Source organism: Melospiza melodia, chromosome 10, assembly GCF_035770615.1.
Source record: "Melospiza melodia melodia isolate bMelMel2 chromosome 10, bMelMel2.pri, whole genome shotgun sequence".
NCBI classification, from domain to species: Eukaryota; Metazoa; Chordata; class Aves; order Passeriformes; family Passerellidae; genus Melospiza; species Melospiza melodia.
In genome coordinates, this window is record NC_086203.1 from 3452150 (window position 1) to 3524238 (window position 72089).

Genomic DNA, 72089 nt, shown 5'->3' on the forward strand with positions numbered 1-72089 from the left:
TCAAGTCTCAATAAAAAAAATCCCGAAGGTGCCTCTACTGACCGGGAATTTCAAAAAAAACCTTCCTTGAGGAGCTCCAGCCTCCTCCACTGAACTTCAAATTTACTGCCTGATGCTCAGGACTTTATACTGAAACAACTGCCCAATCTCTTGATTGCCCAACTTCCCAGCGTCAGGTCTTACATCTATCGGGACTTAAACACACGAAGTCACGGCCAAGAATCCGGGTCGTGCCTGACTCCCTCAGTCAGGAGAAACAACTGCCTGATTTTTAGTTTGCCTAACCTGCCAATTTTTAGGCTTCATCGTATCAGGACTTAAAAGCAAACCGCAGCCTCCTTCGCTGGGGTTTGTGCCTGACTCCCTTTGTCAGGACTTACTTTGCCTGCAGGGCTTGTGAAACACCCGAATCCTTCTCGGGACTGACAAATCTTACTTGAATCCTTCTCGAGACTTACAAAAGTGCCTGACCTCCCTTTGTCAGGACTTTGGGGTGCGTGCCACTCATACACAGTAATTCACTCCGCACGCCCGGAGTGGGGGGGCCCTTTATTCCCCCTTGGGAGACGACTCACTCACACTAATTCCACGTGCTTCCCCCTGTTCCTGGCCGCTTTTCTCGCGAAAAGCCGGAACCGCAGTACTGAGGGGTCCACTCTCGCTTCGAAGGTCCGACTGCCGGCCCTCGTCTCACTCACACACACATGTGCACGTCTCCCACTCCCGCCACCGGATTTCTCACCAGTCCGGTGCTCCGGTGCTCCTCTGCGTCGCTGTCCTGAGCTGGTCCCTCTGGTCCTAGTAGCCAGCTGTCCTCTGAAGATCCAAGATGGCCAGTCCCGAGTCCTCTTGCGGCGTGGCTATTCCAGACGAGAGCCCCCAGCTGAAATAAACAGGGCCAGGAGACTTCTTCTCCTGTGTAATGCCTTTATTAAAAAGTGATCAGCTCAGGATTGGGCGGCTCGACGGGTCTGCAGCGTCCGTTGTCTCCCAGGGCGACTCAGAGGAGGAGGATAAGCGCAGCTTTGTCCACCAAGGGCAGAGCTGGGGATCAGACCTTCTTGGGAGCCTTTAGGGCCTCCTGATCCCATCAGATGGTCCCGTCAGATGTTGCCCCTCCCACTCAGTCGGCCTGGTCTCACCGCCGGGGTCACCTCCCATGGTCAGGGCGAGAGGGTCCGAAGGTGTTCCGCGTCTCTGCAGGCTCAGCACTCGGTTCCTCACGTCCAGACATCACTCCAGTCTCTCAACTCTTAGGTGGCTCGTTGTTTTTGGGGCTTCTCCGTGAGTATGGAGTCGGGGTCCCATAAAGCATTCTGGTCTTGGGAGTCACTTTGCATAGCCCCCCCCCCCACCCTCTAAGGTCTCTTCTGCTCACTGTTCAGGAAGGTCCCCACCCGTTACTGTCTCAGGAGAAGGGCCATTAACTCGCCCCAGCCAGGGCTTTTACTAATACAAAAACAACCATTAACGACGACGACCCGTGATTACCGTAACACAGGCAGCAGCCCAGCAGTAGTGGTAAATTTTCTCACAAAAAAATATTAACCGAATTTTTGTTCATAACACTTATGAGAGCCCACAGCCCTCTCCGCATCTGAAGTGCGACCCCAAAACCCCGTCATGTGCCTCAGCAGAGACCCCAGCGCCCTGCACACCTTGGGAGAGATCCCTAACTCCGTGCATGCCTCACACAAAATTCCAAATCCTTTGCATGACTTGAAGTGGACTCCAGCACCCTCCGTGCCCTCAGAGGGAGCCTGAAATATCCCTGTGTGTCCCACAAGGGACCCCAGCCCCTCGTGCGCCTTATGGGGGCCCCCAAAGCCCCCAGGTGCCTTACGGGGAAGGCCAGGGCAGCTAGGGCTAGGGTTCTGACCAGGAAACGGAGTGTGGCTGCAGCTGGGCTGTTGTGCCTCTGGGGCTGTTCATCAGCCCCATCGGGCCCCAAGGCCACACAGCCCTTCCCTTCCCTCCCCTTCTGGCCCTCGTCCAGAGGAGCAGACCCTGTGCAGCACCCTGCATTGGTGATGGGCCATCAATTAGGTTCTATCAAGTGTGTGTTAAGTAGGGTGGGGCTTTGTTTTGCCTGCTGGAATTGCTGGTCAGGCCGTGTCCCTGGAGATGCTCTTGGTGGCTTCCCTCTTTTCCTGGGCTTGCCACTGGAGGAGGTGCAGGCCCAGATGATGCCGGGGAAGGAAATGTGCCCTCAGCCCAGGGACGCTCAGCATGGGCTCCCCCAGCCCTGGGGACCCCGCCGCTGGTGACAGCAGCCCCTGCCTGGCTCCTGCCTGCCCACACCGTGGGCATCCACGGCTGCTCCTGGGCATGGAGCTGAGCCAGTGCTGCTGCCGGCTGGGCTTTGCTGCTGCGGCCACCCGGACACTGGGGTGACAGCTCCATCTCTTTATTGCAATTGAAGAAAGGGCCATCACCTACCTGGGTGGGGATGGGGGGTGTGAAAAATGCGTACTTTATGATTGGCTTTTCGCAAATACTAAAATGAACATTATAGGTGTTGTGTTACAATGTAATGCTGTATTAATTCGTTTAAGTAGTGTGTTAAATAGTTTTAGCTTATAAAAAATGTTAAAATAGAAGCTACGCTATGTAAGATACTTTTTAAAGAAGTGACTCACAGCAGGATAGCAGCCACAGGACACATAAATCTGTCAGAGAAAAAGAATTCATTGACCTCTTATCAGAAGAAACAAACTTGTTCCCGCCTCGAAGGCACTGTTAGGATTCAGAGGAAGAAGTTGATGATGAGTGGACGGAATCGTATATTTGAACGGAATTTATGCATCACATATGAAGTGTATGAATATGCAACAGGTTATTGTTTTTAAGGGTTAATCCTCTGATAACAGGTGTCCTCTTTTGAGCTTGTGCTGCCCAGAAAAAGGTACCTGAACATCCATAACTCTTTGTTTCTATTGTCTCATATTGTCCTAATTCAAATTGTGCAAATTATCATTACTCTAATTGTATTTGTATTTATATAACCATTTTATTAAACTTTAAAATTTTAAAATCAAGTGATTGCCATTTTTCACAGGGGTGTAACCTACAGGGTTGTTTAGAGGGCAGGGCCAGGGGGCTCGGGGGCAGAGGAAGGGACGTGTTGGTCTCAGGAGGGGCTGGAGGGTGCTGGGCTGCTGCTGGGGTCTATAGAAGAACTCGGGAATGGGCTGGGGCGGGACAGAGGAAGATCAAAAAGGGGATGAGGGCAGCTCAGGGGTACACATGGGGAGAGGAAGTGGCAGTGGGATCTACACTGGGAGAATAGCAGGTTTCGTCGTAGATGGCCGTTCCGGGGTCCTCTTCTCAGAACTCTTGAGAGGGCTGCCCAGGCCCTCCGGGTGTGAGGTGCTGCCGCCTTTAAACTGCTGTGCAAAGGTGGAACTGTGGAGAGAGGAGGTGGCTGAGGCCCCAGCTGCCAGTGGCACACAGGGAGCCTCCTGCACAGCAGGGCCCAGAGCTGGCAAGGCTCCCCAGCACGGCTGGAGCTGCTGGCACAGCTTGGCCCAGCTGCACAGCTGTCCCTCAAGGCCCCGGCGAGCAGGGCACGGCTCTGGGCAGGCTCCCTGGCCAGGAGCGGGCCCCAGAGCGCCTCTGCCTTTCAAGGGCAATCTCGTCCCTGCTCTTTCTCCTCCCCACCGTGCTTTGCCTCTGCCCTGTGCCCCTGGGGTTTCCCAGCCTCAGTGGGAGCCAGCACTGGCTGCAGCCCCAGCGGGCCCCCCAAGACAAGGCCCAGCAATGAGGAGGCCAATGAAAGCTCTGGGCAGCAGCAGAACCCTCAGCAGAGTTCTTTGGACAATCATGGACTGGCCACACCAACACCGCAGCCTCACTGGGAATGTTTCCTGTCTGCAGTAGACTTTCAAAAGAAGCTGTTTGACGGGGAGAGCAACAAAACACTCACCCGTTTCTCTTCCAGGAATACCAGATTCCAAAGCAGCACAACATGAAGACAAGCTCCAAAAGAAGTAGGCCTGCCAGGAACTCCAGCCAGCAGCCTGTTCCCTTACAGAAACCCCCTCCAGAGCCCTCCTGGGAATCAGGAACATGTGCTGTGGTTCCGGCTGCACCTGTGGGAGCAATGGGGAGCGTCAGCCCGTGCGGTGCTGCACTGCTGAGCTGGCAGCACGGTGGATGCGGGCAGGACGTTCTCCGTTTCCCCCAGAGCTGGGGCCTGCAGGCACCTTGCTGCCCCTTGGCACCGGCTGTGCCACCCAACAAAGCCCAGCAGGCCGGGAGGATAGCCCGGGGGCAGCGCAGCTGCTTGGGCAGTCGCTGCTTGGAGGGACAGGGGCCAAAGCCATCCCTGAGCAGCCACTGCCAGCCCTGGCCCTCCCTGCCCCGTGACAGCTCCCCCAGCCCCAGGGCACAGAGTCAGGCCCTGTCAGGACCCAGTGCAGCCCCTGCCCAGTCGGGAGCCAAGGCTGGCTCTGGCCCTGGGCTCGCGGCAGGGCTCCCGCTCGGGGCTGCTCCTGTGCCTTGGGCCTCGGGGCACTCAGGGCCAGCTCTGGAGCAGCTGCAGCGGGAGGGACGTTGGTGCACGAGTCCCCTTTCCCCGGGGCTGTGAACGAGCTCCAGAGGCACCTCCAGCTATGGCTGCTGCTGGGCCGTGCAAGGGCAGGCCCTGGGGGAAGAGCTGCTGCCACACAGCCCCGCCAAGGGCTGAGCCCTGCTGAGCCTGGCACAGCAATTACCTTCTGTGCTTTCACCTGTGCTTGCCATCACATTTGTTCCTGCAGTAGAGCCGGACACCGACACACTGCTTCCTCCGGGTTGTGGCTCCTTCTGCACAGATTTTTGGTCCATCACTTGAAAAAGAAAGAGGCACAGCTGGATCAGATGGCAACATTCCCCATTGGGGAGGTGACATCGGCAGGAGGCAAAACTTGTAAATGTCAGCGTAAAGATTGGGAAAATGCCCATGCTGTTGGGGCTGGGCCAGAACACTCCCTCCTCCAAATAGCTGTGCCTCCTGATTAGCACAGAGACAGGGATGTTGCAGGGGATCTGAGGCCCGTGGTGCGGTTTGGCCCGTGTGGCAGCTGATGGCCAATGCCTTCCTGCAGAGGCTGGGGAGAAGCTGCAGCCAGGCCAGGCTGGCAAACAGCCCTGCAGGGCGTGGAAGCAGCAGCGGGGCAGCGAGGCTGCCATGGATCCCTTCTTGCTGTGCCGGGCACGGCGTGTCCAGATGTGCAGCCAAAGCCCCCAGCTGCTGAGCCCCAGGACAAGGCTGAGGGAAATGCTCTCATCATTCTCTTTGTAGAGTTTCTCAAGTATTTGTTTCCAGATGTCGTTTGACTTAAGCAATTTGTTCCCGCCCCTAGGTTTGTTCTTCCTTCTCGGAGGACCTTAAGAGAAAGTAGCTCCATTTCCCATGACTGGATGCCACAAAAGCAGGGCTCAGCCTGTGGGGTCAGCAGGGACACACTACTCACCCCTGCGACGGGAGCTGGGCTTGCGTGCAGGAACCAAAAGAGGAGCAGCAAAAGTCCTCCCTGCAGACACACCTGTAACTCAAAAGACACAGAAGTTTCTGTCACCTGGCCCTGCCAGGTTGTCAATGGTTACTCCTTGGTGGGACAGTGAGAACATACCTGCAGGAGGCTGCAAGGGCTTCAAAACTTTATCCAGCCAATCTAATGGCGATGCCTTCCCAGCAACCTCATCTAGAACAGAGCACAGAGGACAACATTTTTCAGGCTGTGCTGGGATCCCCTTCTGCCTCTGCGAAATGGGCACTGCAAGGTCATGGGAGCCAGACGTGAATGGACATGGCCAGAGCTGCACAGGGGCCTGGGAAGCTCTGGGCAGGCTCCTGAAAACTCTCTAGCCTCTTTCCCTGCCCTCTGCAACATCACTTCAGAGGAAAGAAGGGCGGCCCAGGGCCCTGGGGCTCTCTCCCTCATATACAGAGGAAATGCTCACTAAAGCCCTAGGGAAAATTGCAGCAGGCAGTGCCATAGTTATCCCTGCCTGTCTCTGTCCCTCCTGCCCTCCTTCTGCTGGGACACTGCCCAGTCCTCAAGGGCACGTGGCCAGGCACTGTCAGGACCCAGTGGAGCCTTGCTCTCCCCCTCTGCCCCTTCCCCACCATGGGCACCCCGTGCAGCCGCTCCCAGGTTTCGGGACGTGTCTCCCACGGAGGGAGCCCAGCAGGACAACTCAGTACCCGAGTGCCCTGAGCCTGCTCGGGACAATTCCTCTGGGCTGTGCCCGTCTTGTCCGGGCTGTGCCCGCAGTGCCAAGCAGCAGAGAGGGCAGCTCAAGCCTCAGCAGGGCTCAGGCCCAGAGGCACAGCAATTACCTCCTGTGGCTGTGCCTGGCATCGCCTCCCTTCCTGCAGCAGAGGCTGGCACAGAATCCCTGCTTCCTGTGGGAAACGCCGCCTTCAGCACAGCCTCTGCATCCACTTCTGGAGAAAGGAAAAGGAACACTGGGTCAGATGGGGCTGTTTCCCATCAGCAAGGGCGCAGCTCAGGAGGCAATACTTCTCAAAGGCACGGATAATAATCAGGAAAAGGCCCAGGCTCTTGGGATTGGGCCAGAGCACTCTCTTGTGCAAACAACTGTGCGCCTCCTGATCTGCTCAGAGACAGGGAAATTGCAGGGGATGTCAGGGTGTGCATGGCCCATGGTGCTGTTCAGGCTCCCTGTCAGCTGATGCCCAAGGCCTTCCTGCAGAGGCTGGGGAGGAGCTGCAGCCAGGCCAGGCTGGCAAACAGCCCTGCAGGGCGTGGAAGCAGCAGCGGGGCAGCGAGGCTGCCATGGATCCCTTCCCGCTGTGCCAGGCACGGCGTGTCCAGATGTGCAGCCAAAGCCCCCGGCTGCTGAGCCCCAGGACAAGGCTGAGGGAAATGCTCTCACCATTCCCTGTGTGCAGTTCCTCCACTATTTGTTTCAAGACGTTCTTTGACTTAAGGGATTTCGTCTCGCGTCTAGGTTTGTTCTTCCCTCTCGGAGGACCTTAAGAGAAAGTAGCTCCATTTCCCATGACTGGATGGCACAAAAGCAGGGCTCAGCCTGTGGGGTCAGCAGGGACACACTACTCACCCCTGCAATGGGAGCTGGGCTTGCGTGCAGGAAGCAGAAAAGGAGCAGCAAAAGTCCTCCCTGCAGACACACCTGTAACTCAAAAGACACAGAAGTTTCTGTCACCTGGCCCTTCCAGGTTGTCAATGGTTACTCCTTGGTGGGACAGTGAGAACATACCTGCAGGAGGCTCCAAAGGCTTAAAACTTTATCCAGCCAATCTAATGGCGATGCCTTCCCAGCGACCTCATCTAGAACAGAGCACAGAGGACAACATTTTTCAGGGCGTGCTGAGATCCCCATCTGTCTCTGGGAAGTGGGCACTGCAAGGGGGTCGGATAAGGTCATGGGAGCCAGACGTGAATGGACATGGCCAAAGCTGCACAGGGGACTGAGGAGCTCTGGGCAGGCTCCTGGTCACTCTCTGCCCACTTAGCAGGTCCTGTGCAATATCCCTGGAAGGGGCAACTGGAGTAGCCCAGGGCCCTGGGGGCTCCCACTGATGCACAGAGGAAATCCTCACTAAAGCCCTGGGGAAAACTGCAGCAGGCAGTGCCACAGCTATACCTGCCTCCCTCTGTCCCTCCTGCCCTCCCTTCTGCTGGGACACTGCCCAGTCCTCAAGGGCACATGGCCAGGCCCTGTCAGACCCACTAGAGCCTTGCTCTCCCTCTCTACAGCATCCGTGGTCTCTGGGCTTGTATGAGTCCAAACCCGGCTCACTCAGGACCCAAGCCCACACAGAACCACATGAACGAGATAAAAGACGAAGAGCGCTCCCTGCCACCTGGGTCAAAGTGTCCAGTTATTCGTGTGGGACAGATCACCGAGCGCAGGCGACCACGCAGGCAGCAAAGAGGGCGTGCCACAGCTTCGGTGGGCTTTTATGCGCCAGGTGGGGCGGGCGGGGAAAGAGGGCCACGGTCAGGGGGAGCGACATCCGAGAGGGGTGGGGGGAGGGACCATCCGTGGGACAGACCATAGGGGATACAGAGAGCAGGGGGGTGAGGGAGGAACCATGTGGGGGGGAATATACCATCCACGTGCTCAATAATATTTTTCACAACACCCAGTGCAACCAACTAAATGCTTAGTGCAATACAACACCTCCACCTTTTCTGTTAACCAAAACTAAAGGAAATGTGTCAGACTATTTCTACTGCTGATTATGAATTTGGCCATAACTCATGGTTTATGGGCCTGTCAATTTGCTTTAGTTTCACAAACTCTGAGCGGTTGACTACTGCGGTACTGGAGACCAAACCGTTGATAGCCTTAAAGAGCATGCAATGTAGAATTCCGAACACTAACATGATTAGGAAAAGAACAAAAAAAAACCTACAAAATTGTCCTCATTATAGAGGTCCACCACCCCAAGAGTCCCCAGTCCTTGAACAATCCGCTGAACCAGTCCTCGGATTAACTTCTCAGAGAGCTGTGTGGACGTTAGGTGCTGGCTGAGGAACGATCCACGCAGCTCTGAGACTGATCAGCATGAACATGATGACAGCTCGGACAGGGCTCATCGTGAGGTTAGGTAGGAGGTAGGTTTTCTGTGGTACAAAGGAAATCAAACATTTTTGCAAAAACAAAACCAAACACATACACGTTCATGGGTCTGCCGGAATGCAGCTAACTCTCTTAGGAAGATTCTTCCTTCGTTTTCCGGCGGCGTCTTCTCTTGGAAGCAACAGCTGCTTGTTGCTTATCCCCGTCTGCTGCAGCTGGATTTTTGGGGACGAAAGGTTTTACCCACTCCTGTGGTGTCCATTGAGGGCTTGAGGGGGTGGATACACAGGCTTAACCACGCCGCCAGGTGATGAGCTCATAAGGACCCTTGGTTTCCCAAGTTTCTGGGTCCTTAATGAGAACTGGTGGACGCTGTGACAATTTAAACTGGTTGTTATTATTGAAATGACGTATTACTGGAGGATTCATGTTTTCAGATGAACAATTCAGAAAATTAATGGTAAACAGGGCTTTGCAGAGCTTTTGTTGTGGAGTCATCCACGCTGCAGAGTTGCTCTGCCTAGCCAGGACCTCTTTGAGTGTGTGGTGGGCACGCTCGATCACAGCTTGACCTGTGGGGGAGTGGGGAATGCCTGTCTTATGCTCCACTCCCCACTGCTGGACAAACTCTAGGAACTCCTTGGAGGCATACGCTGGGCCATTGTCAGTTTTAATTTCCCTAGGGACCCCCAATACAGAAAAAGCTTGCAGCAAGTGTTGTTTGGCATGCGCAGCCCTTTCCCCTGGATGGGCAGAGGCATAAACCGCGCCCGAGTGTCCGTCTATGCTGACGTGTACGTATTTCATGCGACCGAAACTGGGAATGTGTGTGATGTCTGTCTGCCACACTTCACAGCTCCCAAGGCCTGGGGGGTTAACCCCAACACCCAGGGATGGCACTGCCTGAAGCTGGCAACTGGGACAGGTGGCCACAATGGCTCGAGCCTGACTGCGTGCTAACTGGAACTGACGGAGTAGACCTGGAACATTTTGATGGTACTGCTGGTGACTGAGCTTTGCCTGTTGAAAGACGTCTGGAAGGCGTGCCATTTCTGCTGGAGCGGCAAGGGAATCTGCCTTGCGATTACCTTTGGCGATCTCGCCTGGCAGACCGGTGTGTGACCTCACGTGCATCACATAGAAAGGGTGCTCCCTCTGCAAAACAAAATGAATTAGTCTTGAGAGCAACCTGTGGAGATGCCCATCCTCAATCTCTTTGAGGACTGCCTGCTCCACCCTGGACACCACCCCTGCCACATAGGCTGAATTGGCAACCAAATTAATTGGCTCCAAAAACTTCTCAAAGGCTCTTACGACTGCAGCTAGCTCAGCAATCTGGGGTGACCCCTCCACAAACTCCAAATCAGCTTCCCAATGCTGGGTGTGGGGATTTCTCCAAGTCAGCACCGACTTGTGGGATGCTCCGGACGCATCAGTGCTTACACTGTAAGTACACTGTAAGCACCTTGATTGGCCTACGACTCCTTTTCTCAGGAGCAATGAGGTGGAATTCCTCGTTGAACAGCTTGTGTGACGGGGCTTGGACTGATACCTGTCCAGTGTAGCTGTCCAGGGATAGCTGGAGACTGGCATTGCTCTGGAGCAGGTCGTTGAACCTCTTGTCGGTGAACCTCTCGGGAGAGCTCTTTCCCTCATTAGACAGGTGGACTGGAAGGTGAATACACTCAAAGTCACAACTGGCCAGCTCACGCAGTCTTAGCCTGGCCTTCCAGACTAGCTGAGCTATTAGCTCCTGTGGCTGTGTGATGGTTTTAGATCGCTGATAGGAGAGGAAAACCCACTCTATGATTAGAAGTGGATATTTTTGTACTTCAAACCATTGGAATATCAGCCCGTGTATGTGTGGTAACTTGCCCAAAACAATGAACTCAAAAGACACCTGGGGCTTATAGCGATGAGCCTGCCTCTCAGCCAAAGCCTCCTGCACTTTCTGGAGGGCAGTTTTTGCCTCTGGGGTCAGCTCCCTGGGAGAGGCTAGCTCTCTCTCCCTTCAGTCAATTAAGAAGGGGAGCTAGGTCCCTGTTAGTGAGACCTAGCCAAGGCCTGACCCAGTTCAAAGACCCACAGAAGGAATGGAGATCTGCCATTTGGGTTTTGGGATCAATCTTAATTCCCAATTTTTGTGGAACAATGGTCTGCGCCGTGATTTGCAAGCCCAGGTAATTCCAAGGTGGCATTCTCTGAACCTTGTCTTCCTGCAGTTGGAATCCAGCAGAGGTTAAAACTTTAACCACTAGGTCAAGTGTGTCTTGGAGTATTATGTCATCGGGGGCACACACAAGCACATCATCCATGTAGTGTAGGATGATTGCCTCCTTTATCTGGGCGCGCACTGGGGACAGCAATGAAGCCACGTACCCCTGGCAGAAGGACGGACTGCATTTCATCCCCTGAGGCAATACTCTCCAGTGGTAGCGCTTCATTGGGGCTTTTTGGTTGGTGGTGGGAACCGAGAAGGCAAACCGTGGTGCGTCCTGCGGGTGTAGGGGGATATGGAAGAAACAGTCCTTGATGTCTAGGACAGCCAATGGCCAATTTTGGGGGAGCATTGTTGGGGAGGGCATCCCTGGTTGGAGAGACCCCATGTCCACAATTCTTTTGTTTATTTCTCTTAAATCATGAAGGAGCCACCACTTATCCTTCCCTGGCTTTTTTATTACAAAGACCAGGGAATTCCAGCAGCTAGATGTCTCTTCAATGTGTCCTTTAGTCAATTGTTCTGCTACAAGCTCCTTGAGCGCCGCTATCTTTTCATTACTGAGTGGCCACTGTCTTACCCAGACTGGGTCATCTTTCAGCCATGTTAACTTGTGGGTGGGGCGCTCTACAGTGGCCGCTATTAAAAATCCTGGGGTGTTTTAGGGATGACCAATTTGACCCCCTACTGGGACATGGTGTCTCCACCCCACAAGGGAGCTTTGTAATTAGTAACAAATGGATGGACACTGGCCAATTTTCCACCTGGTCCCTAAATTTGCACAATGCTCTTTGATATCTTTGCCAATGTGACTCCTCCTACACCTTGGATTTGACCAGCCACGGGTTGCAAATCCCAATGTGACGGCCACAACCTTTCAGGTATGATTGTCACATCTGCCCCTATGTCAAGCAACCCTTCCACGTGGAGGTGTTCTGTTCCACGTATTAGGTTGCATCCCATAATGGGTTTGTCCTCACCAACCACTTCTGCCCAGTATACACCTGGTGCCTTGGCATCTACTGAAATTTCTGCTGGAACAGGAATGGTCTGGGCGATGATTTGCCCCTTGGCCAAATAGAAGGGTGGCTGTGGACAGCGCACCAGGAGAATGAGGTTGGGTGTGTCCCCTGTGATGGTCATGGGAGCCACCTCAATCTCCATGGGTGTGTGTGCAGTGTCCCCAATAACAAAGTACTCACTGTCCAATCTTGTGCCATCTTTTGTCAAGTTCTGCAAGTCCTCTGGCAGGTCCACTCCAATGACTGTCCACTGGGTAGACCTGAAAGCAAAAGCTTTGGAGGTCACAAGCTTGAAACGCTTGTGAGACCACCAGATTTTATCCTGTAAATGGTTATTTTGTGTTCCCGCACCCTGCTTCCCTTCCTCCCCCTTTTCTTTTTTGAGGGAGATTTCCCCTTCAGGGAAGCCCGCTGCATTTATGCCATGGCGCCGGGCGGGTGGGCGCTGGCATCGGGGTGTTTTGGTGTGGAGGGTGTCTTTAGTTGCTGGTTTTGGGGGCAGTCCTGTGCAAAGTGTCCTGGTTATTTTGCATATGAAGCAAATGACATGTTGAAGTTGTTCTGGTGAAATCTGTTGCCTCCTCCCTGGAGATACAGCTGCCACTGTCTCTGGGTCTGTCGGCCTTGACCATGCCTCCCGTGCAGCAAACAGTTCTGCCTTCCTAGCACAGGCTTCCATCATCTCTGCCAGTGTAGGCGGGGGGTTGAGAGGCAGTCCCAGGAGCACCCTCTTGCAGACTTCATTGGCATTCCTCTGTGCCATCTCTTTCACTATCTCCATCTGTGTCTTGGGGCCCCGTATTTGTCTCTCAACCTGTGCACAGAGCTGGTCGACAAACTGCAGAAACTTTCTGAAGAAGACTGTTTAATGTCAAGGAAACTACCACTAGCTTCAGCAGTTGGTAGCTGGTTAAAAGCCTTATTTGCAGCGTTTGAAATCTTATCTAGAATGAATTTTGATAACACCCAAGCTTGGTCCTCAGGCTTAGCCCACTCCCCTTCGCCGCACAGATGTTCGTAAGTAATGTTATTATTTTCTAAATCTTTGGCACCTTGAGGGATTTGTTTAAGTTCTTCCACAAGATCCCTGAGAGATCTTTTCCCGGAGCTTTCCCATAGATCAAACTCTGACTGGGTAAGCAGGCACCGGAAAAGATCTACAATGTAGGTGGGAACAAATTCAAGGGATGTTAATGTAGCTTTCATCATGCTTCTAAAATTTCACTACTTCTCCCAAATTCCAACTGACTTTTGCATAACTCACGCTTGGAGTGATATGAGAAGGGCTGGTAAGTTCTAGGACCAGTTCTAGCCCCGGTATTCTGAACAGGGGCTACCATGGGGATGACTTCTTCCTCCCTGATTTGGACCCTAGGCTTTCTCCCTTCAACCCCACCCCCGTGGGACCCGGCAGGGGGACCAGCCCCTCCCCCAGCCCCACTGCCTTGGGAACTGGGAAGGGGACCACCCCATGCCTCTGCCCCTCCCACCCGAGTGGCTTGGTACCTGGGAGGAGGGATGTGCCCTCCTCCTGCCCCTCCTCCATAACCGGGAAGGAGCCCACCCCCCTCACCCTCGGCTCCACCCCCTCACCCTCGGCCCCACCCCCCCACCCTCGGCCCCACCCTCTTGGGTCCTAGGCAAGGGGGCGTGGAGAGCAGGCAGGGGGGCGGGGCAACCGTGGGAACCAGGGGCGGGATCACAGGATGATGCAATGGGGGCGGGGACACGAAGGGAGGGGGAGGAGCGTCCAAGGGAAGGAAGGGCTTGTGGGACCGGAATGGGGCTGGGGGAGGGACAGGTGTGCGAAAAGGATTGTGGGGAGAAGAAGGGTAAGTGGAAGGCTTAAACATGTGGCTGCCGCCATTTTGGGCATGGGGGGGTTAGAACACGGAAAAGGAGTAACAGGGATTAGGTTAGAGGGGTGCAGGGAAGATGCTCTGTCAGCCGGTGCACAACTGCCGGGGCCAGGGTACTGGGAGAGAGGCGGAGGCTCAGGAGAGCATTGGCAGTTCCAGGTACCCTGGGATTGTTGAGAGATCTTGCTTGTCTCTGTCAGTTCAGGGGCAGAGGGTTTGGGAGGAGAGGTAGGGAAAGCTACAGGAGGAGAGAATTCATCTGGCTGTCCTTTCAAATCCCTCTTCAGGACTTCTTTTTGAATTACCAGGAACACAGGGAAAAATTGAGAAATTGTCCTACCTCCCTGCCCAGCTTTAGCTGTTAGTAAGGCCCCTATTTTATTCCAGGCAGAGACAGACTTAACATTCTGCTGGGTAAACTGAGGGAAGTTAGAAGAGATCCAGTGAACAAACCGTTTTAAGACTCCTTTGGAGACCGTAACGTTTCCACTACTTAGGGTTTCTAAAATGAGGTTATAAATGCTTCTCTGTGATGCAAAAAACTTAGCACCCGTGTTTGCTCTCTGCAGCACTCAAATCTACCTTCCTTTACAGCCAGTACAAACAAAACTGAAAGCACTGAGTCCACAGCTAATCCGGGAAAAACCGGGCAGCCTCCTCCCCCCCTCCGGGGAGAGACGGAACTGCCTGCGTAAGAGACCGCGCGGGTTTCAAACTGGCGAACAACAGCCGCTGCACGCCCACCACCACGGGGCCGCCGCGTGGGAGCTGGAGCGGGTCCGCGCCGCTCAGCGGGGTCTGCCGCTGCCCTGGCGCGTCCCAAACCGGCAAAAAACAACCCCCCAAACAGTGCACAGGGACCGGCGGAGGGCCGGAGCCGCCCCGCCCAGGCTGCCGCGCGGAGAAACGCAATCCCTTCAGGGCCCAATTTTTCCTGCACCGGGAGTGCACCTGTGAAAAATGCATGTATTTTATGATTGGCTTTTCGCAAATATTAAAATGAATATTATACGTATTGTATTAGAAAATAATGCTGTATTAATTTTCTTAAGTACTGTGTAAAATACAGCTTTAGGTTATAAAAATTGTTAAAATAGAAACGATGCTATGTAGGATGCTTTGTTTAACAGAAAGGGCTTGCAGCGACATAGCAGCCACAGGACACCTAGATCTTTCAGAGAAAAGGAATTTATTGCCTTCTTATCTGAAGAAACGAACTTCTTCCCGCCTTGGAGGCGCTGTTAGGATTAGAAGGAAGAAGCTGACACACACCAGACAGAATCCTGTATTTGAATGGAATTTATGCATCATGTATGAAGTGCATGAATATGCAACAGGCTATTGTTCTTAAGGGTTAATCCTTTGTTAACGGGTGTCCTTTTTCAGGCTCGTGATGCCCAGAAAAAGGTACCCGGACGTCCATAACTCTTTGTTTTTATTGTCTCATATTGTCTTAATTCAATTTGTCCAAATTGTTATTACTCTACTTGTGTTACTATTTTTATAACTATTTTATTACTATTAAACTTTTAAAAATTTTAAAAGCAAGTGATTGCCATTTTTCACAATTTTGGTAGCAGAGGATGGTTGCCAACACCTCGCTGCCAGTGCTTTAGGAGAGTCCAAGTGGGGAAGGCGCGCCCTGCCCTCTTTGGCAGCCTCGCTCTGTCTCCCCTGAGGTGACCAACAGACGCAGGTTACGATATGTGGACAAAAGGAGGCAATAAAACAAAGAGAAGGGCAAAAGGCTCCCTACAACCGTGGTAATTGCCCCCCTAAGACTAGTAGTGCGCACGAAGAACCCGGGAAGGAAAAAGGATTGGTAAGTACTTCTGGGGGGGGCAGGTACGGGGGGATGAATGTGTGTGAATGAGAGGCGGGCTGGTTGTCCCAGACCTGCCAAGTGAGTGCTGGAGTCTCCCATGCTGCGTTTTCGTCTTTTCGCGAGAAAAGCGGCCAGTAAAGAGACAAAGCAAGTGATAAGAGAGTGAAAGAATCCCCGGGGGTAACTGGGACTGGGTCTCAGGGAGGGGTTGGACCCCTCGGAGGTAGGGAGCAAGGTTTCCTAGCCCAGTCCACTAGGAAACGGGACAGGAGGGGCCCCTAAAACCTGCTGGGTTGAGGGATTTTATTCCAAGAGCATCCAAGAGAAGGGTTGAGCAGAATTCTGTCAGAGTGAGGATATGCCCAAGAATACTCAGGGTCACACAACACAGCTACAATGGGGGATGAAAATTTTGCCCAACAGTATCCGGGGTTGGACAACACAGCCGGATTGAGGGATGAAAAAATGCCCAAGAACATCCAGGGTTGGACAACACAGCAAAACAAATTAAATGCCCAAGAGCATCTGTAGTTGTACCACACCGCTGGGTTGAGGGACAGAAAATGCCCAAGAGCATCTGGGGTTCAACAACACAGCAGGACTGAAGGAAAATTACCCGAGAGCACCTGGGGTTGGACAACATGGCAGGACTGAAGGAAAATTACCCGAGAGTGTGGAGAGTATTATTAATAATTGGTTAGCTGAGAAAGGCCATACTGACATAATGCCGCTGGTTAAGCTGAAGGAGAAAAGTCAGCAAGTCAGCAAGCTGAAAGGAAGAGTCAGCAGTGACCTTTCTGCAACATGAGGATAGGGAGTTGAGATTAGTCCTGAATATATCCTAAGAATATGCAGAAAGTATCAAAAGTAGAACCATAGGAATGTAGAAGTAGGCGTAGGTGCTGATATGTAAGCTGACCAATCCTGAGCTCAACTTTTGCAATATGTATGAAGCTCATTATTAACTGTATTTAACCCGCCGTACTGATCAATAAAATCGAGCCTGTGATGATCAAATTGATGTCCTGGTTCCCTTCCGTCGACAAATGGTGGAGAATGCGGGCATAACCGAATCTCTGCCCTTTTTCTCGGATTAAAAGAAAAAGGGATTACGCCACGGTCGAGGAAGTTGGGTTTGGGTCCCTGCAGCCGGGACGGTGCCGGAATTTGAAGCACCCTTGATGGTCACAACTGTGAATCAAGCCAATACGTGTCGCAGGAGCCTGGAGAGCTGCAACAGCGCGCGCTGATTAATAGGTATGGATAGGCAAGCGGCGTATGATTTATTTACCGCCTATTTAGAGCGGCGTGGGATAAAAGGGATAGATTTAAAAAAGGAGTTACCAGGGTTATTAGCTTATGGCCATCCTAAGGGTATCTTTTCTAATCCTCATACAGTTCATGAGCTAGCAGAGTGGAAGAAGTTTGGGGAAATATTGTGGGATACAGTACTAGATGATGATAAGTCAGCAAAGAAATTCGGGAAGTGTTGGCGGGTGGTGTATAACACGTTGCTTCAGCAGGTCTCTGAGAGAAAGGCAGCAGAAAGGGCATCAGAAGCTCATAAGAGGAATATAGGGTATGGTCGTGAAGATGATCCCCTGGCACCTTCTGTAACTAAGGTACTTATGCCTAAGAGTCCCCAGCAAAGTGGTGTGGAGGATTTCCCTATAGGCGCAGTGGAACCGTCTGCACCTTTCCTGTCAGAGGGGGAGGGCGAGTCGGATGGTGGGGGTAAGAGCAAGCCAGCTTTGCCTCCGCCACCAGCTTCAGGCGGGTCGGATGGTGGGGGTGGGAGCAAACCAGCTTCGCCTCCGCCACCAGCCTTGCCTCCGCCGCTACCCCTCAGTGAGCCGGCTCCGGTTACAGCTTCAGCGGGGGGGCCGCTTCCCCCGCACGAGCCGGCTCCGGCGGGGGGGTTGCTTCCCCCGCGTGAGCTGGCTCCGCTTGAGTCGGCTCCGGTTTCACTGTCAGCTCCAGCGGGGGGGCAGCTTCCCCTGCTTCCCCCGCGCGAGCCAGCCTCTGCTTCACTGCCTTCCCCATGCGAAAACTCGGTGTCTGCACCGAAGCGCCAGCAGCATAGCACCCTTAAAGAGTCAGATCCCATCCCAGGGGCACACCGTGATCCATGGGGGGAGATGGCTAAACAGAGGAGGGAAGCTTGGGCTGCTTTGGCGAAAGAAGTAATGCAAATGGGGGATGGTGAAGCGATGGAAATAGCTTCTAGTCTTGCATGTCCGGTTACATACACACCACAGTATGATGCACAGGGGAACCTTACGCATAATATAGCACAATATACTCCCTTAGATTGGAAGTGGTTAACTCAGCTACGTTCTACGGTTAGTCAGTTTGGAGTAAAAAGTGAACCTGTTAGGCAAATGTTAGATTATCTTTTTAATACTCAGGTTTTATGTCCTAATGATTTAAGAGGAATAGTTCGGTTGATATTCACTCAGCATCAGCAGTTATTGTTTAATGCACATGACCCATTACATGGAGTAATAGTAGAGGAGCTGATGGGCTTAGGGGCATTTTTACGTACAGAGGCACAGATGATGTCGGGAGCAGATAAACTTAGAGAGTCTATGTGGTTAGTGTGTGCTGCAATAGATATGGTTAAAGAGCCAGGAGGGTTACCGGCTTATATGGGTATTAAGCAAGGAAGAGAAGAATCATTTGGAAATTTTATTGATAGAGCAGCTACTGCTATAGATCAGGCTGGTGTTGCAGGGCACTATTGAAGCAGTCTGCCTTGCAAAATAGCAATCCAGCAACCCAAAGAGTGTTAGCTACTTTAGGGGCAAATTGGACTATTGAGGAAGCATTAGAGCGAATGGCATTAATGCCAACAGCTTGACAGGCATTTATAGCAGAAGCCTTAAAGGAATTAGGATTAGGGTTGCAAAAGCATAGTCTACTCAAAATCAGGTGTTAGCTGCTCTTGCTCCTCTCCGAAGCGGCTCACTGGCATTCACGCAAGGAGGCTCGAGACCATTCATCAAGTGTTACCGATGCGGCAATGAGGGACAGACACAAGTTGCCGCCGTGACATCGGAGACACCAGCTGCTGCCGTAACATCGCTGCTACCTCCTGTCTGCAACCCGCAACAACAGGGAGCTTCGGCTTGGACTTATCAGCAGCAGTAGACGTCACACTAATGACAAACCGGCCTGAGAGGATACCCACTGGAATAAAGGGTCCTCTTATATTAAATGGACAAACATGTGCAGCATTATTGCTGGGACGTTCCTCTATAACTATGTTGGGATTATTTGTTTTGCCTGGTGTTATCGATGCGGACTTTACAGGGGAAATACAAATTATGGCTTACACCCTTTATCCTCCGATTAAAATTACAAAAGGACAACGCATTGCACAATTGGTACCACTGTCACAAATGACATCAGGAATACAATCATTTACTGGGCAAGCACGGGATGAAAAAGGTTTTGGCTCTACTGGTGTTACACTTTTAACTGTGGATTTACAAAATAGACCAAAACAAAAGGTTGAAATTACCTATGGGCATCAAAGCATAACCCTTTATGGATTATTGGATACAGGAGCAGATACTAGCATCATTTCTCCAGAAGCATGGCCACAACATTGGCCTCTATTTCCCTCATCAAACATGCTCACAGGAGTGGGAGGATTTACATTGGCAAGCAGGTCGCCATCTTTGTCTGTGTGCATTGAGAATCAACAAATATCTGCTGTGTTTTCAATTGTTCAACTGCCTCCTACAGTTTCCTGCTTAATTGGAAGGGACATTTTAACACAATTGGGAGTGGTGTTAACTAATCAGCACCCTTTGGGGTAATTGCCATTGCTTGGACTTTCCCCATTCCACTCACCTGGAAAACGGATACACCGGTGATGGTTAAGCAATGGCCATTAAAAGGGGAGAGTCTTATGCATGCCCATGAATTGGTACAGGAACAATATACAAAAGGGCACCTACGACTGTCCCAAGCCCTTGGAATACACCTATTTTTGTAATCAAAAAGAAATCAGGCAAATATCGTTTGATACATGATTTGAGGGCTGTAAATGACCAAATGGAACCAATGGGGGCCTTACAGCCTGGTTTTCCAAATCCAGCTATGATTCCAGAACACTGGCCACTTTTAATTATTGACCTAAAGGATTGTTTTTTCACTATTGGCCTGCATCCTGATGACATGAAGAGATTTGCTTTTACTTTACCGGGAATAAATCGTGGGGAACCAGATAAAAGATTTGAATGGACATCTCTTCCACAGGGCATGCGCAACTCCCCCACTTTATGTCAGCTTTATGTTGATGCTGCATTACAGCCACTACGTTGTAAATGGCCAGCAACTATAATATATCATTACATGGACGATATTTTGTTTGCACAGCAACAGCCATTCTCCTCTTTACAGATTACCACCATTAAAAATACTCTTGCTGCATATTCACTTGTTATTGCTGCAGAGAAAATTCAGACTACAAAGCCCTGGAAATATTTGGGATGGACTTTGATGGATCAAATAGTGATACCACAAAAATTGGAATTACAATTGGACATTAAAACTCTACATGACGCACAGAAGTTGCTGGGAGACTTACAGTGGCTGAAGCCTATTGTGGGAATACCAAATCATTTATTAGAAGCCCTACGGCCTTTGTTAAAAGGCGTGGACCCTACTATTCCTGTACACCTGACAAAGGAGCATCGTCTTGCCTTGCAGCAAATTAGTAACTGTGTACAGCAAGGGTATGTGTCTCGTCGACAACTCGACCACCCCATTGACCTTACTATTTGGAATAGCCCTTGGCACTTGCTTGGTGCTCTCTCTCAGTTGCAAAAGAAAACGGGGGAGATACGGGTGTTGGAATGGTTGTCACCACCACTACAGCACAAGAAAACAGTATCTTCAAAAATTGAACAATTGGCTGCATTAATCAAAAAGGGGCGTCTCAGAATTCTTGAAGTGGATGGTAGAGAACCTGCTACTATTAGATTGCCTATGGAAAAAGAAACCTTGGACTGGTACTTGATAAATTCAAAGAATTTACAAGAAGCATTATTGATGTCACCTGCTAAAGTAGAGACTAGTAAATTAGTGCCTAGAGTTTTGCAATGGATGACAGAATGGAACTGGATTACTCGACCTTTGAGAGAAGAAAACCCCATAGAAGGAGCTATTACAGTTTTTACAGATGCAGGAAAGAAATCAAGGCGTGCTGCTGTTACCTGGCAAGAAAAAGGACAATGGAAGCATCAACTCCTCACAGCAGACCCTGCAGATAGCTTACAAACTTTGGAATTGTTAGCAGAAGTATGGGCAGTGTCCAACTTACAGGAGCCTTTAAATGGGGTCACAGACTCTATGTATGTCGCAGGAGTAGTCAGACGAATAAAGGAAGCAGCAATTAAGGAAGTGAATAATAAACGATTGTATGAGTTACTGATACAGTTAAGGAAAGCTTTACGGGAAAGAGCAAACGGTACCCTTAAGCAGTATATTGAAAAACATCAAGATTTGGCAGATCCACAAGCATGTTTGGCTAAGGTTTTGTATGTGATTAATCATTTATGCATTTTTGGGGAAGATGATACCCCTCCTGCAATGAAACATCATCCGAGGTCAGGTCAGGAAAATACTAAGGAAACAGAGGTCTGGGTTAAGTATAAGAACCCAAGTACAGGATTATGGGAAAAACCTGCAAAAGTATTATATTGAGGTCGGGGGTATCTTTGTGTTTCCTCACCTACAGGGCCTTTGTGGGTGCCTGCTAAGTGGACTAAACCTGTTTTTGATGCAGCCTCTGGTGGATCGCCTTACGGAGGAGGACAAGGAGCGACTGGGGAAGAAACTGCTTCTAGTACTACCACCGCTACTGTTACAATTGAAGGGGTACTCGGAAGCGGTGGACAGAGCACTGACACGTCACTACCGGACGGCCCAGGAGTTGATTCGTTTCATTGACTCATTATCAACTTTTCACTTAACAGATCCAGCGAAACTGTCAATTGCAATTGTGACAGTCAATTGTCTTGACTGTCACAATCCACATTGTGCTGCCTGGATAGCTCTACGTTGTGGGGGTTGTAAAAGAACTTTTTGGATAGAACAATCATTATTACGGGATTTGTGGTGTCATACTTGTGAACACGAGCATATGTGGGGAAAAAGCTGGCAAGATGAATTAAGGAGACAAACAGGGCAAAACGCATATATAGCTTTAAATCTTTATGAGTCTCCTGAACAGAAGGTTCTTGCTTATTATCGATGGGAAATACAATGTATTGTAAATAGAATTAAGGTTCAAAGTAAATCACGTATAGTTTCTATAAGGTGTAGGAAATTAGTGCCTTTAACACAGCATTCAGTTGTAGGATCCTTCCAAGGGGATCCTGATAGAGCATTAGATTGCTGCATTGATAAGTTGCAAAAATTAAGTTTGCAAGTGGCAGGACCAGTAAAATCAGGAGCAGCAAGATTGAAGACAGGTAAGAAAAAGAAGGCAAAAAAGGGAACGGTCTCATTTGAATAGGGGTATCAGTGATTGCTAATTAATTTTCTATGATTAGAACACTTTTACAGTTGTGGGACCCTCAGGAGGATATAGTTGTTGAGGAGGATAACGAACAAGAACTACGATTACGAAATAAGATACGCCTTGTGTTAAAGAAAGACCTTGAGCTGTTAGTCTCATACAGTAAAAAGGCTGAAGAGGCTTTGCGATCACCACCATTGAATTGGTTGCTTTGGATTGAAGAACCACAATTTTATACTGGTCCTTACTTATATTCACTTCCTTGTTGTGTTTGCAAAACGGATAATGATAAGTGCTATGCATGGGTAGCTTTGCATTGTGCAGATTGTAATCAGGTTTATTGGTATTCACAGAGGTCAGTGGATTATTTATGGTGTGCCCCTTGTTCTGGAAGGTGGATTCGAAATTATTTCTGGGTTAGAGCTCTTGAACAAAGTACTGGCCTGCCAGGACGGACAGGATTACAGCTCTTTGAGAGTGCAGAACAAGTGATTATAGCATATCTTAGGTGGAAGTTGCAGGAAGAACTTAGAATATTTGAAATTACTAAAGCCTCACGCATCATAGCAGCTCGCTGTAAAGCTGATTTGCCTTCAAACTTACCTCATGCTATACCTGTGAGCAAGGATGCTGATTTAGAATTAGATCAGTATATTCAAAAATTGACTCAGCCTTACAATAGACAATCTAGCAAACCAGGGAAAAGACAGCGAAGAAAGGAAAAACAACGCAAGCAGAAGGAAGAAAAGGAGAAGCAAAGCAAGCAGAAAGAAAAATGAGGTTTGTTTTTGTTATACTGCTCAATGCTGTAGCAAGTGAAGCAGTAGGAGTAACACACTTTAGTCAACCAAGGGAAAATTTATGGGTAACACTTGCTAATCAAACTAACCAATCATCACTTTGTCTTAGTCTTGGAGGAGTCACTAACCCATTTCGAACATGCCTGGTGGGACTTCCGGTGTGGGCTCCTGGAGAATTTTGTAGTTTGATAAACAATCAAACCTTATGTATGTCAAACATGTCAAACATCACATTGCCGGTGCAACAAGGGTATACTGCAGGTCAGAGTGATGGCTATCGTAAATGCTTACTAATCCAATCACTTAACACCTCTTTGCATTCTCCTCCTGAAGAGTTGTATCTTTTTGGAAGTACAAATGCCAGCATATCTGACACTACAGCTGGTGGATGGTTTAGCTTCAAACTTTCGGGTGCTCAGAATTTAAACCAACCTAAAGAAACATGGGCCACCCTAGATTCATCCCTGAATGTGAGTGAATTCTCTCCACAGCATTACAGTCAATGTAACAGCACAAATATCACAGCACCAATGAAATTACCCACAGGAATATTTTTGATTTGTGGAGGCAGGGCATGGAATGGTATACCAGCTAAACCACAGGCTGGACCCTGTTTTTTGGGAAAATTGTCACTGTTTCATCCTAATGTGTCCTTGCTAATGCAGCTGAGTCAAAATTCAAACAGGAGAAAACGTAGCATACATGACTTAGACTGCAGCAAGATAGGAGATCCACGGTTTTGGGGCACATTCAAACAGGTGGTGGTTTCAACTATCTTACCAGGAGGATCTGCCAATAAAGCCATGAATTTAGCAAAACAATTAGGATGCTGGGCAAGGGATGAGCTGAACAAGACATCACAAATCCTAGACATGCTAACTGCAGATGTGCAAAGTGTTAACCATGCTGTTTTGCAAAATAGAGCTGCTGTAGATTTTTTGCTCTTAGCACAAGGACATGGATGTGAAGAGTTCGAGGGAATGTGTTGCATGAATCTGTCTGATCATTCAGTGTCCATTCACACTAAGATAAAAGAACTGCAACAGGGACTTCACAAACTTAAAGAAGAAGACGGTTTAGGAATTGACAAATGGCTTAAAGGCTTAGGACTTGGACCGTGGCTGAGGAACCTTGTGATCTATGCTATAGGACTGCTGGGTGTAATTTTACTGTTTTTGCTTATTTTGCCTTGTATCTTTAACTGTATTCAAAACATGGTCAGCCATACAATAGCAAAAACATGGCAAACTAATCTCCTTGCACAAGAAGAAAACGGGGGAAATGTGGAGAGTATTATTAATAATTGGTTAGCTGAGAAAGGCCATACTGACATAATGCCGCTGGTTAAGCTGAAGGAGAAAAGTCAGCAGTCAGCAAGCTGAAAGGAAGAGTCAGCAGTGACCTTGCTGCAACATGAGGATAGGGAGTTGAGATTAGTCTTGAATATATCCTAAGAATATGCAGAAAGTATCAAAAGTAGAACCATAGGAATGTAGAAGTAGGCGTAGGTGCTGATATGTAAGCTGACCAATCCTGAGCTCAACTTTTGCAATATGTATGAAGCTCATTATTAACTGTATTTAACCCGCCGTACTAATCAATAAAATCGAGCCTGTGATGATCAAATTGATGTCCTGGTTCCCTTCCGTCGACACGAGAGCATCTGGGGTTGGACAACACAGCAGGATTGAGGGAAAAATTGCCCAAGAGCATTTGGAGTTGAATAACACAGCTGGGTTGAGGGATATCCAATAGCACCGGGACTGGCCAGTAACACCTAAACTTGTAATAGGTGATGTGAAAGTAAAAGGTACCTTATTGCTGTTTTGTGGTCTGTGAGAGTGAGACACACACAGAGTCAGCCTCAACTTCCCAGGCAGGTGGGAAGGCGGAGGCAGTGGAAAGAGGAGTGAGTGACCTGCACACTCACTGTAGCCTGTAGCTCCCGGGTAGGTGGGGGCTTCTGGGCCGAAGGGTACGAGTGACCTATGCACCAGGCTGTAGCTCCCGGGTGGGTGGGGGCTTCTGGGCCCAAGAGGAGTGAGTGACCTGCGAACCAAGCTAGCGTTCCCTGGGTGTGTGAGGGGCTGTAGCTGAAGAGTGTGAAAGACACGCAGACAGCCTCACAGGTGAACGGACACCAGAGGCAGCCAGAGTCAGGGCCCTTCTAGGGGGCCTGGTGACACTGAGACCTGGAGGTAAACCCCAAAGCGAAAGAGGGGGCCACAAGGACCTGTGATTTCCTAGCAATAAGGATCCACTCTGTGTCTTGAGAGTGTGAAGGAATGCGTGAAAGTGAATGAGAAATAAAAGTGAGTGAATGTAGACCAATGAAAGTATAGGTAATGTCGATTGTGCATTTTAAGCCTTACCATATCTCCTTGGAGGGAGGTGGATTGTATTGAAAAGCAGTGTGAGAAAAAGGGGGGGGGTTTTTGGGTGTAAGTAGTTGAAAGAAAAGTGGTATTTAAGTTGTTAGTAAAAAGTGAAAAAGGGAAGCAGGAGACGAATAGATAGAAAATTGAAAAACGAGACAGAAATCCAGTAAGGTAGATACAGGAAAAAGAATAGCAGAAAAAAATTACCAACAAAAATACCCCAAGATAGCACTTTGGGGGTTATGTTAACAAACAGAAATACAACTCCTTGCAAAATATAGGGTATGCAGAAGTTGATGAGAAAAAAAAAAAAAAAAAACCATGCAAACTTATGAATTATATACTTAAAAAGAGCATTAGAAAATTTAACACAAAAGAAAGGAGTTATATATTGATTCAAGGTATGCCTTTAGAGTAGCACATACCTTAAGAGAAATTTAAAATGGGAGATTATTTAATTAAAGAAGAAAAAGATTAGTACATGAGAAACTTATTTTTGAGGTTTTAGAGGCATTAAAATTACCTAAGAGAGATAGCAGTAATACATATTAAAGGACACCAAAAGGTAAAGACCCAGAAATAAGAAGAAATAATTGGCAGATCAAGAAGCCAGCAGAAAATAGAACTGAAAGAGTTAATATTAACTCCAAATGAAGAAAAATTGGAAATTCCAAAGTTTAGAGAAGCAAAAAAAGGGAATTAAAACAAGATAGGTGGCAAACAAGATGAATCGGGGAAATTGAAACATCTTGATGGAAGACAATTAGATAATAAAATGCTCACTAGGGAATAGCAGAGGACATGTATCAAAAAAAAGCCTGGCGGGATACTCAGGCTTTGTGTGTTCATTTTCTTAAAGAACTATGGGTGCACTGAAACTTTTAGAGTAGAAAAACAAGTACCTGAAACATGTATAATTTGCCAAAAGATAAATAAAAGGGTGATAAGAAAAACAATATGAGAAGGTCGTGAGTTAGCTCGTCGACCATTTCAAAGTATCCAAGCAGAAGTTTAGATTTGTTAAGCTCTGGATTTATTTGTAAAAACCGTTTAATCCAGAAGAAAAAGAGTATACCACATGGTGGGGAGGGGGGAGGCTGTAAGAAAACAACATTTTTGAAAGGCAATAAAAGCAAAACGGGGAAAGTATAGAGCTGAGAACAAATTACCTCATCCATTCCCGTTCGTTCCCCCCCAACTCGTTCGCACCATCCCTCCCAGCCCCTGTGCCGGCTCCAGCACAGTCCGTCTGTCCCAGTCCGTCTGTCCCAGTCCAGCCGCCTGGCCCGCGGCCGCTCCGCAGTTCGTGCAGGGGGTGCGGGTCTGTCCTGCCCTGTGCACCGCGGTTACCGCGCTGATCGCACCGAGGGGAGTCCCGTCTGTCCCATCCCCGGCTGCCCTGACTCTGTCGGCTCCCGCCGCTGCAGCCGGGGTCAGTCGGCTGCTTTGTCTCTGCCAGATCAGCCACCATCAGCCATGTGGGGGCGATCCACGCTCCAGCTCGGCCTGCACCGGAACAGCCCCATGAGAGATCCCGGCTGCAGACCCCGCCTCTGGAGCCCCCAGACCCTGAGCTGTGCCGATCCCCTCGGGCCATCCCGGCTGCAGACCCCGCCTCTGGAGCCCCCTGACCCTGAGCTGTGCCGATCCCCTCGGGCCATCCCGGCTGCAGACCCCGCCTCTGGAGCCCCCAGACCCTGAGCTGTGCCGATCCCCTCGGGCCATCCCGGCTGCAGACCCCGCCTCTGGAGCCCCCTGACCCTGAGCTGTGCCGATCCCCTCGGGCCATCCCGGCTGCAGACCCCGCCTCTGGAGCCCCCTGACCCTGAGCTGTGCCGATCCCCTCGGGCCATCCCGGCTGCAGACCCCGCCTCTGGAGCCCCCAGACCCTGAGCTGTGCCGATCCCCTCGGGCCATCCCGGCTGCAGACCCCGCCTCTGGAGCCCCCAGACCCTGAGCTGTGCCGATCCCCTCGGGCCATCCCGGCTGCAGACCCCGCCTCTGGAGCCCCCAGACCCTGAGCTGTGCCGATCCCCTCGGGCCATCCCGGCTGCAGACCCCGCCTCTGGAGCCCCCAGACCCTGAGCTGTGCCGATCCCCTCGGGCCATCCCGGCTGCAGACCCCGCCTCTGGAGCCCCCAGACCCTGAGCTGTGCCGATCCCCTCGGGCCATCCCGGCTGCAGACCCCGCCTCTGGAGCACCGAGACCCTGAGCTGTGCCGATCCCCTCGGGCCATCCCGGCTGCAGACCCCGCCTCTGGAGCACCGAGACCCTGAGCTGTGCCGATCCCCTCGGGCCATCCCGGCTGCAGACCCCACCTCTGGAGCACCCAGACCCTGAGCTGTGCCGATCCCCTCGGGCCATCCCGGCTGCAGACCCCCCCTCTGGAGCCCCCAGACTCTTGAGCTGGGCCGAGTCTCCCCGTCCTGCCCTGAGCCCCGTTCCCTTGGTAACCACAGCTCCGGCTGCTCAGGGGAACTTTCTAAAATAATCACTTCATCGAAACACTAAAAGTTCAGTTAGAAGAAAACCCTCTCCTGATTCTTCCTAAAAATACGGGAGAAAGGCTATAGAAGATAAAAATCCAAAAAGAACGAGATAAAGAGATTGGTCTATTTCCATTAAGAGAGGTTCTCAAAGGAGGGGACGGATCAGAGTTTGTAAATGCTCCTTTGACTTCGTCGGAGGTCTGAAATGTTAAGAAATAAATAAAAGGGATATTTGGAGAATCCCATAGGCATAGCTGAACAATTAGACCAACTTTTAGGTCCAAACATTTATACTTGAGAAGAGATGCGGTTGGTAATGAAAATAATATTTTTCTCAGGAAGAAAAGCAGTTAATGAGAGCAACTGAAATAAAAGCTTAAGAAAAAGATAATCTGCAGAGACCCCCAGAGAAGACAAAATGCCAACTGTACCTCCTGAGTGGGGTTAAAATAATGAGGAGGGGAGTAAACACATGAATTGTTATCGGAATTCCATAACCAAGATAATAAATGAGACGGCATATCAAAGGCAAAATGCCAGAAGAAAAGGTTTTTGAAGGGCAGCTTTTAAAGGGGAAAGAAGAAACTCCAACTAAATAGATAAACAAACCTGAGAGAAAAAGGAAAAACGGTCCTAAGTAAGCAGAAGATCTGAAAATCTTTAAAGAAATGGGCACATAAAAATAATGAAGTCATAGGTTCTAATTTTTTGGGGGACAAATACCATCTGGAGCCTATGATAACTTTAAAAGTGGGAGAATTGGAATTTGTAATAGACACAGGGGCAAAGAGAACCTGCCTGTTCAATGTTCCAAAAGGTTTTAGTGTAAGCAAACATATAGTGAAAGTAACAGGGGCAAAAAGAGAAAGTTTGACATTTCTAGTCATTAAAGATGTGGTAATTGAAGGAAGAAACTAAAATTTAGATGGGAGATGTGTTATTGGTCCCAGGGGCAGGTAGCAATTTATTGGGAAGAGTCTTACAAGTGCAATCAAGAATAAGAGTTATATCAGAAAATAGGAAAATGACAGGTAGAGTTTTGAAATTAGGCCAAGAGGATGAAGGAAAAAAAAAATCAACAAAGAAGATTGGGCAGAAGAAAGAAATAGGGGAAGATTAAATATCGACCCCATAAAGGTTAGAACTGAGAGAGAAGAAAGAAGTTGAAGTAGAGAGGTAGTTGAGAAACTCTGAGATGTTAGAATGTGAAGTGATGACATCTTGGTGCTACAAGAGAGTAGAAGTGTGAATGAAGATTTTTGCATGAAAAGCAGAGAACTATCTAGTGTGAATGAAGATTTTTGCATGAAAAGCAGAGAACTATCTTAACACATGGTTGTTGGGAGGTTATTCAATGCCACACTGGGGTCCGGAAAAGCCTCAGCAGAACGGGCCCTGCTTGAAAGGAAAAGAGGATAAGTTGACTAGAGAAAGAAAAAGAAGGTCAGGAGCACCTGGGGACGCCGAGTTTGGGGCTGTCAGGGCTGGGAAGTGTCTGAGCGCTGCCTACGAGCGGCGGGGTCTCGGGGGCCGCGGCAGGGACCGATCCATGGAGGTGCCCCGGGCGGGGCTGGCAGCAGAGGACACAGGTTTGCGGCCAGGAGCGGGCTGGCTCCGGGGCAGAGCTGCCGGGGGGCTCCCAGACTGTCGGGGCCCCGAGCCCAGGACGGCAGCGTCGGCCCGGGAAGTGGGCCGGGAGAGAGAAGGGGAGAGAGAGAGAGAGAGGGCGAAAGAGACCCAGGGCAATCCCCAGGGTCCCCATGCCCGGGGCTGCTCTCCCCTGCTCCGGCCCTGCAGCCAAGGGGCCGCGCCGGGGGAAGGGCCAAGCACAGCGCTGACAGCAGGGCTGGGAAGAGAGGGGCAGGGGGACTAGCGCTAAAAGATAAAATCAAAGCAGAGACTGCTGACTCTCCAAACCTCACAAACCGGTTTGTTTTTCTTTAGTAAGAAGTTTTTTTGGTTTTTTTCTTTTGTGTGTTTTGTTTGCTGTTAACGAGAAGGTTTTTTTTTTTTTTTCCTGAAGAAGAGGCGGCTGTAGAAAAAGCTTTTAGCTAAACCCAGAAAGTTTAGAAGGAAAGCAAATAGTAAAAGTTAATGCAGTATTATCTTTATTACTATGCTATTAAGAAGTCCTTTCCAGGTACTACTGAAGCAGCGATCAGAATCACAGAAAGAAGGTGAATTTCATGCCAGCAGAATCAAAAGACTTGTCAAGAAACCTGAAAAATGGACTATCACATTTAAACCGGGTGATACCGAACTGACTTTCCAATGGGGACTGAGTGGTAATAGTTTGAGAAAACCCAAATGATCCAAGAAAAGTACAAAGAATAACACTGAATTAAGAAATAAGATAATGCTTAGATCACTGGTTTTGAGCACTGCCTGAATAAAACATCTTCTTGGGGTAGGAATACTTCAGATAGAAGGATTAAGACGGTTTTTGTATTCTGACCTTAGCCTGAGAATTGTACAGGGGAGAAGGGGAATTGCCATTTTCGTTAGTAAATTTATTTGATTCATTCCAATACTGGACATGCTAGCTGGGTTATAAGTAAATGCTTAAATTGTGAGAGTAATTAGGATTGTAATTAGCAAAATTTATGCTCTTATTGCAAAAAGTGTTAAAGTAATAACTTGGTTTTGTGGATGGGAATTATTAGTGCCTGTTGAATGAGAGATACCTGAGGAACAGTGAGACCACAGTTAAAGAGTGTCAAAAACAATTTGCCTAGAAATTAGTTAAGAGAAAGCGACAAGAAAATAGAGGGCAAGACCAGATTGGCCTCTGTATTTTGCCACCGAGAAGATCAAATACACCTGCTGTGGGTTGCAACCTCACAGGCATGGGAGGTGGGAGTATAAGCCATACTGGACCTCTGTTATTCCTGTTTCTGGCACTCACTTGTTGTCTTTTCCCTTTCGGGATAACAGCAAGATCGTGTCACAAATGCTACAAAAGCATCATATGGAAAGAAACCAAAGTTCCTCTTTTATTACACACACCTATGTCAACAGCCACTGTTATGACCCATCCAAATTAAGAACTTGTAGGCAAAATAGAGTAAATTATTAGATTACAAGAAACTTAAGAAAAAGTGGCAATAGATTTAGAACTGAATGTCCAAAAGGAGAGAGATGGATTTGTTTTAAATGTAATCTTGAAGATACGGTTCAAGATTTGGGGAAAAAAACCAAATAATAAACGAAAAGGTGAAACCAGCACAGCAATCTAACTCTGTATTGACTCCAAACTATCTGTTGAATTGTAATACAAGACTCCAAGCAGTTATAGAAATGATAGCAAAGAAGGCTGCCCAGGCATTAAAGTTAATATTAAGCCAGCTAAGCCAAACGAAAACTGTAGGGTATTAGAATAGGTTGGCTTTAGACTATTTATTGGCCAAAGAAGGGGGTGTTACTGGAAAGTTCAATATATCAGATCGTTGAAAATTGATGACCACAGAAAAGTCATTCTAGCAAAAGCAAAAGAAATCAAAAAGAAAAATATATATGCATATAATAACCCAGGTACCAGTCCAAAAATTAGAAAACAATGTTAAAATCTAGCTGGTGGTGTAATGCATTAGAAGAAATTAAGATCTTTCATTTGGTGTTACAACTGTTTTTATATTTCTTACTTGTGTAATCCCCTGTTTCACTTTGCCAGCATAGTCCAGAAGACGCGAGTAGAAAAAAATATTGCTCAAGCGAAATGATTTACAAAGAAAAAGAGTGGGGATTGTGAAAAATGCATGTATTTTATGATTGGCTTTTCACAAATATTAAAATGAATATTTTATGTGTTCTGCTAGAAAATAATGCTGTATTAATTTTCTTAAGTACTGTGTAAAATATAGTTTTAAGTTATAAAAATTGTTAAAATAGAAACGATGCTATGTAGGATGCTTTGTTTAACAGAAAGGGCTTGCAGCGAGATAGCAGCCACAGGACACCTAGATCTTTCAGAGAAAAGGAATTTATTGCCTTCTTATCAGAAGAAACGAACTTCTTCCCGCCTTGGAGGCGCTGTTAGGATTAGAAGGAAGAAGCTGACACACACCAGACAAAATCCTGTATTTGAATGGAATTTATGCCTCAGGTATGAAGTGCATGAATATGCAACAGGCTATTGTTCTTAAGGGTTAATCCTTTGTTAACGGGTGTCCTTTTTCGGGCTCGTGATGCCCAGATAAAGGTACCCGGAAGTCCGTAACTCTTTGTTTTTATTGTCTCATATTGTCGTAATTCAATTTGTCAAAATTGTTATTACTCTACTTGTGTTACTATTTTTATAACTATTTCATTACTATTAAACTTTTAAAAATTTTAAAAGCAAGTGATTGGCGTTTTTCACACACCCCCACCCTGTGAGGGCGCCCCGGGGTCCCACTAAGCCGCACGGGTAATACTCACCCCGCGCGGGGACGCGACAGGCTGCAGCAGCTGAAACCAAGTCCCCGTCCTGGAATCGGCCCGCTGTGGGTGCAGCGGGGTCCCGACTCTGCCCACACGCCTTCTCTGCCGGCAAAAACGCGATGAAGAAGACAGGGGAAGGTGGAAGTCCAATAGCTACTGTAAGCCACGCATGAAATTACCAGCTTCTTCGTGGCCGTCGTGGGAGAGGAACACGTGGGCGCCACCTGCAGTATCCCCGGTCTCTGGGCTTGTATGAGTCCAAACCCGGCTCACTCAGGACCCAAGCCCACACAGAACCACATGAACGAGATAAAAGATGAAGAGCGCTCCCTGCCACCTGGGTCAAAGTGTCCAGTTACTCGTGTAGGACAGATCACCGAGCGCAGGCGACCACCCAGGCAGCAAAGAGGGCGTGCCACAGCTTCGGTGGGCTTTTATGCGCCAGGTGGGGCGGGCGGGGAAAGAGGGCCACGGTCAGGGGGAGCGACATCCGAGAGGGCTGGGGGGAGGGACCATCCGTGGGACAGACCATAGGGGATACAGAGAGCAGGGGGGTGAGGGAGGAACCATGTGGGGGGGAATATACCATCCACGTGCTCAATAACATTTTTCCCAACACCCAGTGCAACCAACTAAATACCGAGTGCAATACAACCCAGTGCAACCAACTAAATACCGAGTGCAATACAACACCCCTCTGCCCTTTCCCCACCATGGGCACCCCGTGCAGCCGCTCCCAGGTTTCGGGACGTGTCTCCCACGGAGGGAGCCCAGCAGGACAGCTCAGTACCCGAGTGCCCTGAGCCTGCTCGGGACAATTCCTCTGGGCTGTGCCCGTCTTGTCCGGGCTGTGCCCGCAGTGCCAAGCAGCAGAGAGGGCAGCTCAAGCCTCAGCAGGGCTCAGGCCCAGAGGCACAGCAATTACCTCCTGTGGCTGTGCCTGGCATGGCCTCCCTTCCTGCACCAGAGGCTGGCACAGAATCACTGCTTCCTCCATGGAACTCAGCTTCCAGCACAGACTCTCCTTTCATTTCTGAAGAATGGAAAAGAGACAGCTGTGTCAGATGGAAACACTCCTCATTGGGAATGGGGAAGATGACAGATTCAGGCGGCAATAGTTGCAAAAGGCATGGATAAGGATCAGAAAACACCCTGGATTTTGGCACTGTCCCAGACTGGTCCCTTCTCCAAACAGCCCCTACACCTGATGTGCCCGGAGACAGGGAAATTGCGGGGGATCTCAGGGTGTGCATGGCCTGTGGTGTGTCCCAGGTTCCCTGCTGGGCTAATTTGCCCCCGAGCAGGCAGCACTGGCTGGAGACCTCAGTCCTTCATGGGGACAGAGTGTCCGAGTACCCAGGCCGCGCTCAGCCGCTGGCTACCTTAGCAAGCCCAGTGGATATCAGCTCTTTAGTGATTATCAGCTCTCTTATGGTTTCAGCTCTTTGCTTGCTAAGGCGCCTTGCAGGCTAGCCGGGAAGCAGACGCTGCCAGAGAGGAGAAGAAAGGTCCTGGCGTTCCACAGCGAGGCTTTTCTGGAGGGGTCTGTGGAGGGTTCTAGAGATGGCTCCTCTCCAGAATGGTCTAAAACAGCTCTATATATGGGGTGTAAGGGGATCCATACTTGTACAATAGTAGGGGATAAGGGGAATTGACCTATGGGGTTACAGAGAGATATGCTGGGGTCCGAAAGGCAGAAGGCAGGGGCTTCCTTTGCTACTTCATCATGACTTGGCAATTCCTGTCTTTAAGCCTCGACCCTCCATGGAGCCCTAGCATGCTTGGAGCCTGCTACAGTGGTGCAGTTTGGTCTGCCTGTCAGCTGATGGCCTATGCCTTCCTGCAGAGGCTGGGGAGAAGCTGCAGCCAGGCCAGGCTGGCAAACAGCCCTGCAGGGCGTGGAAGCAGCAGCGGGGCAGCGAGGCTGCCATGGATCCCTTCCTGCTGTGCCGGGCACGGCGTGTCCAGATGTGCAGCCAAAGCCCCCGGCTGCTGAGCCCTGGGAGGAGGCTGAGGGAAATGAACCCCCCTTGACTTCTCTGAGGTATTTCCTTCTGCATTTGCTTCATGTGTTTGGATGGTTCCAGGGATATCTTGTCTGTTGTGTGTTTGATCTTCCCTGCCGGGGGCCCTTGGAGCACAATATTTCCATTTCCCAGGAATGGATGCCAGAGAAGCAGGGCTCAGCCTGTGGGGTCAGCAGGGACACCCAACTCACCCCTGCGATGGGAGCCTGGCTGCTGTGCAGGAATGATCACAGGGACAGAAAAAGCCCTCCCTGCAGACACATCTGCAACACATCAGCCACAGAAGCTTCTGCCATCCCTGCTCAGCTGCACGGGCACCACTGAGCCGCAGGAGCGGTGAGGGGATCGCGCAGGGCGAGGGCACACACGTGCATGGCTCTGTCCTGGCACCTGCAGCGATGCCCTCCTGGCCGAGCTTTGGGCTCTGAGCTGGCAGCTCTCCCAGGGGAAAGGCCTTGACCTACACTCACCATCTCCCAGAGACTCAGTCCTGGATGTGGTTTGGGAAGCCAGATCACCTTCACCAACAGGTTCAGCTGCAAAGAAAGGCAGGACAGAACAGCACCCGTGGCACTGTAGGGGATCCTCAGATTGTGGCAAGGCTCAGCCCCGGGGCACAGCCCTGGGCCTGATCCCTGCCCGCTCTGCTCTTCTCTGTGGCTGCACAGAGCACACGGAAGGACACACTGGCATTGCACACGGGAGGAGGATGGACAGCTAAATGCTCCTTCCTCTCACTGACAGTGATCATGTGGGATCACTCAGGGCTCCAGAAGGGAGCCGGGTAAGGTTTTCAGAATGCTTCAACCTTAAGATTATGTTAAGGGAAATGGCTTATGATTGAGCTCTTGTCACATTGATTATTGTCTCTGGAAAGGCAGACTGACAACTTGCCTCCAGCATCTTCCAGGAATTTCATTCCATTTCCCAGCAGGGCTTCCAAAACACCCGTGTCATGCTTCCAGTCTAGGACAGAGCACTGATCAGAACCATTTCCGTGTTGTGTTGGGATCCCCTTCTGCCTTTGGGAACAGGGCACTGCCAGGGGCTTGGTTAAGGCTATGGGAGCCAGGTGTGAATGGACAAGGCCAAACTGCACAGGGGCCTGGGGAGCTCTGGGCCGGCTCCTGGACACTCTGCACCCTCTTTGCAGGCCCTGTGACACATCCCTGGAGAGGAAACAGGGCCAGCCCAGGGCCCATGGGGTCTCTCTCCCTCCCCCAGAGGAAACCCTCCCTCAAGGCCTGGGGAAAACCATCCCCAGCGCTTCCCGGGGAGCAGGGAGCGCTGTCCCGGCAAAGGGGAGCCAGGCTGCCGGCTCACCTGCTCGCCGCGCTTGCAGCGGAGCAGCCTGGGCAGCCCTGGCAGGCAGGGCCACGGCCAGGAGGAGCAGGAGGAAGAGGCGCAGAGCAAGGGCCATGCTGCCTTGCCCTCTGCCAGTCCCGCAGCTCTTGCTGCCACCGCTGTCCTGACACCGCTGTCCCAATGTCAGCACCACTGCTGCCACCGCCGCTGCTGCTGCCGCAACAGTTGTGCTCAAGCACTGACTGCTCGCTCCTTGTGCTGCTGTGCAACCACGGGGCTCTGGCACCTCTGTGACCTCAGAGCCTGCTGTGACCTCATGGCTGGGGCAGGATTTTGTTAGAATGGATCTCAAGAGGTACCCTTCCAGAGAGGAGAGGATGTCCCTCCTGGTACCTATTTGCAATGTCATTTTGTTTTTCACAGGAAGTGAGTTATAAAACATTGGACAAGTGAGGCTTTTCATGGTTCTACATACAACAGCAATGCCAAATCCAAAATTCCACTCATTTTGGTGATTCCCACTATCGCAGGCAGCAGCAGCCCTGCCATGCTAACACCGAGTCCCTGCTCTGCGCGGTGCGGCCATTTGGCCCGTATTTAAAAAGTGAAGAACTTGATACCAAAGCTGACAAAAATTATGCAATACGGGACATCAGGGTACCTGCACGCTTTAGGGCACACCCAAGCCCCGTGCACATCTTGTGAGTGTCCTCAGCCACCCTAAAATCCTCCTATGGCCTCCAAAAGAGACCCAAAAGCCATGCTCAATTTACAGCTGTCCCTCAGCCCCTGCACACCTTTGGACATATATTAAATTAAATTCCCTTCACAAATTCTTGGTGTCCCCAGTCCCCTGCACAGCACAGAGGTGACCCAAAGCCCCTGCATGCCTTTAGAGGGACCCAAACATAACACTCAGGGAGCAGCACCAGTGCTGAGCCATCTTCTGTGTGTGTGTGTTCACCATGTGTCCCTGGGTGAACAGATGAGGCCTGGGGGGCAAATCCCCACTCTGCTCATAAGAGATGCAGGGCTGCCACAGGCCCAGTGTCTGTCGGGCTCTGAGCTCATCCCTCAGGCTATGAAGGACTTCCTTCAGAGTCCAGCCTCTTTCCATTATTCTCAAGGCAAGCACGTCCCGATGGCTTCCCTCTTTCCCTGGGCATGCCACTGGAGGAGGCCCAGGCCCAGATGACGCCAGGGAAGGAAATGTGCCCTCAGCCCAGGGACGCTCAGCATGGGCTCCCCCAGCCCTGGGGACCCCGCCGCTGGTCACAGCAGCCCCTGCCTGGCTCCTGCCTGCCCACACCGTGGGCATCCACGGCTGCTCCTGGGCACAGAGCTCAGCCTGTGCTGCTGCCAGGTGGGCTTTGCTGCTGCTGCCACCCGGAAAGTGGGCTGACAGCTCCATCTCTTTATTGCAGGAGAAGAGCTCATTTGGGAAGTGCTGCAGTGCCCGATTTCTTCAGCCTGACTAGCTGCCAACACCAACACCCAGAGTGGGCCGCCCCCAGAAAACTGTCAGCTCTGGGGTTTGGCTGTAGGGCACAGCTGCTTTACAGCACAGGTGGACTGCGCTGGGGTAGAGACAAGGAACAGGGAGAGGTCTTCTGTATGCCTGTTGCCTGCCGACTCGGCGACAGAAAGACACTGAATTAAAGCCATACACCGATTTCCAAAATGGGGAGGTCCCTGGGGAGGATACAGTCTTTAGCCAATTGGGAGAAACTGAGGGTGGAACACAAGGCAGGGAATACATTGTTTAAACCAATAGGGGATTACAGGGGAGGAGGACAACTTAAACAAACCAATAGGGTTTCAAAGGATACCAAATGGATAGGGAAGTTTCTAGAGAAAGGGGCAGGCTTGGGGAGGGATTGACATTGAATGGGAGAAGGAACAGGGAACAAAAGGCAGGTCTTTGGGGAGATGGACAACTAGGGCAAAGCCAACAACACAGAGGGGAAAGGAGCAACCCATTGGCAATAAAATATGGTATAACAATACCAAATAAGGGGGTGTTATAAAACTGACTACTAGGACCGAATTACAATCAAAAACATGCACCGCAACAGGGAAGCTCTCAGTCAGGGCTCTGTTGAGCACTTCCAGATCTTTTCCTGGCATCAACAGAAGGCCAAACTTGCCCTTATCACAAGCAAACAGTGTTCCCCAACAGTAACCTCTTCCAAAGCCCTGTGAAACATGCTTGTTTTATGATTGGCTTTTTGCAAATATTAAAATGAAATTTATATGTGTTGTCTTAGAAACTAATGCTGTATTAATTTTCTCAAGTAGTCTTATAAATATAATTTTAGGTTATAACAGAATGTTAAAATATAAACGACACTATCTAAGATACTTGTTTGAAAGCAAGGGCTCATAGCGAGGTAGCAGCCATAGAACACTGCAATTTGTCAGAGAAAAAGAATTTATTGCTCTCCTATCAGAAGAAACTAAATTCTTCCTGCCTCGCTCAGCCCTCAGAAAGCTGGTTAGGACTAAGAGGGAGAGGTTGACGATGACCAGACAAAATCCTGTGCTTGAATGGAATTTATGCATCATGTATGAGATATATGAACATGCAACAGCTTATTCTTTTTAAGGGTTAATCCTCTGTTAACATGTGTTATTTTTCGACCTATATTGCCCAGAAAATAGGTACCCAGATGTCCGTAACTCTTTGTTTCTATTGTCTCCTATTCTCCTAATCCAAATTGTCCAAAAATTTTATCGCTCTAATGATATTGCTATTTTTATAAACATTTTATTATTAATAAAATTTTAAAAATTTAAAAACAAGTGATTGACATTTTTCACACCTCTTCTGGGAATCAGGAACACGTGTGGTGGGGCCAGCTGCACCTGTGGGAGCAATGGGGAGCGTCAGCCCGTGCGGTGCTGCACTGCTGAGCTGGCAGCACGGTGGATGCGGGCAGGACGTTCTCCGTTTCCCCCAGAGCTGGGGCCTGCAGGCACCTTGCCGCCCCTTGGCACAGGCTGTGCCACCCAACAAAGCCCAGCAGGCCGGGAGGAGAGCCCGGGGGCAGCACAGCTGCTTGGGCAGTGGCTGCTTGGAGGGACACGGGCCAAAGCTATCCCTGAGCAGCCACTGCCAGCCCTGGCCCTCCCTGCCCCGTGACAGCTCCCCCAGCCCCAGGGAACTGACTGACACAAACTCCACAGGCAGCAAAGAGATTGTCCCAGTAATTGTCTGCTGCTCTTCTTCCCTGCAGTTGGTCCCAGAAACATCCCTCACACTGCTCTAAATGCCCACACATGGGCTGACCAGCCCCTATGCTTTTCCAGTCTGCTCTCTGAAATTTTGCAACAAATCCACCAATAAATTACAGGTTACCTCTGGGAATTGCACACTACAGTTTGCTTCATTGTTTCCCAATACCTGGAATGTCCTGTATATAGTAATGCTCTTAAGGATCTCTGGTACTTTACAGCAATTTTTTTGTACTGAGACAGATGAAACAGCCTTACTGGTTTTACTTTTGGCAGGTCTGGTTTCTTCCTTAGCGTGATGGTTTACTTATTATCTACATGTAAACTTATTTTTATTTATGTCTTTTTGTTCCCCAAGCAATTATTTTGACAATCTGTCATTCACTTCTTAGTCACTGTTACATGTATGAACAATTTTGAATCTCTTTCTATAGGAATAGAAAGCTGTATTTGTAATTTTGATCGCACTCTGGCTTCACACCACAGGCCTGATTTGTGGCTCAATGCCTGGATGCCTGTCTGAATTAAAACAATGTTTGTGAGGCAGCTGAAGAGCTTAGACCTCAGAGATTAAAATTCCTGGGAGGAGAAGAAAGAAGAAAGTATAAAATTGTGTTTCAAAGGCTGTTTTTTCACTTCTAGTATGCCAGAAGTGTGGTAGACTACACATGTCTTCAAGTGCCATTTAATTCCAGAACAACTCTCTACAGTGCCAGACACCAGGACAAATTACTCAAGACTTTGCCTCCCAATGCATCAGCTGTAGTTCTAGTGAGAGGTAGGCCTTAATTCCTGTCCGATTAGAGCAAATCCACAAAGCAACCTTGCCACTGTGTGAATGGCAAGAAGAATTTGCTTGTGAACAGGTGAATATGTCCCGCTCAATCATGACCAAAATTTGCCTTGACTTGGAAGCAAGTAGACAAGGAGCAATGCAGTATTTAGGTTTTATCTAGTGATAAATGGGGCAAGAAGCTGTACAACTTCCCTGTTTTACAGGACACAAGTACTGATACAGCCAATAATGCGCCCACATGAAGGGATCTTCAGGACATTGCTTTATTTCTTAACCAGGAATAGGCAGCAAAATGGTGGCACTTATCTGAGCTGGAAGCCGTGTTCCTCTCCTGTTTTTCCTTTATTGGAATTACCAATGTTATAAATGATCAAATCATGAGCCAAAATTGTCAAAAATTTAGCAAAGGTTTATTAATTTGTCTGTGAATTTTGGTCCTTGAAACCACCACAGCCAAAGAGACAGCGTCGAGCCCGGGAAAGCCGCCGGGTGAACCTGTATCTGATCTCCCGAGTGTCAGAGTCTACCCAGTTCACGCACGCTGCTTCTTGCAACGAGGTTTTATGCAGTTTATTCTGCCCGAGGCAAAGATGACCAAATTTCCTTTGTATCTCTTCACGTGCATTGCTGTTTCTTTCCATGGGCAGAGCTGGACAAAGGCCGAGTCCAGGTGTGCCATCGGCGTTAATCGGGTCCAGGGATGCCGTGTATTCAGCTGCACCAATTTGGCACCACTGACTATCTTGATAGATGCAACTGGCAAGGTGATAATCACTCTTAGGTGGCTCCCCATGACTCAAGAAACCAGTGATCATCGCCATGGAAGCTTCTATTCTTACGTTAAGGTGTTGATTGTTATCTTAACTTGTGTCCAGGAGCTAGTTGAATCTAAATAGAGAGCTGCTCCGAGCCAAGATGGTCAAAGATATGATTTTGGATTTCACAATATTTTATACCATTCATTAACAGCATGAATTATCCCTACCATATATTACACCAATACTACTGATGGCACATGCCTTGGCTTGTCTGGCCCCTGCAGCTGAACCAAATAGCAGCAACTGTGATGTTCCACCCCAGAGACATTTTCGGCCAGCTGGATGTTGCAGCTGGGCACGTGGGAACAAGTCCAGCCATGCCGGGACTCCGGTGCCGTTGGGATGGAGCTTCCTCCCCTGGAGGGTCTGCTCCTCAGGCTTCCCTCTGCCAGAGAAGCTTTAAGGCGGTAGTGAAGGAAAGGAGTCGGTTCTGATGGAGGGTTTTAATCCAGAGCTTTATTCTGGCCCACAGGCCACTGAATCCAGCAACTGCTCCAATGGAACTCCTGGACCGCATGGTTACTCGTCCTTTTCCCCGAGGGAGGGGAGGAAGGAAGGGATAGGGAACCCACCAACCTGGGACAAGAGAGGAGATCTCGAGGGACAAATGACACCTGGATGGCCCAATGCCTGCCCTGCCCCCCAGGGTAGAGGGCATCTTTTGAATCTGCCAATCACTCAAAGCCCTTCTGGAATTGCAGGATTGGCAGACAGTGCTCAGCAGGAGTCAGGGTGGGGAAAGGAGGGATGATGGACACACCTGGGAGGGAATCTTCAGGGGAGAAACCCGGAGTTCTGGGGTAAACCATGAAATCACACTGCAACACTCCTGGAGCACACTGTCTGTTATTTGCAGACTTCACTGCCTAGACCATGAATGCTCTCAGGGCCAATTGCTAAAGGACACAAGTCCCAAAATACAGGTGCCACATAATCACCCCAGCACTAATCCAGCACTGCTTTGATGGTGCCCAGGAGCACAGAATGGCTTGGCTTGGAAGGGACATTTAAAGGCCATCTAGTCCAATGCCCTGCAGTGAGCAGGGACACCTTTAAGTAGGTCAGGTTGCTGAGAGCGTGAGCTTGAATGTCTGCAGGGATGGATGTCCACCTCTTTGGGAAACCTGTGCCAGGCTTTCAAAACCTACAGTAAAAAAAATGGGTTTCTTTTGTCCAGTCTGAATCGACCATCTTTTGGACTAAAAGCATTCCCTCTCGGTCTGCTCACAAAAGGCTCTACTAAAAGTGCTGTCCCATCTCTTTTACAAGCCTCCTTAAGGAACTGAAAGGAAGCAATGAAGTCTCCCTGGAGTCTGCTCTCTTCAAGGCTGAACGCCACCAGCTCTCCCAGCCTGTCTCCAAAGCAGAAGGGCTCCAGCCCTCAGAGCAATTTGTCCCTCCTCTGGACTAGATCCAACAGGACCATGGCCTTCCTGTGTGGGGAGCCCAGAGATGGATGCAATAATCTGTCGCGGTACAGACAGAGACAGTACAAAGCAACACACTCCGTTTCCAGAAGGCTTCAAACACTGTTTTTATTCTAGCATGCATGCTTGTTCTACATTCTTACAAAGCTCATAATTTACACTTTACTCACTGATCACGAGAGGCAAGCAAAATGCTTCATGGAGTAGGCAGTTGCAGATTTATCTTATTTATCCTTCTTTCTTTCTTGGTTTCTTTGTCAACAACCTTGGTAGGAAATTCTTTCAGGGGTAAACATGGATCCTCTTGTCAAAGTTCTCAGTGGCTCACAGAGCTCACTGTAAAACCTCTTCCACAGTACTCCAGGTGGGGTCTCACCAGAGCAGAGGGGTGGAATCACCTCCTTCAAGCTGCTGGGCACTCTCCTTTGGATGCACATAGCTGGCTCATGTTCTGCCTCTCATCTTGCAGCACCCCCAAGTCCATCTTGGCAGGGCTGCTCTCCATCCCTTCATGGCCCAGCCTGTGAGATCAGCTGGGCTGGGACTGTGTCACAGCCCTTGGACAGAGCAGCTGGGCAGGACGAGCTCCCTGCCAAAGAAGGCAGATCCCACTCCCCACACACCTCCACCCTGGCCATGAGGTCACAGCAGGCTCTGAGGTCACAGAGGTGGCAGAGCCCCGTGGTTGCACAGCAGCACAAGGAGCGAGCAGTCAGTGCTTGAGCACAACTGTTGCGGCAGCAGCAGCGGCGGTGGCAGCAGTGGTGCTGACATTGGGACAGCGGTGTCAGGACAGCGGTGGCAGCAAGAGCTGCGGGACTGGCAGAGGGCAAGGCAGCATGGCCCTTGCTCTGCGCCTCTTCCTCCTGCTCCTCCTGGCCGTGGCCCTGCCTGCCAGGGCTGCCCAGGCTGCTCCGCTGCAAGCGTGGCGAGCAGGTGAGCCGGCAGCCTGGCTCCCCTTTCCCGGGACATCGCTTCCTGCTCCCCGGGAAGCGCTGGGGATGGTTTTCCCCAGGCCTTCAGGGAGGGTTTCCTCTGGGGGAGGGAGACAGCCCCCACGGGCCCTGGGCTGGCCCTGTTTCCTCTCCCGGGATGTGTCACAGGGCCTGCAAAGAGGGTGGAGAGTGACCAGGAGCCAGCCCAGAGCTCCCCAGGCCCCTGTGCAGCTTTGGCCTTGTGCATTCACATCTGGCACCCACAGCCTTACATGACCCCCTTGCAGTGCCCATTTCCTATAGGCAGTGGGGGATCCCAGCACACCACAGAAATGTCCTGGTCTTTGCTCTCTTCTAGACTGGAACGAAAAAATGGCTTACATGGAAAAGCTGGTGAACGACACTATGAAGGCTCGAGGGCATGGTGCAGGCAAGTTCTCTGTGTGCCTTTCCTGAAAAATAATCAGTGTCAATGTGGCAATGGCTCATTCATGAGCCTGCACCCTTAACATAATCTCTGGGTTTAAAGAAGCTGTAAATATTGCCCTTCTCCCTTCTGTGATCCCACAGGATCGGTGTCAGTGGGAGGAAGGAGCATTTATCTGTCCATCCTCCTCCCGTGTGCAATGCCAGTGTGTCCTTCTGTGTGCTCTGTGCAGCCACAGAGGAGAGCACAGAGGGAAGGGGCTGGGCCCAGGTCTGTTCCCCGGGGCTGAGCCTTTCTTAGCTCCTTTGCCGGCCCCAGGGAGCCTGAGCTGCTCCTGCTGCCACTGCCAAGCCCTGGCCCTGCCTGGGGCTGGGTTTGGAGCTGCTGGCAGCTCCAGGGAGTCCTTTCTGCCCCGACTGCCCCTTAGGGGGCTCCTTCCATCCCAGTGTGGGGCCACTGCAGGCACGAGGTCCCCCTGGCCCTGCTCCTGAGTGGAAGGCAGAGCTGAGGGAGTGCCTTGGAGGGCACCAGTCACCCAGGTGCACTCACTGCCACTTGTGCCTGAAGGAGAAATGGAACTTTCCATTAAGGTCCTCCTAAATGGAAGAACCGAGACATAGGAGACACGAAATCCTTGGACGCAGCCAAACATCTGGACCAGATGCTGAATGACCTGGAGAGACGCCGTGGTGGGTGCATTTCCCTCAGCCTTGTCCTGGGGCTCAGCAGCCGGGGGCTTTGGCTGCACATCTGGACACGCCGTGCCCGGCACAGCGGGAAGGGATCCATGGCAGCCTCGCTGCCCCGCTGCTGCTTCCACGCCCTGCAGGGCTGTTTGCCAGCCTGGCCTGGCTGCAGCTTCTCCCCAGCCTCTGCAGGAAGGCATTTGGCATCAGTTCACAGGCAGCCCAAACTGCACCACGGGCCATACATGCCCTGAGATCCCCTGCAATTTCCTAATCTCCAGTCAGATCAGGTGTAGGGGCTTTTTTCGGTCAGGGAGGGCCCTGGCCCAGCCCCAATAACCTGGCTATTTTCCTGATCCTTATCCATGACTTGACAAGTATTTTCTCCTGAAGTTGCAACCTCCTGCAATGATTCCATTGGATCCAGCTGTGCTTTTTCCTTTCTCAAGCGATGGAGCAAAAGTCCATGCAGATGGGGCCATATCCTGTAGGAAGCAATGGCTTTGTGCCAGCCACTGATGCAGGAAAGGAGGAGATGCCAGACATGGGCACAGGTACAGGCGATAATTGCTCCGCTAGGCTCAGCCCTTGGCGGGGCTGTGTGGCAGCAGCTCTTCCCCCAGGGCCTGCCCTTGCCCGGCCCGGCAGCAGCCAAAGCTGGAGGAGCCTCTGGAGGCTTGGAGGCCTCTGGAGCTCGTTCACAGCCCCAGGGACAGGGGACCCGTGCACCAATGTCCCTCCCGCTGCAGCTGCTCCAGAGCTGGCCCTGAGTGCCCAGAGGCCCAAGGCACAGGAGCAGCCCCGAGCGGGAGCCCTGCCGCGAGCCCAGGGCCAGAGCCAGCCTTGGCTCCCGACTGGGCAGGGGCTGCACTGGGTCCTGACAGGGCCTGACTCTGTGCCCTGGGGCTGGGGGAGCTGTCACGGGGCAGGGAGGGCCAGGGCTGGCAGTGGCTGCTCAGGGATGGCTTTGGCCCGTGTCCCTCCAAGCAGCCACTGCCCAAGCAGCTGCGCTGCCCCCGGGCTCTCCTCCTGGCCTGCTGGGCTTTGTTGGGTGGCACAGCCTGTGCCAAGGGGCGGCAAGGTGCCTGCAGGCCCCAGCTCTGGGGGAAACGGAGAACGTCCTGCCCGCATCCACCGTGCTGCCAGCTCAGCAGTGCAGCACAGCACTGGCTGATGCTCCCCATTGCTCCCACAGAAGTGCTTGGCAAGTCAGACACTGACGCCCAGAATCCACGGAAAACCCCAAGAATTATCTGCCCCCAGGACGTGCGCAGGTCCTGCATGATAGGCACGGTAGTGACACTGTTCACTGTGCCAATTTCCATGGTGCTGTGCTACGTTGGGTTCCGGTGGTGGAAGGGAAAGAAACGGTAAGTTGTTGCTCATCTCTTCCCACCAGCTTCTTTAAAGGCCGCACACAGTCAGAGAAAATTCAGGGATCAGAGAAGCTGCAGTGTAGGTGTGGCCAGTCCATGGCTGTTCAAGGAACTCTGCTGAGGGTTCTGCTGCTGCCCAGAGCTTTCCTTGGCCTCCTAATTGCTGGGCCTTGTCTTGGGGGGCCCACTGGGGCTGCAGCCAGTGCTGGCTCCCACTGAGGCTGCCTGGCCAAGAGCAGCCCCAGAGGCACAGGGCTGAGGCACAGCAAGGTGGAGAGGAAAAACAGCAGGGACGAAATTGCCCTTGAAAGGCAGAGGCGTTCTGGGGCCCGCTCCTGGCCAGGGAGCCTGCCCAGAGCCGTGCCCTGTTCGCCGGGGCCTTGAGGGGCAGCTGTGCAGCTGGGCCAGGCTGTGCCAGCAGCTCCAGCCGTGCTGGGGAGCCTTGCCAGCTCTGGGCCCTGCTGTGCAGGAGGGTTCCTGTGTGCCTCTGGCAGCTGGGACCTCAGCCGCCTCCTCTCTCCACAGTCGCGCTGCTGCCGCTCCAGAATCCCGGCCGAGAAGGCGTGCCTCTCCCTCGCCCCCAGAGAGCCCAGAGACCGTCGCCTTTGACAGCTCTCACACGAGGCCTCGGCAGCAGCAGTTGCCCAAGAAAGCAGAGCACCAGCCCTCCGTGCCTCCCCCACGGCCCCCCAGCCCGGCCTTGAAGCGGAAGCCTCCCGAGATCCCCCCACCTCCTCCCCTCCCGAGCCCACCGCCCTGGTCCAACTAGGACTGCAACTGGGCCAGCCACGCAGGGCTTGCGCCACCAACAGCTTGGCCACCTGCCCTCCTCTACAATGAGCACGTGTTACCTACGGGCAACCGCCAGAGTCAGTTTTCACACTCTTGGACCTTCCACAGGAAGGGCTGAAGATTCTTCCCATGCCCTTTCTCATCCTTTACCTCTTTGATTTTTATACAGTTGGGAGCTGGTTGCATCTCTTAAAGACTTTATTAGCACTGCATGTTTTGCCTTACCTGTCAAGGGAAAAAAAATAAAAAAAAATTTCAGTTTTGATTTCATTTTTAGTGTGGTTGGGCTGCTCACATTTTCAGCAATTAATTTGCCATGGTACTGCTTCCTTTTTCTGTACTATCCATAAAAAGTTCTTCTGGACATAAAAGTCACCAGCATTACTGAGATTTACCTCAAAGCCCAAATAGGGAATCTAGCACCAAACATTCTTCCTGTGTACTGCACAACAAGAAATATTCAGAGGAAAATATAGTTGCAGGTGAGGCTCGTGGAACTCCCAGAATACTGAGCCTGCAGAGGAGGCAGACAGCCCTGGCAGTGGCTGAGGGGACTTCTCGTCACAGACTCCTCTGAAAGTGTGTCACTCCAGGAGGAGAAAGCATTTAAACCTGTGCCTTACCTTCCTCCTGTGCTAAAATGTAAGGCTCCTCCTGAGCTACAAACAATTCTCCATTCCTCAACACAGCTACTCATGTTCTTGACTTATCTTAAAGAGCAATAGCAAATGTGGTCAGAAATTTCTCATCAAAGCCTCTTTGCAGAGAAACGCCGCCATATGTGAGAAAATAGGTCTTAGCATCAGCTCAGTCAAAAGAAAGCCAACAATTGAGCAGTGCTTTAAATGAACTTGAATTCTCTTTCCTCACCTATCAGCCGGATTGGTTTTATGGTAAATAGGTATGAATTTTGCTGCCAAAATTTAAACACTAATTAATATTCATTCAGTAATTAATATTTGGAAATAATAAAGCAGTTAAAACGTGTCATGCCAAGAAAGAAAGGGAGAGGAGGGTTTCCACCCCCCGCCTCTTTCCTGCAGATGTTCAAGGACACGAAAAAGCAAGAGATAACAGTTATTAAAATTAACAGAAAGAAGGGAAAATCTGGATGGGTCCCAGGAAAATGCCAGCTATAAAAGATTTATTGCTTTGATGCTTAAATGTGGTAATATGTTAGTTTTGCCTTACATTCTACTGGTTTGGTGCACATGTGTAACCCAAGGGTGAGTTAGGGACATCGAAGAAGAGGAGAGGCCTTCATCACAAATGACCCCCAAAGAGAAAAGGAGGCTCTGAGTATCACCAGGTTTGGGTCTGGGGGGCGGCTGTATGCATGTGTGAGTGTGTGTGGAGTATCTGGGACAGAGGCTGGGCAGTCCTGCACCCCTGAAGCGGGTGAGGCCTCCCGGTACCGCGTTTCCAAGATATCCGCAAGGAGACTGGCCAGTAAAGGAGGGATGTGAAAGAAAAGTGAACGAGTGGAGACCCCAGGAGGGTTTGACCATGGGGGAAGGAGGGCGTCCCTGGTCCAAGCACCTGTGGGAAGGTCCTTGAGCAGGAGGGATTGACTCAGTAGGGAGAATGAGAAGGAGAGTGATTGAATAGGTTCAATTTCCTTGGAGGGCTTGGTAGCTGGCAATTTAGTATGAGATTAGATGGTGAGAGAACATGGCTAATGGATTGAGAAAGAGTGAGAAATAGGAGTGGAACAAGTAGATTGAAAAGGCAGTGAGACAGAGTAGTAAGTGAGGAAGTTGAACCACGAGGTGAGTGTGGAAAACCAAGACTCTCCTGGTACCAGGGATCTCTGAGTTTGTTGCCGCCAGAGATGGGTCAGGGAAAAAGTAAGTCCTTAGACCCAGGGGCTGCGGATTGTGTGAAAAATTCACAGGAGTTTAGGGTATCTGGGAACTTTGAGGGGGGTTCTCAGGAAGGGAGCATTCCTCAGGACAGCCCACTGGCGATGATGATACGGTTTTGGGATGGAATGGGAATCCTGAAGGGGAAAAAGTAAACGAAAATGATTAAGTATTGCATGTTTGAATGGACAAAGGAAATGATCCTGAAAGATATATTGGCCAAAGTTTGGATCATTTGAGGATTGGATTTGCCAGGCTCTAAATATATATGTGAATTCGAAAAACCCTGTTAATCAGGAGGCGAGTGAGTATGCTGCCTTATGAAGTCCTGAAGGGAGAAGTAGGTTTGTTGTTCAGAGGTAGGAAGCTGGGGGTTCCCGATGTTTCCTTTATTAACCAAAGGGAAAGTGGTTAAAAGGAACAGGCAGGAGCCGTGGGACCCACTAAATCAACTCCCACCCCCTAATGGACAACCCAACCAGCTAGCTCAGCCACAGGCCCCTGAGAGTCCCCCCATTAAATCCAAATGCACCTCCTCTTCAAGAGGAGCTGGTGGCACACAGAACCAGAGGCAGAGGGAGACAAGGGGAGGAAAATGATGGAGATGAGGGGGAAGAAAGGGAGAATCAATTGTACCCACTTAGAGAGTGGGTACTTTTGAACACTGTTAGCGTTCAAAAACACATAATCACGGGGGATTATATGCAGTGCTTTTTATTAAGAGCTCTGGGAATCGGGGTATATTCAACCCAAATCTGACTCCGACCATACATCCGAATTGATCATGTTTTATACTCTATCGTTACATAACTTTCATGTTAATTATTAAACTTATATTGTTCTATTGTGTACATAAATTTAGCCCCTCTCTGAATTTCCAACATAGTTTCTCACTATTCTTCTTATGGTTATATAATAATTACATTTAATTACTAATCAATCATCACATCTAACAATTATATAATTTATCATACTGCTTACGCAGGTGCAGTTGATCTGGGAAATCACAAAGTCTAACATTTTAGATTCTATCTTTAACTTTTTCCAGGGTTCCACTATCATTCTCCCCCCTTTGAAAGCATTTTCACTTCACTATAGGTGTAAATGTTTTCACTTGATACAGTCCTTTATTCCTCAGTTCGTACTTGGTTCTTCAAATCCAGGGTTGATGTAAACGTTGTCATGGATGCTGTTACAAACTGGAGAACCAGAAGATGGTGGGCGTGGATCTCGTGTTAGTGCCTTTATTATCCTCTGGTTCCAGGATGTTTTCTTCTGTATCTCTCCCTTTAAGATGCTGTAAACTAACCAAATTGCTAAGAATACCTAAGAATACAATTAGTAAGATTATCACACTCTCAATGATAGATTTAATCCGTGAGCTCACATTCCACCCTAATCCTTTAAAGATTTTTTCCTAACCAGCTTGTAGCCAAATCCTTTTGCTCTTCTTGTGCTTCATGATCTATTTGTTTCAACTGATTGATGTCATATTCTACATCTGCAGTTACATTTGGGATATGAACGCAGCAACGATCAACTTGTCCCTTTAAAAATCCACATACTCCATGCTCTTTCAGGAGTAACATATCTAGGGCCAATCGATTTTGTAAAGTCATTTTTGTGTCTGCTTGTAACTGTATATTTAATTCTTTAAATCCTTCCCGGGTGACTCTTGCCAGTCTACCTACCTGACCTGTAAGTTCGTACAGCATCTCTCTGCTCTTATAGTTTGCTATAGGACCAAGCAATGACTCTAGGGCCCATCCAAATTTCACTCCACTAGAGGGTTCTTGCCAAGTGTCATCTGGATTTTCATTGTCTATAACTTCTCGTCTGGCTCTTATCTGCAGAAGTTCATGTTTTCCATTAAATGGGGACTTTTTCCAAATTGGACATAAGGTTGGCAGGCCTAAAGTAATCTCCTTTACTTTCCCGTCTACAGGCAGATGTGTTGTCCAGGTACCATCACTTGCTGCCCATACAAATTGTCCTGGACCTCGGATTGTAATCCTGGTACACCCTATAATTACTTTATAATTCACTCTGCCTTGGTTATGTTTGATCCCTCTGCAAGCACAACCAATTTGTAGGGCTATTGCCAGGGGTGGCATCTGTTTTATCTCTTCATCATCTGAAGTGCAGTCGTAAGTTTTATTACATGCCCACCAACTTACTTTGTCTGCCCTCGTTCTGCTACTAGTGTCAGTGTTCGTTATTGCTGGATCTGTTTCATTCTCAGGGCCTTCCCACTTAATACACCAAGGGGTGTTTGCCATATATTGGAATCTTTGAAGAATACTCATAGACCAAGCACTGTCCCAAGGTTCTATCTGATCTTTCTTATCCTTGGCCTCACATTCCCATACCAGAGTTGTTTCTGTAACTTGTCTTGATTCGGGTACCAGTTTACATGTAATTGTTTTGTTCTTTTGTATTTCAGGTAGTTTTGATGTTATGATTCCCCAATTTACTGGGTCTCCTGCTGCCTTTGGTATTGGCAGACAGGCAGTTATTCAGCTGGTGTTTTGCATTTTGGCAAAATCTTTGACTAATCCAATCATTACATTCTCAGCCTGAACTGCATTAGAAACCTTTATCACCTGTGTTTCCGTTTGTACCTCTCTCTTCATTCTAGAATGAAGAGTGGTTAGTTGATCATTTTGCATTCCACATCCCAAAGATATTAATAACCATAACATTAGCACAATTACGGATAGCATTCTGAAAGCAATTAAACACGTCTTATCTGCAGCCTTTGTTCATTCCAGAGTTTATACAGTCTGTGATCCAGGATGGACTTTCTTCACTCGGGTATAGTGAATCCAGGGGTCCACGCCGGCTACTTTGACTGCTGTAAAGGTGGTCAGTAGTTCCTGATGGGGTCCACTCCACTTTTCTTTCAGCGGTTCCTCGTTCCAGTTCTTGATGTACACCTCGTCTCCTGGATGTATGTTATGGACTGGGTTCTCGAGAGTCAGTGGTCTACTCCACACAAGGATACTCTGGAGCCAAGCTAAAGTTTTCTCAAGAGACAGAACATAATTATACACTTCCTGCTTTCCTGTGACATGTACATTAGGGTTAGGCTCAGGAGATTCATATGGTTTCCCATACAATATCTCATAAGGACTGACTGACATCCCACTCCTAGGCTTTATCCGAATCCTCAACAGTGCTATTGGCAAAGCCTGGGGCCACTGCAATTTGGCTTCTTGGCATATTTTACTGATTTGCCTTTTTAGTGTCTGATTCATCCTCTCTACCTGTCCACTTGACTGGGGTCTCCACGGTGTGGGGAGGTCCCAATTTATCCCCAACAATCTACTTACCTCTCTTACTACTGTAGCTATGAAATGGGGTCCCCTATCTGATGATACCCCTAGGGGTACCCCAAACCTGGGAATAATCTCTTGTAGTAACCACTTAACCGTTTCCTTTGCTTGGTTCGTGCGACAGGGAAGGGCTTCTGGCCACCCAGAGAATGTGTCAACCCCCACTAACAGGTATTTGTATCCTCGAGTCCTTGGTAGTTCTACAAAATCTACCTGCCAATAGTCTCCTGGTTCTATTCCTATCTGCATTCTTCCTAGCTGTGCCTGTCGCCTGGCCACCGAGTTGTTTTTCAAGCAGGTATTACATTTTGACATTACTGATTTTGCCATTGTTAACATCCGTCCTGAAATTAAACTCTGCTTTAGCAATTTTACCAATGCCTCTGCTCCCCAGTGACATTTGTTATGTTTAATTTGTAGAACTTCTCTCATTATCAAGGGGGCTACCACTATTTGTCCTTGTGTAGTTACATACCATCCCTCTGAATTCTTTTGTGCATTTAGCAAATGTGCCAGTCGCTCATCTTCTACTGAATATTTTGGTTTTGGAGGCAAATTGAATTGGGATACATTAAGCTTCAAAGGTATCAATGCCATTGTTGTTTGTACCTCTCGAGCAAACTGTCGGGCTGCCCAGTCTGCCTTTCGATTTCCCTCACAGATTTTGGAGTTTCCTGATTGGTGTGCTTTGCAGTGAATGATTGCCACTTGTTCAGGTTTTTGTACTGCCTTTATCAATTGCAGGACTGCATCCTGATGTTTAATGTGCGTACCCCGAGAAGATAACAGTCCTCTTTCTTTCCACAGTGCTCCGTGTACATGCACCACTCCAAAAGCATATTTTGACTCAGTCCAGATATTTACCTTTTTCCCTTCACTTAATTCTAGTGCCCTGGTTAAAGCAACCAGTTCTGCCTTCTGGGCAGATGTATTTGGTGGTAATGCCTTTGCCTCCACTACTGTATTGACTGTTGTTACCGCATATCCAGCGTATCTGGTTCCGTTTTCCACGAAGCTGCTTCCATCTGTAAACAGCTCCCACTCCGGCTGCTCTAGTGGGACGTCTTTCAGGTCTTCTCTTGCTGAATAGGTGTACTCTATTACTTCTACACAGTCGTGTTCTAATGGGCCTTCTTCAGTTGTGGTACCTAGGAACAAAGCTGGATTCAAAAGGTTAGTTGTTTTTAATGTGACATCAACCTGTTCAGTCAGGACTACCTGGAATTTCATCATCCTGCTGGGAGATAGCCAATGGCCCCCCTTTTGTTCTAAGACAGTGGTTACCATGTGTGGTACATAGACATCTATGTGCCTTCCCATAGTAAGTTTCCTGGCTTCTTGTATCAGGATCACAGTAGCTGCGACTGCCCGCAGACATGGGGACCACCCGGCACTTATGTTGTCGAGTTGTTTGGAAAAGTAGCCCACCGGCCTTTTCCAGCTTCCCAGACGTTGGGTCAGGACTCCTAGTGCTAGGCGCAGCCTTTCGTGTACAAACAGCTGAAAATCTTTAGACAGATCAGGTAACCCTAATGCTGGAGCAGTTGTCAGTGCTTCCTTTAATTTTAGGAAGGCTTCTTTCTGTGGTTTGTCCCAGGTGAATGGCTGTGTCTTCTGAGCTTCATGCAGGGGTTTCGCAATCAGTCCATAGTCCATGATCCACAAGCGACACCATCCTGCCATCCCGAGGAAGACTTGCAGCTCATGTAAATTCTGGGGCTCTGGAATAGCACAAATAGCTTGGATACGATTAGTACCTAGTTTTCGTTGCCCTTGTGAAATTTCACACCCCAGGTAAATCACAGTCTGTTGTGTGATTTGTGCCTTTCCTCTGGATACTCTATAGCCTCCCATTCCCAGTGAATTTAAAATCTCAACGGTTACCTTTATACAGGTTGCTCTTTCTTCTGTAGCTATGAGTATATCATCAACATACTGCCACAATAAGTATTGGTCTCTTGGTACTTGCCCATTTTCAGTCCAAATCTCCAGTTCCTTTGCCAGTTGGTTTCCGAATAGGGTGGGACTGTTCTTGTAGCCTTGTGGGAGTCGTGTCCAGGTGAGCTGGGTCTTTCTTCCGTTCCCTGGGTTTTCCCACTCAAAGGCAAACAGTTTCCTACTTTCTTTGTCAAGGGGGATGCAGAAAAAGGCATCTTTTAAATCAATTACGGTAAACCATTTATATATCTCCTTTACGGATGTTAGCAATGTATAATGGTTTGTTACCACTGGATAAATGTCCTTTGTTATTTTATTTATTGCTCTCAAATCCTGCACTAATCTATATTCACCATTTGGCTTCTTTACTGGAAATATTGGTGCATTAAATTCTGATTCACATTCTTTTAAAATTTGGTATTTCAAGAATTTCTCAATAATCTTTACTATTCCTTGCTGTGCTTGTGGTTTTATGGGATATTCTTTGACTTGTACAGCCCTTGCCCCTTCTTTTAACTCTACATGCACTGGTTGTGCCAATTTAGATTTCCCTGGTATATCTGTCTCCCATACAGAGGGAATCACTGCATCTTCTGCCTCCCTAGGGATAGAGGGGACAGGTTTTTCTTTGATCATTAATATCTGTCTCGTCTTTGATTCAGGTATTTTCATTATAAGCTCTCCATTTTCAAAGGCAATTACTGCATCAAGTTTTGCTGGCAAATCTCTCCCTAAAAGCAGAATTGGACACTCAGGTACATATAAAAATTCGTGTGTTATAACCTTGTTTCCAAAACACAAATCTAGGGGTTGCAGGAAAGGCCGTTTTTCCTCTTTCCCTGTAGCGCCGATTATTGTCGCTTCCTTGTCCCCAATTTGTCCTTGCAAATCATTCAATACAGAAAAAATAGCTCCCGTATCTATTAGAAATCTGACCTCTTTATGCCCTAACTGTATATTTACAACAGGTTCCTTAACTTGTTCTACCGGTTCTACGTCTAGTCAGCTGGTATACTCCCCCAGGACCATCTCCTTGGTAGCCTGCTGGAACTGATTGCCCTGGTCAAACTGGTTATTCAAACTTGGGCAATTTGGCTTCCAATGCCCCTCCTGCTTACAATATGCACATTGATTCAGGCTTAACCCCTGGGTAACTGGTCTCCTACCCCGACCATTCCTGTTACGCCCCCTGAAATTTGGGTTCCTTCTTCCCTGTATTACTGCCAAAAGATTCTGCTGCTGCCTTTTACTATCTTCTTTTTCCCGATTGTTATATACCTTCCAGGCGACCTCGAGTAACTTATCCAAATTCCTTAATTCTTCCCCTTCTAATTTTTGCAATTTTCTACGAATGTCATCCTGTGATTGGCCCAAGAATATGAGAGCAAGCTGAACCTTTGCTTGCTCTGTATCCATTTGAAGGTCTGTATATTTCCTTGCTACCTCCTTAAGCCTCTCCAAAAACGCAGTGCGAGATTCCTTCTTTTCCTGTCGAACCTCATATAGTTTGGACCAATTTATAGTTTTGGGCACAGTGTTCTGAACTCCTATTTGGATCCACTCTTGGTATTTCCGTAATCTCCTCATATCGCACAATAAATTAGGGTCCCAATTTGGATCCTCAATTGGGAAATTCACATCTAAATTCCCTGTTACCAGTCCATTTCTAATATCTTCTCTTGCCCTCTCTTTGGCTGCCTTAAGTACCATTTCTTTTTCAGTAGAATCCATCAGAGTATCTAATATTACTTGTATGTCATCCCAGTCAGGATTTTGAGTTTTCATAACCATTTTACTACGCATGCCACTTTATCAGGATTTTCTCTATAAGTTCCGGCTGACTGTTTCCAAATAACTAAGTCTACCGGGGAAAAAGGCACTTTTACAAATACTGGCCCTTCCACTCTGGAAGGGGGCAATCACAGTCCGTTTTTGTTTCCTTATGCCATCTCTATGCACAACTGGAGCATGCTTTGCCCGACCCCAGGTTCTGTGGGCTATTGGGGTCACTGATTCATTACCATTGCTATCTTTTTCACTCGCATACCTCTTTCCTCTTTCTATCACAGTTAGGTTTTGCTCATCTTCCGAGGAAGAGGGATCAGGTGATGATGGGAGAGGAGGATAAAGAGGGAAAGGTGTACTACATGAGAAAGGTTCAGGGGTATGTGGGTGAGGAGCAGGTAGTGGGATAGGGACAGATGAAACAGGTGGGATAGGGTTAGGTTCTCTTGTTCCTATTGGAGCTACTTGTAAATCAATATCTGTATAATTTTCCCTACTCAAGCTTTCTCTTAACGCCAAGTGTTCTAAACAACGTTCCTCACAAACCCCACACTTTGCAGATGTTTTAACCACTATTAATCCACATTGATCCTGCCATTCTGGCTTTCCCCGTAAGTAGAAAAAAAGATCAACATATGGGACTTCATCCCATTTTCCTTCTTGTTTACAAAACGACATTAACTGCGAAATAGTGTTATATTGCAGAGTACCGTATTTTGGCCATTTTTCACCATTCTCCAAGGCATATTATGGCCATCATGAATTACAATAATCAATCAACTTAGTTTTACGTAATCCTTCCCCAAAGTTACCTTGTTTCCAATGTGCTAATAAGCACCCCAAAGGAGAATTTTGCAGGATAGGGGTGTTACTGCCCAAAATCCCTTTAAGTTTCTCCATTTCAAAAATACCACAAATGCCGAACCCGCAACGCTTTCGCGATTGTCTTACGGAACGGCGCCTAGGCTTACACCAACAGGAATTCCTTTAGCCCAACCAAGCGTAGCTTTCGCTGCGTCTTATTGGCAGGCATCCAAACCAAAGTAAAAAGCACCTTACCTTTCTCCCGGGGATGTTTGTGAGCAGCGGAAGCGGTTGCGTCCGATGGGCTCCCCGAGAATCCCTCGGTGCCGGCTGGAGCGTGATCGAGTCGCAAACTTGTTCAGCAGCACTCACAAGGGTCCCTTCTGGGTTCGCCAAAATGTTAGCGTTCAAAAACACATAATCACAGAGCGATTATATGCGGTGCTTTTTATTAAGAGCTCTGGGAATCAGGGTATATTCAACCCAAATCTGACTCTGACCATACATCCGAATTGATCATGTTTTATACTCTATCGTTACATAACTTTCATGTTAATTATTAAACTTATATTGTTCTATTGTATACATAAATTTAGCCCCTCTCTGAATTTCCAACATAGTTTCTCACTATTCTTCTTATGGTTATATAATAATTACATTTAATTACTAAACAATCATCACATCTAACAATTATATAATTTATCATACTGCTTACGCAGGTGCAGTTGATCTGGGAAAGCACAAAGCCTAACATTTTAGTTTCTATCTTTAACTTTTTCCAGGGTTCCACTATCATCATGGCAAATCCAGGACAGAGGCCACCTATTGGTTATGTGAGTGTTCCCCTAAAGACCGGGGATGTCAGGGAGTTTAAGAAGGAGATGGGTACACTGATAGAGGACCCCGTCGGAGGCAGAAAATTTAGATCAGTTTTTGGGACCAAACACATATACCTGGGTGCAGATGCAGTCTATGCTAGGAATTTTGTTTACAAGAGAAGAGAGAGAGATGATCAGACAGGCAGGAATGTGGATTTGGGACAGAGAACTGAGGGACAAGGGCGGAGTGATCAGAAATGCCCTATCCAGGATCCAAATTGGAATAATCAGAATGCAGAGCATAGGTAGAATATGAGTGATCTCCGGTGGATAATAGTTCAAGGAATTTGTGGGTCAGTGCCTAGGGGGCATAATATAGGAAAAGCTTTGAGTCAGCAGCAGAGAAAGAATGAGTCCCCGGCAGAAGGGTTAGAGAGATTAAAGAAAGACTTGCAGTTATATTCAGGCACAGATACTGATACTGCAGCGGGGCAGGTTCTTTAAAAACTCAGTTTGTAGCAAAATCCTGGGGAGACATCAGGAAGAAGCTGGAAAAATTAGAAGATTGGCAGGACAGGGGACTTCAGGAATTACTGAGAGAAGCACAAAAGGTGTATGTAAGGAGAGATGAGGAAAAGCAGAAGGCAGATGCATGAATTTTGGTGGCAGCAGTTAAAGAAATGCAGGCAGCTTTGATTACAGAAAAACCTGCAGGAAAGAACAGAGCAGATGTCAGGATCTATTTTTAGGAACACAGGACCCATGTGTTTTTCTTGCCACAAGAAGGGGCATTTAAAAATTCTTGCCCTACCTTGAGGGGTGCAGGACCCACCTGTTTTTACTGTCATAAAAAGGGGCACCTACAAACAAGTTTTAGGAAGAAACAGCAAGAGGAGAAAAATTTTCAGGAGGATTAGGGAGGTCAGGGGCTCTATTTAATGAAGGGGACCAAAACACCACCAGAAGAGCCCTTGATAAAGTTCAAGATAGGTCCCCATAGTAAAGAAGTTGTATTTTTAGTGGATACTGGAGCTTCTCGGGCAACAGTTAGAAAATTACCCCAGGGATGTAAGATAAGTCATGAGCGAGTTCCAGTAATTGGAGTTAAGGGAGAGGCTTTTCCCGTTCCTGTAATTAAAGGGGTGCAAATTGAAACAGATGACAAATTTGGAGTAAATGATTTATTGTTGATACTGGAGGCCGAGAATAATTTATTAGGCAGAGATCGAATAATAGCCTTGGATTTACAGATAAAACCCTGTGAAGAAAAACTTAAAAGTTATTCTTTAACTGGAGAGGACAATCTGGAAATTAATGATACGGTTTGGCATTCGGGTGAAGGGGGGAACCTCAACATTCCGCCTATTAAAATTGAAATACAGAATCGAGAAGTACCAATCTGAGTGAAGCAATATTCAATATCACTAGAGGGGCGGAAGGGATTAAAACCAGTGATTGAAAATTTGATACAGCAAGGAATATTAGAACCTTGCACGTCACCCCCTAATACTCCCATCTTACCGGTAAAGAAACCTGACGGGAGTTACAGGCTGGTTCAAGATAGAAGGGCAATAAAACAAAGGACTATTACACATTTTCCAATAGTGGCTAACCCATATACTTTGTTGAGTCAATTGCCTCCTAATTACATGTGGTATAGTGTGGTGGATTTAAAAGATGCCTTTTGGCCTTGCCCTTTGGATGAGGGCAGTAGAGATTATTTTGCTTTTCAGTGGGAAGATTGGGAGACAGGTAGAAGAGAACAGCTCAGGTGGACGGTACTACTGCAGGGTTTCACCGAGTCACCTAATCTTTTTGGGAGAGCATTAGAAAATCTCTTAAAACTTTTGAGTTGCCTGAAGGAATCAAGTTGTTACAGTATGTGGATGATTTGTTATTAGCAGAGGAAAGGGAGGAGAAAACTAGGAGGAGCACTATTCATTTGCTGAATTTTTTTAGGTGAAAATGGTCTGAAAATATTCAGATCCAAATTACAGTTTGTGGAGTCAGAAGTCAGGTACTTAGGTCATTGGATCAGTAAGGGAAAGAAAAAGCTGGACCCTGAGAGAGTTTGAGAAATATGAAACATGGGACCCCTGAAATAAAAAATAAGACAGTTTTTAGGTCTTTTGGGTTATTGCAGACAGTGGATTGAAGGATTTAGTGGAAAAGTGAAATTTTTGTATGAAAAATTGCCTACAAACCATTTTAAGTGGACTACGGAGGATTAGAAAAAATTTGAAGAGGTTAAAGAAGTTTTGTTGCAGGCTCCTGTACTAAGTCTTCCTCATTTGGGAAAACCCTTTCAGTTATTTCTAAGTACAACTCATCAGACAGGGGTACTGACTCAAGACTGGGCAGGAAGCTTGAAACCAGTGGGCTATTGTTCAAAACTATTAGATCCAGTTAGTAAAGGCTGGCCAACATGTTTAAGGCTTTGGTAGTGCCTGCATTGCTAGTGGAAGAGGCCCAAAAAGTAACCTTTGGTGCACCTTTGGGAGTATACACCCCTCACAATATTAGGGGAATTTTAGCACAAAAAGTTGAAAAATGGTTAAGAGATAGACGAATACTGAAGTATGAGGCTGTCTTGATTACCTCCCCTGAATTAGACTTGAAGGTGACACAAGTACAGAGCCCTGCTCAATTTCTTTATGGGGATCCAGGGGAACAGCTGATACATGATTGCATAGAGGTTAAAGAACTACAAACAAAAATACATCCAGATTTGGGAGACCAAGAATTACAAAGGGGAGAAAAGTTAGTTACAGATGGGTCATCTCGGGTAGTGAGTGGGAAAAGAAAATCAGGTTATGCTATAATCAGTGGGGGACAGCTTGAGGTAAAGGAGTCTGGTCCCCTTAGTCCATCCTGGTCAGCACAAGCTTGTGAACTTAATGCATTACTCCGTGCATCATTAATACTAGAAGGGCGAGAAGGGACTATTTATATGGACTCCAGATATGCTTTCACTGTAGTACATACTTTTGGAAAAATTTGGAAGGAAAGGAGACTTATAAGCACTCAAGGAAAAGGGTTAGTACACGAGAGATTGATAATTCAGATACTTGAAGCTTTAAAGGGCTCAAAGAGAATAGCAGTGGTTCATGTAAAGGGGCACCAGAGAGGGAGGGATATTAGAGACAGAGGAAATAATCTGGCCAATGAAGAAGCAAGAAGAGCAGCCTTAAGGAAAAGAAATACTGAAATCATGACCTTAAAAGAAACAGTCATTCAGCAGGAGACACTTTCCCTTTCTCTAGCAGAACTGGCAGCTATAAGGAAATTAGGAGCAACATTTAAGGAGGGAAAGTGGGTTCTTCCTGATGGCAGGATTATGATGCCAAAGCCAGTGGCATGTCAGATCTTAGATAACTTGCATAGACAGACACACTGGGGAACAAGAGCCCTTTGTGATCACTTTTTAAAATTTTATGGGTGTATAGAGATATTTGAAAGTGGAAAACAAATTACCCAGGGGTGTCTAAGAACGTGTTGAGGAGCCCTCTCTCTGGAGAACACAAAACAGCCTACAGGCCATTTGAAAAGATCCAGGCTGACTTCACAGATTGTCTAAAGTGGGTCAGTGGAAGTATTTGTTAGTAATAATAGATCCATTAACTCTGTGGGAGAAGCATTTCCAGCAGCTTGGGCTACAGCTCAAACGGTGGCTAAAATATTGTTAGAACATGTAATTCCAAGATTTGGATTAGTGAGGGTCATTGATTCAGACCAGGGTACACATTTCACTGCAATTTTAGAAACTGAGATTGATAACACCTGTTGTTAAAAGACCTCAGAGACAAGTAAAACGTTGGGAGTGCGGTGAACATGGTTTAAAGTGTCATCTCTGGATGTGTATTGTTTGCACACTTTGCTTTAGCTTATGGTTGAGAGTAACTAAGAGGGAAGGGAAGGAGAGACAATTGATTTGTTGGTTTTGCTATGGTTATGTATTTAGCTGGCTAACTATAGAACGCATTGCTAGTGATTTTTTGAGATACCTTTGAGACTGGGAGACGGGACCCTTCCAGCAACAATTGGATTAACAGAGAACTTAGATCAATTGGTTCTTGCTATATTGGCTGTAGCACAAATAAGAGAACGAGCAATTAATGGCCTTATAGACCAGTGTCTTATAATCAATAGTTGTTGTGGAGAAGAAGTCTATATACCACATCATAGGCACATTCCAGGGGCATATTGGTGCTGCGAGTGTGCCTATTGGAGGCGGCGACTTAATGAACTCCCCGCCCTTGAAGCAGAAAATAATTGATAAAATCCTATTGTGGTTGGCACATCCCAGAGATTTTGGAAAATACAGGTTTATGGTGTTTCAGCCTAACCTTTTCCCTGGTCTTTTAATTTTAATTATCTTTTCTTAACCAGCCTGAACTGGGAAATGGCATTTAAAAGGGGAAAAGCAAGCTCTGTGGGGCTATGGGTACCAAGGAAACTAAAACCACCAGTGACTAGATCCCGGGATATTACCTTTGCTACTGAGAAGACTGGCATCTCGGCCCTTGGTTGCAACCCAAGGGGCCTTGAGAATGGTAGAAAGGTAGATTTCCTGAGGATTATTTTCACTGTGTTTATTATGGTACCCTGGACAGTTGGCCAAAGCCAGAAAGCCACACTGGACAGAGTTCAAGAAATGAAAGGATCGGCAATGAAAAAGCAAACAGAGAAAAACCAAGTCCCAGCAATTTCAACATTTGTGACTATTGCAATCACCCTGTTTGGATTAGGGACAAAATAGAATCTGTGTTAGTTCTGCCTGCTACAATTGCAGCAGCTTTATAGATGTTTGTGTTAAAAAGGGAAAGATGTATTGGGTAAGGAAAAATATGGAATACCATGAACGAGCTCCTTATCCCCATGGCGATCAGATTTGCCCTCAATACGAAAGATTCTTTTGTTTTGAAAGCGATGATCATGGAGATGATCCAAGTATAGGCATAGGAGGCCAGGAAATAAGAGAAAAATTAAAAGAGAACAGGAAAGAAGAAAAGGAACCAAAGGGGAATAGAGGAAAGAACAGGAGAAAAAAGAGTCAAAAGAACTGGCCGAATTGTATAAACAACTAAAACAGCACTACAAAGATTGAGATCTACCAGCCTCAAAAAGAATCCGTTTGTGGGATTGATGCAAGAGATTGCCGCAGAATTGGGATTATCCAAATGTTGGATTTATGGGGGTCTAAAAATGGCTGAAACATGGCTGTGGAAAGGTGAGAGCTTAGCTCCAGAGCAATTTTTAAAATGGAACCACACCCAAATTTCTGGAACATTGAAGAGACCTGAAAGATAGATTTTAAGCCATCAAGTAATTGGAACCACTTGTATAACCTGAGAAGGAAAGAAATGTAATAAAATAGTGCAGCATACTCCTGTTAAGTCCACATTAGTAGTCAATACAGATAATGGTTCAAAAGTTTGGTGACCTGAAATTCCTGATGGGTATGGGGGACCAATAAAAGAAATAAACTGTGAGTGGGATGATCAAATTGATTTATGCTGGTACAGAGGTCCTGGAGCTAACCCCTACCAATCCATCAGCAGCCTGAGGTCTTATTGGGAACAGCCAGAGAAAACTGATAAGAAATGGAAAGCCCCATAGGGGATATATCAGATTTGTGGGCAACGAGCATACAGTGAGTTACCTCAAAAATGGGGAGGAACCTCTACCTTAGGAGTAATACAACCCTCCTTCTTTGTTCTACTGAGGTCTAGGAACAATACGTTAGGAACTCCATTGTAAGAAACCATGCAGTGGAATAAAGGAGATTTGAATTTCAATTTTCCAACAGCAGGAGGGAACCAAAAATGGGGAGAGGACAAATGGCCTGCAGAAAGAATTATAGCATATTATGACCCAGCAACATGGGCTCAGGATGGGCCATGGGGATATAGGACCCCAATTTACCTGTTGAACTGATTGATAAGGCTCCAAGCAGTAGTGGAAGTGGTGTCAAATCACACCTCCGGTGCCCTAAAATTGCTGGCCAGGCAATATTCACAAATGCGGGCGTTTGTGTACCAAAACAGGATTGCCCTAGACTATCTGTTAGCAGAAGAAGGAGGAGTTTCTGGGAGATTTAATGAATCTGAGTGCTGCATAGAAATTGATGATTATAGAGAAGCTATCACCGAACATGCGGAGGAAATTAAAAGGGTGGCTCATGTGCCAGTACAAATGTAGAATTCAATCTTGAAAGCAGATTGGTGAGATAACCTCTTTGGAAGTGTTTGGTGGAAAAAGTTAGGATTCACGTTGTTACGTTCAGCTTTGGGACTTTTGTTTCTGCCTTGTATGATTCCGTGTTTTAGTAGGCTAATTCACTTGTGATTCAAGGGATGCAGATTACAACAATGCCTCTAGATCCAGAATCAGCAGTGAAAGGAAAACCAAGATCTATAATGGTAGTAAGAGCTAAATCGACCAGTGTTAAAGAACAAGGAACCAATTAACTGTGGGCAGGACCTGGAGAGATTGAAACAGAGGAAATGCTAACCAAATTTGAAAAAGAGTGTGAAAAACTAAAGGCAGCGAGAGAAATGCTAGAAAAGTTTGAAGTTGAAATGAGACAACAAGAAAATCCAAATCCTGAAGAATATAAAGGATATCAGGGCACAGATTTTGATAAAGCACAAATCAATGATGAAGAAGAGAAATGGGGGATTTGTGGTAAATAAGTATGATTCGTGCTGACAAAATTAAAACAGTAATCAATATTCATACAGTAATTAATATTTGGAAATAATAACACAGTTAAAACGTGTCATGCCAAGAAAGAAAGGGAGAGGAGGGGTTCGACCTCCCTCTTTCCTGCAGATGTTCAAAGCAGGAAAAAGCAAGAGATATCAGGTACTAAAAATTAAGAGAAAGAAAGGAAAATCTGGTTGGGTCCCAGGAAAATGCCAGCTATAAGAGATTTATTGCTTTGAAGCTTAAATATAATATTATGTTCGTTTTGGCTTGCATTATGCTAGCTTAGTGCACATGCGTAACCCAAAAGTGAATCAAAAGACATCAAAGAAGAGGACAGCCTTCATCCAAAGATGATCCCCAAAAAGGGGTGCGACCACCAAAAGAATGGTGGAGCATGCGTGGTAAAGGTGGTGATGAGGGCGAAGGTAGAAGTGTGATGAATCGAAAATGGGAGGAGATGCCATTGGCATATGGCATAGAAGAGGAGAATCTTCACTCGGCAAGCTTGTTCGTGAGGTGGAAAGGGTCCAAGAACCTTGCAACCCGTACCCCACGGTTATCTTTTGCTTATGCACTATTATTGGAATCAAATGATCCCTTATTTTTAATCAAATTATACAGTCAATATTTCAAGTGTATCCAATTTTATATATTTTCTAAACTATTCAATTAGATTTGCTAATACCTCTAATATTGTTGGGTTTTTCTGATGATGGGGTAATTGGGCAAACATAACAATGAGCACAAAGCCTTTATTTCTGCAAGCTCAGGGATGCTGGGGGGATCTTTGCACCATCAGGCAGAGGTACAAGGCTTGGGATCCTCCAAAGGAACAGAGCCAGCCCCCTTGAGTGGGAGAAGGTGCGGCCTCAGTTGCAGCCCCGGGTGCCTCCTGTGGGCCAGGGCACGGCCCTGGCTGTAAATGTGTTGGGCTGCAGCACAGGGCCAGGGCGAAGCTCAGCAGCCTCATCAGAGCCCAGGGCCACGGCCCTTCCCTGCCGGGACCCGAGCCTGGTGCAGCCCAGCCCGGCCTGAGCAGCCCGGCCTGGCCCCAGGGGATGGGCTCCGCCTGTCCGCTGTGCCCGCAGGCCGGGCCCAAGGTTTTGCAAGAGGCTTTCTCACAGCATTGCAAAACCTCGGCCAAGTGACGCTTTGCTGTGCTGAGAAGAGTAAAAAACCCCCTCAAATGTAACCCTGCTGCACACCTCATGAGGGATCCCTGCACACCTTAGGAGTGGCCATCAATACTCCTTTGTGATTCATGAGGGATCCCTGTACCCCTCAGTAGGGACCCAAAAATATCACTGTGTGTCTCATGAGGGACCCCTTCACCTCTGAGCACAGACCCCAAAATATCACATTGTGTCTCATGAGGTTCAGGCCCAGATCATCCCCCAGAAGACAATGTGCCCTCAGCCCAGGGACGCTCAGCATGGGCTCCCCCAGCCCTCAGGGCCCCACCGCTGGTCACAGCAGCCCCTGCCTGGCTCCTGTCTGACCCCACCGTGGGCATCCGCGGCTGCTCCTGGCCATGGAGCTCAGCCTGTGCTTCCGCTGGGTGGGCTTTGCACATGCTACCACCTGGACAGAGCTGTGACAACTCCATTTCTTTATTAAAACATCAAATGTGGGCCAAGTCCTGCCCTGGCAGACAGGGGCTGGCCAACTTCAGTGCTGGCCAGGGAACAGGACCATGGGGCTCAGGGGAAGAGGGTCTCGTTTGGGAGGGGTGGGTTTTGGGAAGGGTTCATGACGGTGCTGCAGCCACGGAAGAGGGGGCAGATGTGGAGAATTGGGATAAGAGGTCGGAAGAACTTTGCCTGAGTTGTTAGGCTCCTCTTCTGACAATGAACACGAGCACCTGTGGAGAGAGGAGGCGGCTGAGGCCCCAAGTGCCAGGGGCACACAGGGAGCCTCCTGCACAGCAGGGCCCAGAGCTGGCAAGGCTGCCCAGCATGGCTGGAGCTGCTGGCACAGCTTGGCCCAGCTGCACAGCTGCCCCTCAAGGCCGCGGTGAGCAGGGCACGGCTCTGGGCAGGCTCCCTGGCCAGGAGCGGGCCCCAGAGCACCTCTGCCTTTCAAGGGCAATTTCGTCCCTGCTCTTTCTCCTTCCCCCCTTGCTTTGCCTCTGCCCTGTGCCCCTGGGGCTGCTCTTGGCCAGGCAGCCTCAGTGGGAGCCAGCACTGGCTGCAGCCCCAGAGGGCCCCCCAGGACAAGGCCCAGCAATTAAGAGGCCAATGAAAGCTCTGGGCAGCAGCAGAACCCTCAGCAGAGTTCTTTGGACAACCATGGACTGGCCACAGCTCCACTGCAGCCTCACTGGGAATGTTCCCTGACTATGAGCAGTCTTTAAAGGAAGCTCTTTGAGGTAGAGAATCACAAAACACTCACGATTTTCTCTTCCAGCAATACCAGATTGCTGCACAGCAAATCAACAGGCAAAGTTCTGCACCAGACACAATGGCCATCAACTTCACCAAACAAGGTTTTTCCCAGCAGAAAACTCTTCTCCAGATGTTGTCAGCACATGTTGAGTTGCCGGCTACATCTGTGGGAGCAATGGGGAGTGTGAGCCAGTGCTGTGCTGCACTGCTGAGCTGGCAGCACAGTGGATACAGCTAGGACGTTCTCACTCCCTGTTTCCCCCCGAGCTGGGGCCTGCAGGCACCTTGCTGCCCCTTGGCACACGACTGCTCAGTACCTGAACCCCTGAGCCTGCATGCCATAATTCCTCTGTGCTGTGCCCTTCTGCCCCAGGCAATACTTGTCAAAGGCATGGAAAAAGACAAGAAAAATGCCCAGGGTTTTAGAGCTGCACCAGGGCCCTCCCTCCTGCAAACAGCTGCCTCTCTGCATCTACCCAGAGACAGGGAAATCGCAGGGGATCTCAGGCCTGTGGTGCAGTTTGGGCTGCCTGTCAGCAGATGCCAAATGCCTTCCTGCAGAGGCTGGGGAGAAGCTGCAGCCAGGCCAGGCTGGCAAACAGCCCTGCAGGACGTGGAAGCAGCAGCGGGGCAGCGAGGCTGCCATGGATCCCTTGTGCCGGGCACGGCGTGTCCAGATGTGCAGCCAAAGCCCCCGGCTGCTGAGCCCCAGGACAAGGCTGAGAGAAATGCACCCACCATGCTGGCTGTCCACATCACTCCGTTTTTTTTCTGGATGTTGGGATTCCTTCAGGGATTCACTCACTCCTCCAGGTTTGCTCTTCCTTCTCAGGGGACCTTAAGAGAAATATTTCCATTTCCCATGAATGGATCCCACAAAAGCAGGGCTCAGCCCATGGCGTCAGCAGGGACACCTGTTTCTGTCCTGTCACCTGCAGTGATGCCTGCTGGCCGAGCTTTGGGCTCTGAGCTGGCAGCTCTCCCAAGGGAAAGGCCTTGACCTACCGTCACCATCTCTCCGTGGCCCAGTAATGGGTATGGGCTGGGAATCCAGATCAACGTCATCAACAGGATCATCGTTATCATCAGGATCATCTTCGTCATCAGGTTCATCTGCAAAGAAAGGCAGGACAGAACAGCTCCTGTGACACTGCTGAAGATTCTCCTTCAGGCCCAAGTGGCAGTGAAGGCACCTGGGTGATTGGTGCCCTCCAAGGCACTCCCTCAGCTCTGCCTTCCACTCAGGAGCAGGGCCAGGGGGACCTCGTGCCTGCAGTGGCCCCACACTGGGATGGAAGGAGCCCCTCGCGGGGCAGTCGGGGCAGAAAGGACTCCCTGGAGCTGCTGCAGCTCCAAACCCAGCCCCAGGCAGGGCCAGGGCTTGGGAGTGGCAGCAGGAGCAGCTCAGGCTCCCTGGGGCTGGCAAAGGAGCTGAGAGAGGCTCAGCCCTGGGGCACAGCCCTGGGTCTGGCCCCTTCCCTCTCTGCCCTTTTCTGTAGCTGCACAGATCACACAGAAGGACACACTGGCATTGCACACTAGAGGAGGATGGAGAGATAAATACTCCTTCCTCCCACTGACAGCGATACAGTGGGACCAGTGTTGGGCACAAGAGGTGAAATTTGGAGGCCAGGATTTCCAGAATCCATCAAACTTCAGAGGAGAGGATCTTTAGGGAAATGATGCTCTAACATTACTCGGACAATGATTACTCTGTTAGGAAAGGATTGCTGATAGCCTACCTTCACCAAGCTCCAACATCCCTATGCCATGCTTTGCCACCATTCCCAAATGATGCAAGTCAGGATCCCAGTCTAGAAAGGAGCACAGATGGGAACCGTTCCATGCTGTGATGGGATCCCCTTCTATAGGGAACCCAGCACTGGAAGGGAGTCAGGTAATGCTCTGTGCCAGGAGTGCCAAGCAGCAGAGAGGGCAGCTCAAGCCTCAGCAGGGCTCAGGCCCAGAGGCACAGCAATTACCTCCTGTGGCTGTTCCTGGCATCTCCTCCCTTCCTGCAGCAGAGGCTGGCAATGAGCCCCTGCTTCCTCCGGGAAACTGAGCCTTCGGCAAATCCTCTTCTTCCATCTCTGCAGAAAGGCAAAGGGACAGCTGGATCAGGTGGGGCTGTTCCCCAATGGGAAGGTGGCATCTGCAGGAAGCAATGCGTGCCCAAGTAATGGATAAGATGCAGAAGAAAGATCAGGTTACTGGGGCGTTGCAGCTGGTGTTCTCTGTCAGCAGATGCCCAATGCCTTCCTGCAGAGGCTGGGGAGAAGCTGCAGCCAGGCCAGGCTGGCAAACAGCCCTGCAGGGCGTGGAAGCAGCAGCAGGGCAGCGAGGCTGCCATGGATCCCTTCCTGCTGTGCCGGGCACAGCGTGTCCAGAGCCCCAGGACAAGGCTGAGGGAATGCACCCACCATGGCGTCTTTCCAGGTCACTCAGGAACCTGGCCATGGGTCTGGACACCTCTAGAGACTTTCTGTCTCCTCCAGGCTTGTTCCTCCCTCTCAGAGGACCTTAAGAGAAGTGTTTGCATGTCAGAAGAGTGGACCCCACAGAAGCAGGGCTCAGCCCGTGGGGTCAGCAGGGACACACTACTCACCCCTGTGATGGGAGCTGGGCTTGTGAGCAGCAACCCAGAAAGGAGCCTGAAAAGTCCTCCCTGCAGACACTCCTGTAACACAACAGCCACAGAAGCTTCTGTCACCTGGTTCCAGCCAGGTTGTCAATGATTATCCTCTGAGGGGAACATTGACAACATACCTGCAGGAGGCTTATGAGGTTGGAAATCCTCATGGAGCCAAGCTGCTGGAGAAACCTTCCTAGCAAGCTCATCTAGAGAGAAGCAATAACCCAAACCCATTTCCATGGTGTCCTGGGATCCCCCCTCTGCTTTTGGGACCTGGGCACTGCAAGGTGGTAGGGTAAGGCTGTGGGAGCCACATGTGAATGGACAAGGCCAAAGCTGCACAGGGGCCTGGGGAGCTCTGGGCTGGCTCCTGGTCACTCTGCACCCTCTTTGCAGGCCTGGGACACATCCCTGGAGAGGAAACAGGGCCAGCCCAGGGCCCTGGGGGCTGTCTCTCTCCCCCAGAGGAAACCCTCCCTGAAGGCCTGGGGAAAACCATCCCCAGCGCTTCCCGGAGAGCAGGGAGCGCTGTCCCGGGAAAGGGGAGCCAGGCTGCCGACTCACCTGCTCGCCGCGCTTGCAGTGGAGCAGCCTGGGCAGCCCTGGCAGGCAGGGCCACGGCCAGGAGGAGCAGGAGGAAGAGGCGCAGAGCAAGGGCCATGCTGCCTTGCCCTCTGCCAGTCCTGCAGCTCTTGCTGCCACCGCTGTCCTGACACCTCTGTCCCAATGTCAGCACCACTGCTGCCACCGCCGCTGCTGCTGCCGCAACCGTTGTGCTCAAGCACTGACTGCTCGCTCCTTGTGCTGCTGTGCAACCACCGGGTCTGGCACCTCTGTGACCTCAGAGCCTGCTGTGACCTCATGGCTGGGGCAGGATTGCATTGGAATGGATCTCAAGAGGTACCCTTCCAGCGAGGAGAGCCTGTCCCGCCTTGTGTCTATTTGCAATCTAGATTTTCTTTAAAAGAAGTGAGATACATGATATTGGAAAAGTGGAACATTTCCTGGCTCTACATACAACAGCAATGCCAAATCCAAAATTCCACTCATGTTGGTGATTCCAGCTATTGCAGGCAGCAGCAGCCCTGCCATACTAACACCGAGTCCCTGCTCTGCGCTGTGCAGCCCTTTGTCCCATATTTTAAAAGTGAAGAACTTGATGTGAAAGCTTACAAAAATAATGTAACACAGGACATCATGGTAGTTGCACACTTCAGGGGACACCCAAACCCACAGCACAACTTATAGGTGTCCTCAGCCACCCTAAACTCCCCCTGTGTGCCTCACAGGAGACCCTCAAGTCCTGCTCAATTTACAGATGCCTCTGCACAATTTGGGACATTCATTAAATTCCATGCACAACTTCCTGGTGTCCCCAGTCCCCTGCACAGCACAGAGGTGACCCAAAGCCCCTGCATGCCTTTAGAGAAACCCAAACATAACACTCAGGGCGCAGCACCAGTGCTGAGCCATCTTCTGTGTGTGTGTGTTCACCATGTGTCCCTGGGTGAACAGATGAGGCCTGGGGGGCAAATCCCCACTCTGCTCATAAGAGATGCAGGGCTGCCACAGGCCCAGTGTCTGTCGGGCTCTGAGCTCATCCCTCAGGCTATGAAGGACTTCCTTCAGAGTCCAGCCTCTTTCCATTATTCTCAAGGCAAGCACGTCCCGATGGCTTCCCTCTTTTCCTGGGCTCGCCACTGGAGGAGGCCCAGGCCCAGCTGAAGCCAGGGAAGGAAATGTGCCCTCAGCCCAGGGACGCTCAGCATGGGCTCCCCCAGCCCTGGGGACCCCGCCGCTGGTCACAGCAGCCCCTGCCTGGCTCCTGCCTGCCCACACCGTGGGCATCCACGGCTGCTCCTGGGCACAGAGCTCAGCCTGTGCTGCTGCCAGGTGGGCTTTGCTGCTGCTGCCACCCGGACAGTGGGCTGACAGCTCCATCTCTTTATTGCAGGAGAAGAGCTCATTTGGGAAGTGCTGCAGTGCCCGATTTCTTCAGCCTGACTAGCTGCCAATTCCAACACCCAGAGCGGGCCGCCCCCAGAAAACTGTCAGCTCTGGGGTTTGGCTGTAGGGCACAGCTGCTTTACAGCACAGGTGGACTGCGCTGGGGTAGAGACAAGGAAAAGGGAGAGTTATTCTGTATGCTTGTTGCCTGCCGACTCGGCGACAGAAAGACACTGAATTAAAGCCATACACCGATTTCCAAACTAGGGAGGTCCCTGGGGAGGATACAGTCTTTAGCCAATTGGGAGAAACTGAGGGTGGAACACAAGGCAGGGAATACATTGTTTAAACCAATAGGGGATTACAGGGGAGGAGGACAACTTAAACAAACCAATAGGGTTTCAAAGGATACCAAATAGATAGGGAAGTTTCTAGGGAAAGGGGTAGGCTTGGGGAGGGATTGACATTGAATGGGAGAAGGAACAGGGAAAAAAAGGCAGGTCTTTGGGGAGATGGACAACTAGGGCAAAGCCAACAACACAGAGGGGAAAGGAGCAACCCATTGGCAATAAAATATGGTATAACAATACCAAATAAGGGGGTGTTATAAAACTGACTACTAGGACCGAATTACAATCAAAAACATGCACTGCAACAGGGAAGCTCTCAGTCAGGGCTCTGTTGAGCACTTCCAAATCTTTTCCTGGCATCAACAGAAGGCCAAACTTGCCCTTATCACAAGCAAACAGTGTTCCCCAACAGTAACCTCTTCCAAAGCCCTGTGAAACATGCTTGTTTTATGATTGGCTTTTTGCAAATATTAAAATGAAATTTATATGTGTTGTCTTAGAAACTGATGCTGTATTAATTTTCTCAAGTAGTCTTATAAATATAATTTTAGGTTATAACAGAATGTTAAAATATAAACGACACTATGTAAGATACTTGTTTGAAAGCAAGGGCTCATAGCGAGGTAGCAGCCATAGAACACTGCAATTTGTCAGAGAAAAAGAATTTATTGCTCTCCTATCAGAAGAAACTAAATTCTTCCTGCCTCGCTCAGCCCTCAGAAAGCTGGTTAGGACTAAGAGGGAGAGGTTGACGATGACCAGACAAAATCCTGTGCTTGAATGGAATTTATGCATCATGTATGAGATATATGAACATGCAACAGCTTATTCTTTTTAAGGGTTAATCCTCTGTTAACATGTGTTATTTTTCGACCTATATTGCCCAGAAAATAGGTACCCAGATGTCCGTAACTCTTTGTTTCTATTGTCTCCTATTCTCCTAATCCAAATTGTCCAAAAATTTTATCGCTCTAATGATATTGCTATTTTTATAAACATTTTATTATTAATAAAATTTTAAAATTTTAAAAACAAGTGATTGACATTTTTCACACCTCTTCTGGGAATCAGGAACACGTGTGGTGGGGCCAGCTGCACCTGTGGGAGCAATGGGGAGTGTCAGCCCATGCTGTGCTGCGCTGCTGAGCTGGCAGCACGGTGGATGCGGGCAGGACGTTCTGTGTTTCCCCCAGAGCTGGGGCCTGCAGGCACCTTGCTGCCCCTTGGCACAGGCTGTGCCACCCAACAAAGCCCAGCAGGCCGGGAGGAGAGCCCGGGGGCAGCGCAGCTGCTTGGGCAGTCCCTGCTTGGAGGGACATGGGCCAAAGCCATCCCTGAGCAGCCACTGCCAGCCCTGGCCCTCCCTGCCCCGTGACAGCTCCCCCAGCCCCAGGGAACTGACTGACACAAACTCCACAGCCAGCAAAGAGATTGTCCCAGTAATTGTCTGCTGCTCTTCTTCCCTGCAGTTGATCCCAGAAACATCCCTCACACTGCTCTAAATGCCCACACATGGGCTGACCAGCCCCTATGCTTTTCCAGTCTGCTCTCTGAAATTTTGCAACAAATCCACCAATAAATTACAGGTTACCTCTGGG